Source organism: Cyclopterus lumpus, chromosome 9 (assembly GCF_009769545.1).
Source record: "Cyclopterus lumpus isolate fCycLum1 chromosome 9, fCycLum1.pri, whole genome shotgun sequence".
Taxonomy (NCBI): Eukaryota; Metazoa; Chordata; class Actinopteri; order Perciformes; family Cyclopteridae; genus Cyclopterus; species Cyclopterus lumpus.
Window position 1 is genome coordinate 23,630,511 of NC_046974.1, and position 51,212 is coordinate 23,681,722.

Sequence of the window (51,212 nt, forward strand, 5' to 3'; positions counted from 1 at the left end):
CTGTGTCTACGGTGTATAATGTAAAGTGTCTTTGAGTATCTAGAAAAGCACTATATAAATTAAATGGATTCATAAATGGATTCAAACCTATTCAGAAAATCAACAGATTATGAAAAACAAAATTCAAGTGATAAGAAATTGATGAAAAATAAATGATGTTATTTTGGGGTATGTATACGTTTTATTATACATTACACGCTGCTCAGAGTTGGTGTTGGAAGGTGTCTTCAAGTTTCTCACCAAAAACAAAATTTTACATGATTAAATTTGAACACATCTTGATAATGTTATAATTGACCTTTGCTCAATACTAATTTTTAACTGTTTGGAGCTTGAACGCACCACAGTGTAACCCAATGGAACATCCGTATCAGCAGGGCTGTGCTCGGGGGAGTCTCACGGTGATTAATCTGAGCATGCATAGGAATAAATTACAATATAATAAGTCTACGTGTCCGATTATGCGAGTTGTTCAAAATGTTACCTTGCCGTTAGCTCCATTATTCAGCCAATCAGGACAACTTCTGAGAAGGAGCGGCGAGTAGTTAGCATTAAGCAGGCAGGCAAGCCTGAATGTCGAGCCGCAGAGTGGATTTTAAATTGAGCATTTTAATATAATTAAATGTTTTACAAATTCAAAGTGACTCCATCCACCACAACAAAAAAGCCGACAACATATTTAATAAACCCAACATTATTTAGTTGGGAACATCTAGATTATAGTGTAGACATTTTGAAATAATTTAAATATTTTAAAAAAGGCATTCTTATCTTGCTGTATATATTAGTCAGCCTATAACTTTTTTTCTTGCCCCTATGAGACAATGTACAGGAAAGTGGACAAATACCTCTCTGACATCAAAGTTGCGTTTCAGGTTATCTCCAACGATGCCGTAGAGTTCATCCGCGGGGAAGAGAGGGGCTTCAGTGGGTTCTGTGGTGACCTGAAAAAATAAATAAATAAAAACGGACTACGCGTCAACAGAAAGCAAAGACGGGCTTAACATGCTGGAATATAAAAAGGCGATCTTCAACGCTGTACTGACCTCAATATTTTTCCTGTAGTTGAGGTTTCTCACCGCCTTTCTTGCCAAATGAATCGCGTGGTCATCGTCCAAAGCATAGTGGTCCGTCACACCAGATTTTCTGTCAAATAAGCCAAACAACCAATCACGTGACATTATTACAGGGCGTGAATCACCGATGAAGAGCATGTGATGCAGTTCAGCAATGCAAGTGGAATTTTATTATTCTAACCCCCCCCAAAAAACACTGCTTTTTAAAATCCGTAACCTGAAATTAGTTTCTGCTGTTTTGTTAAATTATAAATACGAGGTAAGAGATCTATGGACAGTGAAAAACTAAGGATGAAATCCTGAGTAAGCATTGGTATGCTTATTCTTCAACCTTCGACACCAAGGTCAAGTCATGAGTTGAAGAACTGTCGGCCAAGTGAGAACCCCTCAGCGGCTTCACATCAAGACTCCGGTTATCAGGACAAATAAATATAATGCGTGTACTTTATTCAGACAAACAGGCTACATTTTTGATAATTAAGTACTGTACTTACATACAATTTTGAAGTACTTGTACATTTTACTATACTTCTACTCAACTTAATCTCAGAGGGAAAACATATTTTTTAACTTCACTACAATTATTTAACAACATTAATTACTAGTTTAGGCTACTTTGCAGATTCAGATTCTTAGTACAAAATATAAATCAACTAATAAACTATGATGTATCATAAATCAGCATATAGCCTAATCATTAAGTATATAAAGTAGTTCAAAAGAGCTCCGCCTTTACCAGCTGCAACAATAAAGTGATGACCACATTAATGCTTCAATAACTATACATTTTTAGTACCATATTTTGATGCTAATAATTTTACTGGTCTAAGGAGCCTGATTCGACTGCCAATCGTACAATAATGTAACAATAAAATAAAGGCAAACATGGATATTTAAAAAAATAAAAGGAATTTGCCTACATTTATTATTCAGAGCGTTCAGAATAGCCCTGTTTGAGCACTAGATATTTTGAATTTATGAACTATTCTTTAAAGTCGGCTGGGGGAGGAATTTAGAAAGAGTTTGCATGCTATAACAGCTGTTTAGATAGATAGATAGATAGATAGATCAGAGGGACATTTGGATGTAGCAGCAGCAAGCAAGGTTACAGAGTAAACATAAATTAATATTAAGTATGCAGAACATATATGTTTGCATGCTATAACAGCTGTGAAAAATGGAATTAGGACCGAAAAATCAAAGAAAACGTCAAAGAATTCTGAAGGATTGAAGATGAAAATATCTGAAGATGAAGTCAAAAGAATTCTGTACGATGGCTTTTCATCTACATGTGAGGCAAAACAACAAATCCTCACTACAATATTGTCTTTTAACATTACATCATTTGGAGAGCAGAACAACCGTATCTCTGTGTAAACCCACATTATAATTGGCAACACAATTTTGTTAGTCTAGGTTAGGGTTGAGTCACATTCCACAGACAACAGTCACGCACGCACGCAGTAATGAAAAAAACGGTTATTTCATACTTGCAGTGAAGATCAGCACCACCAAGGTCCTCTGCAGAAACCTCTTCCCCGGTGGCGGCTTTGACCTGTGAATACGAAAAGCACAGAGAGTCTGAAACAAAACGCAAAGCACACACCAAATACCAGCATTTCTTAAGAAGTCTGCTACCTGGTTGCTATACTGTATAGCTCGAATGAAACAAAGTACACGCTAGGAGTAAGATATTTCTTGTGCCTAACTTATGTTTGTAAAAACCTACATATGGTATCTGAACCAACAACAGGATGATGAGCCGAAAGTCTTGCGTATAATTTCAACAACAGAAACAGGACCTACCAGCGGGGGTCCTCCCAGGAAAATGGTTCCTTGCTTCCGCACAATTATGCTCTCGTCCGCCATGGCGGGTACGTACGCTCCTCCGGCAGTGCAGGAGCCCATCACGACAGCAATCTGAAAGAGTCAAGCAAGGAACAGTTGAAATATTAACAACTAATGGTTTAATGGGCACTTGCAACTGGACTCAGACTTCTGTGATACAGCAATCTAGTGATGAATGTGTTGGTAACACTAAATATAGCTAGAGGGGGAAGAAGAAAAAAATGTATGAAAACGATACATGACACAGAAAGAGAAGCCTTGAAAAATACATATCATTTGAAATCATTAGAAGAGACTATATTAGCACGAATTAATGGTTTATTCAGTTTATTGAAGTATACGAAAATATTCAGCTGTTTATAAGCCCTGGGTCTGCTGGAGAGATGCGAGTGCGAGACCCGACTCCTCTACAGCACCCATCGCATTCATCTGCTCTAACATAGACTCTTTTTTTGTCTTATTTTTAAAAAAAAGAAAAAAAAACACACAAGGATTCCTCCTCTTCAGAAGTCCATATCGAGATGAATCGGTTGCCTGCAGACAATGACAAGACGAATAACCTACAGCAGTGCAGTGTATTTAAATATTATATTATAAACCCCCCCCCCCCCCGCTGTTTTCAGACAACCCCGCTTGCTTCTCAGAACCGAATCATGAATCAACACAGTGTGAAACTCAAATACAGCAAATACCGTCTCAGTAGGCTTTCAGCTGGTTTTTTGATCAGCATGTGAAACACAACGGTAAGCAAGCAAACATACCTGTGCTATTCCCTCCGAGGACAGCCGGGCCTGGTTGTAGAAAATACGACCAAAGTGATCTCTGTCCGGAAAGACGTCGGCCTGTCTGGGTAGATTGGCCCCTCCTGAATCCACTGAGGGAGTTGAGAACATAAAGCATCGGAGAACTCAGTGATCGTGATTAACATTTGACGTATGGTTCCAACCGCAGACACCGAGTCCTTCTGACATGACAAACCGCTTCCTGGAGAAGTCTCAACCAGGAACTTCTAGGCTGTAGCAAGACAAGATAAAAGGGGCCAAAGAAGACAAGGCTGATCCCGATAATAAATCACAGAGCAAATGCTTGTTTTTATAAAATGTTACTGATGAACAATATTTCTCTTTTTCTCCAGCATGACTTTGAAATGTGTTTATTTAATTATTTTGATTGACTAAACTCCTTTAAATAAACAACTAGAATTACAGCCTTGCGGTTGGATTATCGCACCGACGCATCATGTTGCAGTCTACGTCTATCTAAAACGCCATTGCTTCAATCATCTCAGTGTGAAATTAATTGCCATGGGAATTCTTGATTCATGACTTTTAAAACCACCAAATTCTAAATCCTCGAGTCCAAGTGGACATTGTGCCAAAACAACTATGAACGGAGACATCATGACTTGAGGTCACAGTGATCCTGACTGTTGACCTCCAAATTAATTATTGAGTCCAGGTAGACGTTTGTGCCAAATTTGAAGAATTTACCGGGCGATCCAGAGATGTCCCGCTCACAAGAATGGACCGATCGGACTAACAACCCCAGGAAGCGTAAAAACTTACCTAAATAAATGCACGGCAGGTGGTTCTGCTGGGCTATTTCTTGCGCCCGGAGGTGTTTCTTCACTGTAACCGGGAAGTATGTGCCCCCTTTGACAGTAGCATCGTTTGCAACAATAACACACTCCACCCTATGAGAGACAAAAGAACCTGAATTAAATTGGCTGTGCACCTGGAGCACTCGAGGTAAAATCTCTCCCAAAAAAGCTAATTAATTACAAGTCACAATAAAGAATTCAACACCGCATTATTCAATTCAATTCAGTTTATTTTGTATAGCCCAATATCACAAATTAGCCTCAGAGGGCTTTACAATCTGTACACATATGACATTCCTGTCCCAGGACCTCACATCGGATCAGGAAAAACTCCCCATGGCATTAGAATTACCATGGATATTAAAATGTGAATATTCTGCATCTAGTAATGGGTGTTTATTTAGTATGCATGTAAAGATGCATAGACAGTGGCTTGGAATCCAATTTTGTTTTGCAGTCTTTGTTTTTGGCCAGAAATTTCTGCTCGTTCATTATACTTACCCTGAAACCCGCCCGATCCCGGTAAGGATACCGCCTGCAGGGACTTCCTCTTTTCCATACAGTTCGTATGCAGCAAATTGAGAGAACTCCAAGAAAGGGCTCCTGAAAAAAAAAAATAGAACCCAAAATATATATATATATATATATATCCATCCATCCATCCATTTTCAATACCGCTTATCCTCATTAGGGTCGCGGGGCGCTGGAGCCTATCCCAGCTGACATAGGGCGAAGGCAGGGGACACCCTGGACAGGCCGCCAGTCCATCGAGGGCATATATATATATATATATATATATATATATATATATATATAAATTAAGTCATGCTGGCATTTAAGAAATAACCGTTTTACACTTGAGATGTTCATTGTTTTGAGCAACACTGTCCTTCTTTCCCTTTTCTCTGTCTGTTTGTGTGAGTGTGTGAGTGTGTGTGTGTGTGTGTGTGTGTGTGTGTGTGTGTGTGTGTGTGTGTGTGTGTGTGTGTCATTGGAACTAGCTGCGCCTTGGTCTGTGTAATGATGTCAAACTAGAGGAGTACTACAAATCTTTCACGTCTTTTGTTCTGCTGGCAGCGAGTCGGCCATGAATTCTTTTATCAAAGATGGAAGTGGCTGGTACTGTACCCTGGATCCAGCAGTCTGTCAATACGCTCTCTGGGAAGGAGTTTCCCACGAGAAGTGTGAAGTCTCCTGGCTTTTTCCCCCCCACCTGGATAAATAAAAAAATAAAACTGAAATGTTTATTTGGCAACACCTCGGACAGGACGGTGTTGAATCAGCATGCGTCACCCAATGCTAATGTGTAAACCCAAACCACAAACCTAGAAATTACATATGGAATAGCTTCTTCTTCTTTTTGTTTACCCTTTATCAATCAAAGCAAGTTAATTATAAAAACAAGCAATGCTTCCAATTTGAACATTGACAAGTGAGAGCCTTAAAACCTTCATGGACCCTCATCAATTTTAACAAAGACAGATTGGGGAAAGTGAAAGATGTTCCATCAACGCTTCCATCACCCAGAAGGCCTGAACTGAAGAGACAGAAAATGTCCGCAGTTGGAATGAAAACAGTGATGAATTCATATGTGTTGCTCACACCCACCCAGTTTGACCTTCTCCGTCCGGCTTTTCAGCTCTTCGACAATAACCTGCATTCGCTCATAATTCTCCTGAAACACAAGAAGAGCACACAGACATCGCGTTTTGTTCGTCACGTGGCAGACATAGCATCACAAAGAAAAAGGAACCGATGACACAAGTCGATGCTGCCTGCTGTAACTTCAGCTCTTACTGACCCCTCCGTCACTCAGCCAACTGTATTTGTCAAGAGGGAATTGGGGGAAGAGAGGTCACGAACATAGCAACTGCTCTGATTTATTGTGGGACAAACATCACCCAATACACACGTTTACCTTTGTTTAGTTTTCAAGACTATTTTTCCAAGCTGGAAATATTAAGTCTATGTGACCGTGTCGCCATCCAGTGACATGTTTTGGTGTTGCATTGGGGGGGTGATGAATGTGGACATCTTGCGATGCATCAATTAGTAATGTATAGCTTCAACTTAAAACGAAAGCATTTAAACCTTTAAACATTAATTGTAAAACAAAATTTAAAAATTGAGTTTACATTTACTCCTACCCTGGGCTGAAAAGTAACGCTGATGCCTCTGTCATTTTTAAGGGTTAGAGTTAAATAAATAAAAGTGTTTTGGTAAATTTCGCCATCATGTATGCACTAAATGTTTCCCCCTTCATAATGCATATGCACTAGGTTAAATGTATGAATGAATGGGCTGGTTAACGTGTGGCTGACCACTAAGCTACAGCCCAAGGTGTTGACCTTATAGCCAGTACACTAGCTAGAATTAGGCTCTGCATGGTTTGGAAACAAACAAACAGACAAATAAAACTATAGTTGTAATGCCTGTCAACATTAGCTGACCGTAGTGTGTTATTTTGTACTTCTACCAGTCCATTGTGTAGCTAGTTGAACAGTTAACTTTGACATTAGCAGTCGTGACGTTCAGCTAGCTGACGTTAGCAGCGGGCTAACCTACCTGGTATTCAGGGGACTGTTTGTCCGGCTGAGACCCGAGTGGAGCGACTTTGTCGGCGTAGTAAGACCTCGTGCAGGCCACAGGTAGACTCCTGCAACGGAGCAGCCAGGGCCTGGCCGTCTGTAGGAGCATGTCGATGCTCACGACCGTCTAACCGTGCACTTTGTGGATGCTAGCTTGCTAGCGTGCTAGCTCGCTGATCTTCTTCTTCTTCTTCTGTGGACGTCAGTAGACGTGAAGCTCTCCAGCGCCACCTGCTAACTCTACAAACCGTGTAGCTCAAAACCTACGACTCTTTCTTTTTTTCTCAGTTGTGTAAATGTTGTAATAATATTATACAAATCTTTGAATAATTTGAACTCAAGCTCAATTAAAAAAATTTAAATGGTTGAAAGTATTTTTTCTGTAATTCGAAATTAAATATAATTTTATTAGAATATTACTTTAAAAGCATTTCAGTTGGAAATTGCAGTGTGTTCATATAATGGAAACAAAGACACAAAGAGGAAAATAGAGATCATTATACAGATCCATACTGCCATCATGTGGATTTGACAAGCATCACGCACAAATCAAATCAATGCATAGTGTGTGTGTGTGTGTGTGTGTGTGTGTGTGTGTGTGTGTGTGTGTGTGTGTGTGTGTGTGTAACTTTCCAAAAAAACAATTCCTAACTAGAAACTATATAAATAAACATAAATAAACATAAACAAACATAAATAAATAAACATTTAGAAAAAAATGTATTATTCAAGTATTACTATTTTACTTTAAAAAAAAATTATAACCATAGGTGCAGTTTTGAGCAGCAGTTTTAACCTTAAGAATAAAGCCATACACATATCAGAAGTCTCTAAAAAAAAAAGGGGGAAAAAGGTGTCAAACAAAACCTTCTATTTTACTGTAACAACATGGAAGCAGACACAGAGAAGAGGCCTTGTCTCGTTTTTAGAAATGGGAACTAAAGTTGCTTTTAAGTGAGAATCATAGTTAGCCTAAAAGCTTTTTAAAAAACACCCTTCTGACCCCCGTGCTTTATTTGAACTAGACTACTTTTGGCAGAGTAGGCTGAAGAGCATTCTAAAACCAAGAGCTTTTAGGTAATTTTGTTCTGAGAGGCCTTTCTCCTCCAACGCTTCCACCCATTCTGTCAGCATGCATAGAAATGTCCATGACCTCCACTCAAATGGCTGCTCCTGTTTTCTTAGGAAACGCACAATCCTCCACTCTCCGCACGAACTTGAACCCTCTCACTCATCCAGCTCTCACTACTTTGCCGTGACCCCTTGAGCCCTTCTCGCTGCCGCGGCGTGCTGAAGTGACAGAATAGATAGAGGCATAACATATTTTAATGATTGGGAGTGGAGTGAAGGAAAGTGGTTAAAAGGCACACAAGGTCTGGATGAAAAAGTAGGAAAGTAAGCGCATGTGGCCAAGAAATTTGTGGGGAAATCATCGGGGTCAAGCCACCACGCCACTTTACAGGATTTAAAAGGGTGTATTTTTTGTTTTTATTATCGTGTTTTAGTATTATTTAGTTGTCAATCTCGCATCATGCAAAAGTCTCAAATATTAATTTTTTTTGCAGCTCAACCTGATACATATTGAACTGCACAGGTTTTGGTCAGTTTTAGTATTTTATGTTGCCACAGTTCCTGGAGTGCTGCTTGGACAACATTTTACTTTTGTTGTTGTTGTTAAATGACAAAAGGGGAAGTGTAGAAATGATGTCTCTATTCCTCAAAGTATATAACAAATGTTTAGGTTTTATTGTCTGTACTAAAACTCAGGTATTTTATGGAAGCATTTGAAACGTTTGAGCATCCAGTCTTAGCCTGGAGATGAATTCAAGTTAAAGGGGCACTCTGTCAGTTGTACACATGATGGCCAGTTTACTCATCATAAGGAGGCTCTAGAGGGAACTTTCTAACTTTATTTAGTGAAACCTGTTAAAACTGCGTTAGTTGCTAGTTTGGGTTGAACTGTGCACAGAAAAGCTGCATCCTCCATCCTTTCCCCTTAGAAACAGGTTGTAATGTAAGCCCTATACGCTCAAGTGTCCCTCAGTCACTCACGCACACATCCACGATTACGCCCTCTGTCTTTATACAAGCTGAGCTAAAGTCTCCCACCCTTCCCTTTCTTTCAGAAAAAGACATAATGATGCTCGTTCAACAGCTCAAATAAGTCATTATTGTGTGACACAGCCTTGAATGTAGGATGTCAAAGCACGGCAGAGTGCACCCCCCCCCCCCCCCCCCCCCCCCCCCCCCCCCCCCCCCTTCCTCTACAACCCCTACAACCCACTAACGGGCACAACCTCGTTAAGATGGCGGGGACATGAATTAATCATGAGTCCTGTAATAGGGCAGTAGAATTGTTAGAAGCACCGGTTGTTGTGAGAAATATCCCTTTGAAGCGCTCAAAAAGTACAAAGCTCCTCTTTCATCTCATTACAGGACCACCGTCGAATTTACTCCCCCACACAAGCTGATGGACGTGCTTCTGCCGATGTACCAGCGTCCAGTCCCTCTCTCTCCAATGCAGACATGATGAGGCTGGCAAGGTGAGAAATGAGGGGAGATATTAGTAAGTCAGACACGACAAGGAGTGGTGCGAGTTCAGAGGCAACACAAGGCCGTAAAAAAGAGCATAGGCTTATGACTGTGATATAATTCCATAAAATACACCTTGAAGTATGATCCTTCGATTGCTATTTGTTTCTCTGATCCTCGGTTAAGGTAATGCTTAGAAGTCTCTGAGTTGCCTGCAGTGTAGTCAGGGAGCATAAAACCAACCCGTTACCGGCGGCCAGATGTTATAGCGATTCATCTACGTTCATTATTTAAGTGAAACAAAATCTCGGCATTTCTAGTCCCTTTTGTCTCTCTTGTGCAGAAGGTGTCTTCTAAAGCGAATAAAAGAGTAACAATACTCAGCAGCACATCCACCGCTGTCTCCTCGCATTGTGTGTATCCCATCAAAAGAATGATCAATGATTACAAGTTCTGAGGTCTTTTTTATTTTTTTATGATCAAAGCACAGTAGTTGCTGAAAAGGGATGGTGTTATTCACCAACCTACCCATTCCTGTTATCGGGTGTTAAAGTTTTGTATTAAAAAAAAGAAGTCTCCTAGCAACTACGACTGGTACTGGAGAAAAAGCACTTTTAGAAAGCGGTTCAAGCTGTCCTTAGAGGGCCAGAAAGCTCTGCTGATGTAGTGATTCCACCCAGATTGGTTTGGATTGGGCATTAACTGCTCCAGGATCAGCATTTGACACGGTTTATGTTGAATGCTGCAGTCATTTGTAGTTTATTTTACTGATAAAAATGAACTGCTTGGATGGCAATTAGCAAACTCTGGTTTTAAGAGGAGGAGGCCGCTGTTCGAGACTGGTGCTGAGATATTTTTAAGTTACGTTAGTAATATTAATGACGTGTTTTCTGTGGGTATGTTCAGTTGTTTACATTTCCTTAGTTTATGTTTTATCCACCTACATACAGTAGTTATTTTAAGACCAACAATAATGTGTTTCCTAAACCCTATGAAGTGGTTTTGTTTCCTATACCTAGGTTTATGTACTTTTCTAAGCCCAACCAACACGTTGTTCCTAAAGCTAAGTGGTTTTGTTGCCGAACCTTGCTTTGTGATTTTGTTTCCTAAACCTTAGTTCACATACTTATTTTAAGCCCAACCCCGATGTTATTCCTAAACTTAAGAGGATGTGTTGCCTAAACCTAACTAAGGGATTTTCAATTAAATTGTATTATTTTGTAGAGGCCAAAATCACAAATTTACCTCAGAGGGCTTTACAATCTGTACACATATGACATCCTTTCTCCCGCCCTCACATACAGGGAAAACTTTAACAGGGAGAAAAAAGAAAGAAACCTTAGGTTTCGTTGTCTAAACCTTAAGTTTACATACTTAAGATGTTTTTCTTAACTCAAAGAGGTTGCGTTGCCTCAACCCAAACTAAGTGGTTTTGTTGCCTAAACCTACGCAAGTGCTTAAGTGTGTTCACTGCGACCGTACGCGGGGCAACCCAGTGCGTTAGAAAGCGACGCCATGACAGTATGTGACGAGTTGGGAATAAGAATGTGTTGGTCCACCACTGGGGACGGAAATATCTCAACAACATGCTGTCCAGACATTCATGATTCCCAGAGGACGAAGCCTGCCAATCTGGGCTACATGCCTGTGGACTCTTTGTTGAGGGCTTTTGCTCTGAGCTGTGTGCTGAACGCTCGGAACTGCAGCAAATGTTCACTCTGCTACGATCCTCTTCAGGAGACTCCAGAGTGTGCCGTCAGAGCTCCGAGAGTGAATTCATTAAGAGCGATTCTCACAGTGCTCTGAAGTTAGGTAGAGTATTGTAATGGTTCCGTAAAGTGGCACTTTGCAAACATTACGCCAGCAGACTGTGAGGTCGCAAACATGGTCATGAAGGTTTTTGGACATCGGTGGTCTCAAACACACATACTGTACTTTTAACATCCAAGTGAGCCGTCGCTGTGTTAAGGTACATTTTAGCCAAATTGAGCCAAATCTACCAGCAAAGCGATGCAACACATTCTAAAGCCACCTGGCTATCGTGTGGCCTGTTTGTTTAATCCAACTTCTATGTCTGTCAGGAAATTGGGCAATTTGCAAGCCGCAAGTGCTCTCGGTATAAAACGTTGAAGTAGGGTTGGCTCATTCCCACGTTGCATCCCCACCTTTCCTCCTTCTCTCCCACTTTTGGTTGTTTGAAGCTCCGGTTGGAGAGCTGTAACAGGAGTATCATTCACTGTAATGGTGGAGCATCCTCCTCCACAGTCCTCTGATTACATCACTTAATCCACTTCAACAGTCCAGCGCTGTGCTCCACGTGAACGCAGCACGTTCACAATGGGAGGGTTGCGTTGACCCGTTAGCTTGTACTAAAATGCCACACTTGTTTCTCAGCTCACTTCATATATGTGGAGTATGCCTACCTCACAGCTGCAAGTCAAAGTCCAGAGCTTTTTTTTCAGGATAAAAAGTTTGTCACACTATGATTTAAAGAGGACATAGACGATTAATTGTGATAATTATTGTGATATAAGTGTTGATCATATCATCCTCTAATACAGGCTTGTGATAGGTTACATTGAATGTAGATAAAAAGATAATGAGGAAGAGTTCCGGGTTCCATACGGGTTCTTCCTGAAAGGCTGAGGTTCTCCACAGAAACATTTGCTTCTGAAGAACCCTTCTTAGAATAAAGGGTTTTCAAGGGTTTTATTATTAACACTTTTCTTCAAATGAAACCTTTTTAGGGAAAGAGTTATTCAAGGATTGTCGAAAAGCCGACCTAAACACCCTAAAAAACTGTGCTTGTGAACCATGATTGCTGTGGGTTGCGTTGCACCAAATAAGCCCTGGAATATGAAATGCTTTTGGTGATAGAAAAGGGAGTTCACCTCCTGGGTTAGATTCTAGATGAAAGCCTTGGAATATAAAGGGGATATTGGTAGAACCCTTTGGGTGGGTTCTAGATGAAACCCTTGGAATATAAGAAGATTCTTGGTGGAACCCCTTGGGTGGGTTCTAGATGAAACACTTGGAATATAAAAGGATTGTCAGTAGAAGCCCCAGGTTCTTGCTAGTATTCTGAGAAGGATGGGCTCTGGATAGAACCTCCATAGAGGGTTCTGGGTGGAACCATTACACCATAGAAGGATTTTCCATAGATCCTCTAATAAGGGGTTCTGGGTGGAACCTTTCACAGGTGGTTCTAGGTAGCAGCCTTTTAAGTTTTGGTTCTGGATAGAATTTGTTTTTATAAAGGTTCTACTTTGAACCCTTTCAGAGGGTTCTACCTAGAATCTTTATAAAAAAAAATTCTATCCAGAACCAAAAATTGCTATCCTATGGGGACACACCGAATAACCTAATATGGTTCTAGTTAGCACTTTTATTTCTAAGAGTGTAGTTGCTCCCTTTGTGGCAGTTAATAGGGTTCCAAATAAAGAAAAACAAACAATACAAGTTGGAAAAATACTTTGAAACTACCGTCATTGAACTGAACTCAATAACACCAGAAGGTATGAAGTGCATACGATACATTGAGGCTTCTGCTTTCTGTTCAAGTAGAGCAAGGATTCCGAGGCAGGTTTAGGAGTTTAAAGAAGGTGAGGGAAGAAGGATGTGTCAGTAGCTAAAGAGGAAACAAATCAAAAGGAAAAACTAAAATTAAAGTTCTCGCTCTGGTAGTTTCGTCACAAGACAGATCTGCATGTTTCTTTCAAGGGCAGGAGGTTCGCAACCTCTCACACAAAAGGAATGTCTGCTGTGGCTGTAGCCTTTGTGTAATTGTGCGGTAGTTGTATTAGATTGTCAAGGAAAGCATTAGAATATTAATGCCCTGGGCATGCACATGAAAGAGGCAGGTGGTTATGAGTCCATTAACAGGTTGCCGTGCACAAATGTGTGAATTGAGGAATTAAATACATGGAAACCGGCGGACAAGTTCAGTGTTGTGTTATAAATATTGAATACTTCTTTTTGTAGAAAGGAAGGAATCTGCTGTCACTGACTGTAGGTGGACCTGTGTCATAAGTCCATCACACCTGCAATCCACTTTTCATTTCTGGCAGACGATCAAATGCCATGGATATTCTTTAAAGATAGAGATAATTTTTCTTTGATGCGCACTGTAACACCACAGAAGAACAAGGTCATTTTCTTCAGCTGGGCGAGTTGACAGAACTCGAAATGTACCTTTAAACGAAATGTTTTGTCAGTTGTCACAGAAACGCAGACACTCAGTGGTAAGATGTACAATTTTGAAGTGCTTGTCCTTTACATTTCATGCTACTCTCTTCTCTTGACTACAGTTAATTTCAGAGGCAAACATTGCACTTGACTACTGCAAATATTTTACAAATTCTGATTAATGATGATACAAAATGTAATCAACAAATACATTATGATAGGTTAAGTTGAGACTTTATTGAACCCCAGGGGGAAGTTACAAGTTAGAAAATAGACCCGTCTTTACCAGTTGCAGTTCAACCATTGATGCCTCAATAATTATAATGAAATATTTTAGAATAGATATATGATTCTGAAATAGCTCAATCTGCATAAGGAGCACTTATTTTGTAATTTATTTAAGTAACATTTTGAATGAATTTGACTGAAAACAGAGTATTTATTCCACGTGCCATTGTGACTTAAGTAGGATATCAGAGTACTTCTTCCACCATTGGATACACTTTTTCTTCAACATCTGGACAAAGAATCGTCGTCGCGGAACTTCTCAGAAAGTCTTGAGACAAAATATTCCACATAATAATTTAATAAAACCAACCACAGACTAGAAAAAAGAGAGAGCAATTTTGCACCACCTTCATGAGTTCATCAAGCTGAATGCTATGCACATCATTAGTGCACGTGACCTCATGTCTGTATTAAGTCATGTTAGCCAGCTAACTCGTAGCAATCAGAAGAAACATCGAGGTTCGACTCTTGACATATAGCGTAGGTAGAACCAAAGTGTACTTTGTATTTATTTATTTTTCACTACTAATGGGCGTAGGTTGCACAGCAAGTTATTCAGTACAGACTCATTCAAGAGCAGAAGAACGCAGCCGAGCGACGAACCGTCATTTTAATTCGAAAGCACAGAATAAGGCGAACACTGTGAAAAAAAACAAGTGTACAATGTCAAATAAATTACAAATATAATCAGTCAGTACAGTGTAATATCTTACATAGGGCCCCTAGGGTATCAAATACATTGGACTTTGTCACTTAGCAGTTGGCTTTGCTGCAAAAAGGCCCCTTTGCATTCACAGCAGAGGGGTTATAATCAGTAGTTTCTTCTACTGGAATACAGATCCGTCTGCCACACACACACACACAGAAAAAATGATATCTATATTGTAAAGACGTCATCTTTTAATAGGCTTCTCCTGGGCGTTTAACTGAAGAAGAGTGTGCTTTCTCCAAATAAATATGTCCTAAATTTCTAACCTAAAAATGAGCCTCCGGATAGTTTCGTTATGAATCAGTGTTTAAAGTTTCAAGCGGGGGTTTAGCTCAGGACGTAGAGGTCTCCAACAAGTAGCTTGAGCGCTACCGCTAGATCGCTAACCGTTTCCGAGTGGCTCGCTGAAGGTTCAGAGAATATGTAAATATGTTTGATAGGTCGTTTTGTTAACCTTTTGTTCAATTTGATCCGATCGAATGAACGGACATCCCGCTAGCCAATCAGCTGTCAATAAAACAAGTTACGCCGCAGTGACGCCGAAACACAACGTTAGCAGACGAGCAAGAGCACACCAAATTTGACCGTGGGTGCAAAATAAAAAGCCAGGCGCAAAAAAAGGCCATAAAATATAATATTTTTTAAGGAATGTTTTCTAGTCTTTTTGTGTGTTTACCAAAACCGACTAATAAGGCCTACGTTTAGTTGCACACATCCTAAGGACCCACTAAGAAGCCCTTCTCCTATGGCGGGATTGGAATGGAGAGGATGACTGCGGTGGCTGAAACGTTAATAAAGGACCACAAAAGTAAGACAGAAATGATGTGGGCTACAGGCGATGAACAGCTCTTGGGCCACTTTTTAGCTCCCGCCCCTCCCGTGTTAGCAGGGATCTGCTTCTCTGCCGATGACGACTGATATGCTGCGTTTTACGATGTACAACGAGAACAAGAACGAAGCTTGGAAAGCGGAAAGAATAAGTACAGTAGAGGATATCGTCGCTTCAAAAGCTTCGGTTTACTGGTTCAAACAGACGGACTGAAGCAGCAGCAGCCATAAAAAGTGTATTTCACGTGCGACACACAGAAGAGTTTGGTCCTGATTACTTCAGAGTGGACAACAGACTATTGATACAAACCGGACCATCTGGGTTACCGTTGGTGTTCATTTACTCATGACTGATTATTTTTAATTTTTTTTTTAAATAAAACTTTAAATCCATCACCTTTCCTCTCGGTGCTGGTGAACACTCAGCGGGGACGAGTCAGAAGCGCAGCAGCATAAAAGGCACTGTGTTGTTCATACAAGCCAACAGAACAAAAATCCAAGAGAAATCACCAGCGTGTCGATGACCACTTTTTTTGGTCCAAAACAAATCCAGGCAGGATATGGAGGAGGGCTGGTGGACCTTCAGACACCAATAAAAGTTTCACTGAAATCTGTCACACAGAGAATCCAGTCAGTGTCCGGAGTCTCAACTTAGGAGGCAGAACCAATAGCAAAGGTCACGTGGTAGTGAGCGAGGGCTCTGAGGCTAATCTTGTTTGTTGGTTTGTTCAACGCTCACACACACACACACACACACACACACACACACACACACACACACACACACACACACACACACACACACAAACACACGCCTCACAATTATGACGGATAATAAATAAAAACTTTGATGGACAAAAATATGTTTTTCAAACGTGGAATGCTGATTTGACTGAGTTTGACAAACATAACAGTAAAAAGACCAATTTGGTATGAGGTATTACAACCCAGTCTCCCATCCCAACTCGTCAAATACCATCGTTAGGCAAGTGCCCCTCGTCGTCCCACAGCGTCACCTTTAGCGTCTGAATGCAACGCACAGGGCTTTCAGCAAACTCGATGTAAACCCACCGCGTCATCCATCATGAGACGGTCAGAGCAACTGACCAGTGTAACAGAGAGAGAGAGAGAGAGCACAGGGCGGGTGAAATAAACACAGGACTTTTGTCCAGGGGACCGCTGTTTGCGTCCCGTGCAAACTTTTCTTAGTTAAGTGTCTTTATGATGTGCCAAATTCTAAGAGGAAAAATCTCTGGTGTCTTGTTCTGGTCTCTTTTTGTAACAAAACGCCATCAGGTTTGCACCAAGCTCGAAGGCAAGAATGTGCACGACGACACTCATGTTGTAGCCGCTTGTCCGTGCAAGAAAATAATAAAACAAAATAAAAAGCAGGCCTAAAAGTGTGAAGGAACGTTATCGAGCTAACACGGTAACAACAGCAGCCTCTCCGGACTCAGTGCACACAGACATTCACTCAACCTCACGACAACAAAGAAAGCCACTCAGTATGAAAAAAGGAGGAACAAAAAATCTCTGTGCTTGGTTCCGCTTGTTCGTTTTGATCCACGACCAGCTAGAAAGGGCCAAGAAAGACTCAAGTTTGGTTGGTTGCACCCAAATCCTTTTTTGTACATGTTAAAAACTGTACACAGACGGTGGAGGCGCTGTAGAGGCTGGGAAAGCGCAGCCTCAGCCTCTTAGTAGTTGACCTCGTAGACGGTCGCCTTCTTATCTCCGGAGCCCGTCACAATGTACTTGTCGTCTATGGAGATGTCGCAGCTCAGCACGGAGGACGACTCCTTCGACTGTTGAGGGGAACAAAAGAGGTGTGGACATGTGAACAGTGCACATGAGGACCGAGGGGGGGTGAAAAAAGCCAAGAGAGGGCCATGTGTGTGCGTGAGTGTGAGGGTGTGTGTGTGTGTGTGTGTGTGTGTGTGTATGTGTGTGACACTTTTCTCTGTCCCTTTCTGCAACATTGTGTGTGTAAGGAGTACATTTAGACGGCGCCGTGCTTAGCCTTTGTTCACGTACTTGCAGTAAGTTCTTTTACACGCTTACCTGGAATATGCTGGCTCCATACGGGGTTCTCCATGCGTTGAGCAGATTGTCTTTTCCCGTGCTCACAAACCACTTACCTGCAGAGGATGACAAAAACCGCATTAGGCAACGTCAAGGGAACTTTGCTCCAAATTTGATATGCGTCTCAATGAAGTGAGCGCTTCAGATTAGTGGTGGTTAAGCCAACACTTACTGTAAATGGCACTTAAGTTGACAGTTCCTTTTTTTATATCTGAAAATGTATTTCTTTCGAATAAAAAGTTATGGAAATGGTCACTGACACAATAAAGCTGAATGTGTATAATTATCTGGTCCGAAGTATTTGACGCTATCTCAACAACGACGGGGATGGGTTGTGGAAATAAAGACACGAAAATCCTCAATGCAAATATTATGCATCAAAACTATTCATACTAGCAGTGGTGGGAATTTGTGAAAGCTGCGGCAATTTTTAAATGAAAAAATTCTAATAGATTCACGCAGGCAGAGGACCTACCATCTGGCAGTCTGAGTTGAGTTGATGTATAGCCTGAGATACTGTTTAGCTATTTTAGATTAAATAAATAATTAAGTAACTAAATAAATGTAGTGAATGTGGGTGTTATGCACCTTTTCAACGAATCAAATTCCTGGTATGTGCAACGTACTTGGCCAATAAATAATTCTGATTCTCTGGTAAACAGTGTATACCTCTAGGACTTTTATTTCGAAAGGTAAGAAGAAGGAACCAGTTGGTCAGTCGAAATGAAAATGTGGGGACATTGTCATATCAGTGAATTTAACCAGTAAGTATTGACAATGTGAACATCAAAATCATTTTTGATGACATTAATTCCACATAATAACATACTAGTGCTTGTTGGCTAATTCCAGCTTGACCTGAAGTCCTAATCTTAAAAGTCATTATTGGCTTGTATTTTCTTGGTCCACTATGATTTCAGACAAATCTGTGCAATGCTTCCTCTGGCAATCACCTTCATTTGTATTGGACATTTTGTAATCCCGTCTCCCACATAAAGCAGACAAATTGAATCACATTCTCCTATCCGTTACTCACATATAGCACCATAAACCGTATACAACATTGTAATTTCTCCTCCTGCATAATATCACTCCATGTATGCTTAATTTACAGTTATCATCTATTCACACAGAATTTAGCGAACGTTAATCGATTCCCCTTCCCTTAAGCCCTTTTCTATAAACCCTAACAGGAACGCGTTTGTGAGTCTTACCACAGTGAGCAAATCTGAGGGAGAGCACACAGCTCTCATGCAGGTGGAGCTGATACTTGTCAGGTTTGGTGACGTGCAGGACCTCCACGTTATTGTTCTCCATCCCGACTGCCAGCCACTCGCCCGTTGGACAGTAGCCCAGTGAGAAGATCTGCAGCGGAAACCCAAACCGTTATGGTAGTTATACCTCTTATCGTGTATATAAATAGAAAACATTATCTCTGTCGCAACAGCTTGTGGATCTGTGTGTGTGTGTGTGTGTGTCTGTGTCTGTGTCTGTGTCTGTGTCTGTGTCTGTGTCTGTGTCTGTGTCTGTGTCTGTGTGTGTGTGTGTGTGTGTGTGTGTGTCATCATGGTTCTGGAGACACCTACTGTAGCAGGAAGTACCACAGAGGTGGTACTTTGTCAGGTGTTTATATTTCTGTCTGTCGGGTCTGTGGACAGATCTTTTCAACACTATAGAAATAGAACGGACATTCCCATTCAAAGCAACGTAGCAGGAAGGTCAAAGTGGCGGACATTTTTATGTCTATTGTTGCCAGTGCCATTGTTGTCACGGGCTAACTCCCACATGAACTAAACTGACTTTGCTGACTCACTGAGGCTGAGGTTTTTGCAGTGTGTGAAGACTAAAACGAGCAGCGGAGTGGTGACATTACGACATCTTTGTTCGGCTAATTTTGTCGAACCAATAGCATTAAATCATTGGTGGAACTAGCTAACTAGCAGACAACTGGCTAGTTAGTTAGCTTGCTATATCCGCCATGCTTTAATGCCACACTGGTTACAGAAAATGAGCCTTTGAGCCATCTCGTGGCCAGCAGCAGCGTTGGGTCCAGCGGTCCCTCCGCCTCCCTCCCCGCCACTCTGGAGAAGGACAAGCTACCTAGCTAACTAGCCGGCCGTCCATCCGTCTCCAGAGCTGCGTCCGCTCTCTTCCCGGTGAGCTGCAGCAGCACTTGACTGCCCTACTGTTGTGTGTTGTCACTTTAAACCGCAAACAACAATCACCATTTCCCTTTGTAGCCTACCAGTCAAATGACCTATCACTCTGATCAGAGCGATAGCGTCACAATCGTGCAAGATGCAGTCAGTAACTTTTATAGGTCAAAATTAAGGCGAAGTGGGGAAGGGGCCACCATCACCCTCCACCTTTACGCCCCAGGGTCTGATTGTCGCTGTGGCCAGTTTCACCTCATCACAAGACAGTCTCTAGTATTAGTCTGCTCTATTTCTTGAGACTGTGTTTGTCTGCGGGGGTGGCCACTGATATTAACATATCTATGGGTGCTGGCAAACATCCGTTGCCGCGCTTTTCTACTCCATCATCAGCCTAATCTGTCAAAACAGATGGCTTTTTTCAGTTTCTCAAATCGTATTAGGTACGCAACATATCCTGCCAGCAGCAATTACGCATCGGGAAATGAGGTGGGTGAATGATTTAGTAAATTCTCATTTTTGAAACAAATCATGCAACATCTTTTTTTCTGATGATGAAGACACCTGATGGCGTTATAAACCTGGTAAACACAATTCCATTTTATTTAATTTTTTACTACTTTGCCAATTTGGGGTGGCTTTGAAGGAGTTAGAACATATATTTGTGGCTAGAATGAGCACTCTATTGGCCATGTCTCTCCCTGTCTGCCCTGCCCTCCCTGAGCTCTCTCCAACGCACACCCACCTCCTCCCCGTGCACACGGAGATTGTTAAATGGGTCTTTTTTGGGGGGGGATTGCAGTAATGGTCTATTATTGTCACTCTTCTCCTGACCCCAAAAAAAAATTTATCCAACCTCCAGTGTTATTAGCGTTAAAGGTATTTGAGCACCGTGCTGAAAACCAGAGCTCAGTCTGGCCTTTAAGGTGGGGTTAAACGTTCTGAACCGAGCCTGCAAATTACTGCAATGAAGCAAAACCAGAATGTGTAATCACACAAACTGTGACTTGTCCTGAGATGCAAGCTTTGCAACAACCTGTGCATTTACTTTAATCACCAAATAATTACAAAATTCAATGAAAGTGGCGCAAAAACAAACCTACATGCGGCATACACCTGCGTACTAGTTCCATTCTTCTGCAACACAAACTACGCTCCACGTGCACATTTAGCGTGCATACAGCAGTTTGTGTTGGAGCTCTTATAACGGGGCGGTAGGTGTAGCATCATTGGAAATGGTTGCGTTTGTGTGTGTTAAAAAAAAGAAGGTCTTATGTACCTGGGAGGTGAAATCGTGCTGCTGCAGCTGCCGTCCCTCCCTGAGGTCCCAGGACCGCACTGTGTTGTCCAGGCCTCCAGTCCACAGCTTGGTCCCATCGTTGGAGATGTCTATGCAGCTGGCTCCGTCGGTGTGGCCCTGGAACTGCCTGTGGATCAAAATCGAAAGGACGCGTCATCTTTGGGAGAGAAGCTAAAAGACAGGAAAGGCTTCAGGTTGCAAGATTGGTGGCCAAAGTTTTCCAGACATCATTTGCGTTAGCACACGAATGGAGTGAATTACAATGACCTTCTCCGGAAAATCAACAAATTATCCATTGTCATTAGTAAAACCACCAATACTGCACAGCAAAAGTCCTGCGTTCAAATGTTTACTTCAAGGGACGAGGGAAAGAGAGGCGTTATCTGCACAATGTTCCTAAATTGATTTAATTTAGTCTGTTCAAGGTGGAGCCTTGGAATCGGACACAATGCCGACAGCTGTATATTAATGCAATGTATTTTAATTTTTTTTGTCAAATAGGAATCTGCAGCGTAGGCAGCAACTTTTCTCTCAGGGAAAGATAGTACTACAACGTTTTGAAGTACTGTAGAAGAACACAGTCAGAAAGTATGATACATAAGGGCTTTGTGGGCCTTTCGTTCGTCATTTTGGGGTAACGTGAGTTAGAATAGAACCTCATAATAGATCTAGGGATGTTTGGGGCCTTTTTAGTTGGGCCCCAATGCCTCTGGTGCTTTTTAGAGGTTGACCATCCTTTGTGGCCTTCTGGACTCTGAAGTTGGTTGGGTGCCATTGGGTGTTGTAGCCATTTACAGTTTAATAACTGGTTTTATTTCCATTCACATCCATCCATACCTGACCAGCGTCTGGTTGTGTAGATCCCACACGGCTATGTTTCCGTCGGAGCAGCAGGAGAAGCAGACCTTGGAGTCTGGGCTGATGGCCAGAGCGTAGCATGCGGGTGCGGACGAAGTCAGCTCGGCCTTGATCCGCGGGGTCGGCGTGGCCAAGTCCCAGATCGATAGAGTGCTCGCCTCGCCCCCGACGATGAGAGTCCGCCCGTCGGGAAGCAGCCGACAGGAGCGGATGTAGTTGTCTCTGTTCTGATGGGACAAGACGCACAGAGGTAGTTTTGTCATTAAAACAGCATTAATGCGTCAGCTGGTTACATGTTCTGCATTTGTGCGTGCATGTGAGGGGTCGGTGCACTCACGAGGCAGTCCAGCTGGGATACGGGGGTCTTGTTCCCCGGGTGACTGATATCCCACACCTTGACGCAGCCCTTGCCTCCGGTGTAGACGTGGCGCGTTGGGTTGCTGATGGTGACTGCGCACACCACGTCCCCGTGGTTCAGGGTGTTGATCTGGCGCGCGTGACGCGGGATGCCAGGGCCGATGAGTGCGTCCGGGGGGAAAGGCACGGGCTGCATCTGTCCGTCGGCACTCACGTGGAAGGAGTAGGCCCTGGAGGGAAGAAAGGGGGAAAATGTGGGGAAAAAGGTATGGGCAAAATGTAAAAAAAGGAGGGAAAAAAAGGAAAAAAATATTGGGATTTATTAACATACGGTTTTCCACCGGGAATGCCTGACAGGTTGGGGGGAAGGCCAGGGACACGTATGTGGTGGTGAGGATCAAATCCCACCTAGAGAATACGAGAAAGAGTTTAGAATACAATCCAACCATAGACAAGCAAATGATACCAAAACCGGAGCTGTTGTAGCCGGTTTCATGTCTCTGGATAAAAAAACGACTCAGCAGAGAAGCCAATCTGACGGCTACAATATAGCCAATGCTGTTGCTGAGGTGTAACCCAGACATCCCGTCATGTTTACATCTTGATGTTCTTGTCCTGCAAAATCACTCAATCAGTGACGACTGAGCACCCAACCAAAGATAACAGTTCTGTAAGCCGCCCACAGTCATTCGCGCCACAGTCCTCCGTATGATTAGGGCCGTTTCAAAAAAAAAAAAAAAGATTATTTCTTCTGATCACACATCTGGTGTCAACAGAAAAATCCCATTTAAAATAATCATAATTGGAATGAGCAGCAAAAGCAGGGAAATTATTAGAATGCTTAAATGACACAATGCATGATTTCATTTTGATTCAAAGGAACAGTGTTGCACGTAAGGAGACTGAATTGTACTTGTGTTTGTGTGTGCTCGGGTACCACTTGTGTGCGTCCGTAAGCAGCCACTGCGGCGGCGGCCACCACGCTCATCTGAGGAGAAATGTTGTGCAGGCCGGTGTAGGCGGCCCCGGCTCCGCTCAGCTCTCCGTTCATTCCCGGGTGGGGAACCAATCCAAACGGACTGGGGTACGGGCAGGGCACCGCCAGCGGCGTACGGAGACCAGGAGCTACAAAGAAGAATAAAAAACACAGGTCTCACAAGTTGCGAACATTGCCGTCAGAGAGAACATGAGAGGCGTGCTGTGCTCCGCTTGCAGCGCTCACCCAGTGCCTCGACTCCCGGGGGTTTGCCCGGCGCGGACCTCGGGCCCGGGGTGGAGGTGCTGCTCGGCGTCGGGGCGTCGGAGCGGGAGGTCGGGGTGCTGGACTTGGACACGGGTGTGGTGGACTTCTCATTCTGCAGCCCGAGGAAGGTTTAAACACAGGGCTAAGCATCGCTTTGCAGGAGGGCTTTAGAGCCGTTTCCAAATTCAAAGCAGAACCATCAAATAAGACAGGAACTGTCCCAACAGATGTATTATGTGTCGAGCGCTTTCCGCACCTGCTATAATCCAGGGTTTATCATCTTCTTACCAACAGGATTTTTGCGTACTTACTAAAAATAGATTAGAACTACCCTGAGAAATGACAAACAGGAAGATCAGTGGGCTGTGATTTCCCCCGATGACTCACCAAATTAATCTCTTTGGATTTGGAAGAAGGCGTGCTGCTGGAGGAGGCGACGGAGGACGGACTCAGCGGAGCGTCCTTCTTCGCCAGGCGACTCTTGTCCAACCCGTTCTCCCGTGGCGAGTGGGCAGGACTTCCTCTGGGAGACGCTGGATCCTGTTGCGGGTGAGCGCGTGCAAAGATGAGAGCAGAAAGGTGTATTTAATTTATCATTCTTTCTTTTTTCCCTTTTCAAAATAAAAGACATGCCGCCGCTGGACAAACGTTGTACCTCGTTGGAGACGTCCACCACCAAGTTGTCGTCGCTCTTCTCTCCTTCACTTTCCTGATGGGACACATAAGAGGACACGCACGTGACATTTTTGTACTGTATTAGACAGACAAACTAATAGTGAAAACACGTGCATTTCTTGTGTGTCGCGTTGTTTTATTTTGGATAAAATGGAGGAAAGCTTGAAAATGCCTTCTGTATGCCACTTTCTCATTAACCTAAATTCTCCAACAGTAAAAAAAAAAAATACAGATGATTGGTGCTTTTTATTTCAAATCCATTCTATTTATTTGATGGGACATTAAAATTGAAATTGCACATACGTTCATAAAAAAAAAAAATCAAGGATTTAATTAATGCCCTAAAAGAAGACCACAAAGACTATTTTAATCGATCCTCTGGCATTACTCTTTGTTGTATTTTTGCAGGTTTTTAATGATCAGATAAAAGGGTCCAAATGGTTCCATTGCGTATCCTCCAGATGCCTCGTTTGGCTGGAGAACAAGTCGTAAAAGTCGAGTTTATGTCCAAGCTACGCCCTTTGACGTGTCCGTTTTCTCTGGACAACAAAGAGAGAGAGAAAACAAATGAGAAAGTGTGGGTTTAAATGTGGCTCATGCCCTCGTTTTGTTGCCGATTTTGAATTAGAATGCTTTCACTTTTCTCTCAAAGTTTGAATATTTGAGCCTAGACTCAATTTTGGCCAAAAGTAAAGCATGTGTAGTTATGACCACAAAACGATCCAATAAAGAACTTCTGCCTTTCCATTATGTCACATTATGTCACTTGCAGTTTACATCCATGGCTGTCCAAAATGGCACCACTTCATCATTTGATCCTCTTGAAATTGTCACAATTAGCATATGAACATTTTGATTAATGGTGTTAAGTGAAGTCAGTGAACTTTGACCACGATCAACCCGAAAACGAAATGCGTCTGGCAACGAGGTGCCTCAAACCTGCGTTCTCTCTACTGGCCAGCAGGGGGCGACTCCTCTGATTGCAAAAATAAGTCAGATTGTATGTCTTTGATACAGCATGATGTTCATTTAGTAAATGAAGGTCCATTTAGAGTCAAATACACCATAAAGGAGGGTATGCAATAGGGTGGGTCTACCTTGTGATTGACAGGTTGAGACCACGGAGTTGAGTTGTCTGTCACTTCGTCTGACTTTAACCTTTTCACGGTGTGTTTTTTACTTCTTGAAAGTTAATTGGAAAATGCCAACCTTTGCATTATACTTCTGGTTGCATAAAGCCAGGATGCCAACGGACAAAAAGACAAGATAGCGATGGCCAAAATGCCAAAGTGGAGACCTCAAAACGGCGGTCCGATTCAGAAGAGAGAACATTTGTGCTGACTCACATAGCGCGTGGAGGCCAACTCCTTCCCATCCGTCTTCTGCTTCTTGCTGTCGGAGGAGTAATCGCTCGAACTCCTGTGCTTCTCGCGGTTCCGAAAACTGGCCGAGGGAGACACGGATGAGCTCTGGAAGAGACAAGAACCAGATGATTGGAGATTGGAAAAAAATATATACTTCAAAACTGTAACTGTCAAATCATTAGCCCACTTTGTCAAAACAAAACAATTGTAAATGTAACCTTAAATCCTTCTGTGTAAATTGAATACACCTCTGGGCTTCAATTGGTAAACCCACTGTGATGTCACCTGCTGTGAATTGTGGGTACATTTCCTCGGGCAAAGTCTACGGACTAAGTGTTAATAAAGGGCTCAAAATGTCTGGCGAAAGAGCCCTCAAGCACCCTCACGATCTGACAGCTGGGACAGCCCTGAACCCCTTGTGGACTTTCACGGGGTTTGGCGCCGCCACCGCCGCAGCTTGAACTTTATTTTTGAAACATTTCCATGGAAAAGTCTAATGCGGCCATTCCTTTAATCACCATCGCTGAAGGATTAATCCTCTTTGAGAGGCAAAGATCAAAATAAGGTCAACTAAACATGCTAAAAAACCCTCTCGCTCTGGCCCCGTCCCTGCTGATCCCCCCCCCCCCCTCTCTCTCATTGGGAAGCTCTCCTTGCCCGACGCACAGTGGACGGAGAGAAGAAGGAGGAAAAAAAGAAAAAACAGGACCTTTAACTCGACCTTTCCACTAACTCACGCTTGCAACCTTTTCCGCTGCCCTTTGCCGTGCCGCAAGTGTCGATGACGAAGATTCCGTGGGGGGTGGGAGGGAGGAGGAGGAGGAGGAGGAAGGTTGGGCGTGTGGTCTTGCACCTGTTTACATTTCGGTGTGTGCAAACAATGTTGAGATGTCAGTGTGTGTGTGCACACAGGTGTCTCAACTTGAGTGAGACAGATCCAGTTGAGCCCCCCCCCCCTCCAGTCTGATTAGATTAATAAGTCTGCAAATTAACTCTTTTTGAAAAACATCAAGGCAAATTACCGTCACTGCGGAGACAAACGGAGGCCTCCTTGCCGGCGGTACAAGCACTGCGACTGTGGAGAATGAACTGTGGCAGGGGGGGGTTGAGGGCAAGAGCAATTAATTTACCGGCACATCATAATTATATTTGCCTCGCTTTTTTCAAATTGATTCCGCGAGTCACAATACGTCTAACCTTCACTGTTTCGCTCAATTACAGTTGAAAACTTTGCTGTCTCTGTCTCGTAATGAGTGGCCCCGAATGGCCCAGCTCTCTCGTAATGCTGTTGCCGGTTGCCATGAAGGCCGAGGCCAACAGTCCTCAAAGATGGATGCTGGGGCTGCAGTGCATATAGAAAAAATAACTAATTTAAGAGGGATAAAGTCATTGAAAAGTTGAAAAGCTGTAAGACTCAAGCAGAGTCTCTCAGTCTGTCTGAAGTAAACGGTTGTACAGCCTAAGATACTAAAAGTTATTTGACTGAGTTTCCTTTAAGTGGATTTGAGTTCCCTCTGGTAAACAGTGTATACGTCTCGGGCTCTTAATGTGAAAGGTAAGAACAGAAGGAGTGGACCTGGTCTCCGCCGCCGCCGCCGTCGTCGTTGTATATATATATATGTTTCTACATATATATACATATATATGTACACATATATATATATATATATGTATATATACATACTGTATATGTATATACATATATATGTATGGATGCATATATATGTACATGCATATACAGTATGTATATATACATATATATATATATATATATATATATATATATATACACACACACACACACACACACACACACACATACATACATATATGTATATACATACACATACATATATATATATATACTGTATGTGTGTGTGTGGACTGTACGCTGTATGCAGACTTTCCTTCCTCTTCTTCTTTGTTTTAAAAGAGCATTCCAACATTAACAAATGAGACGGACGGTAGCTGAGCGGTGGGAAAAAAGAAAGACAAAAAAAAATAAGAGCGATGGCCACGCTGACATCAAGCTGTTTACCTTCAACAAGAGATTCATTCTAGAGGTCGGTGGAACCATGGAAGCCTCATTTGGAAATCATTCTCCACCGTTTCTTTCTGAAGTACGGAACATAATCAAGGACACCTTGAGACACCTTGAGTGTTTTAGCATCATCGCATTAAGAAAAATAGAAAATCCTTTAATTGCAACTACTCCAAAACCGCATACCTCCATTCATCCCACCGTGGACTGAAAAGGGGAATTCAACAAACATGCACACAAAAGAAGGGTGGCATCGGCAACGGAAGAAACAATTAGCTTCATTACATAAGTGCCTCTGAAAGGCCTGAGGAGGTGCAGTCCTTGAACACACCACGACCAACACAATAGACTGTGTTGTTTGCCAACGATTGTATACGAATGCTCACGTGCGAGCACACACACTCACACACACACACACACACACACACACACACACACACACAGACGTCTTCTATCAGGCATGTGGGCTAACATGCCTTAACGCCAAGGACGCTAAGGCACAGATGTTCATGCAATTCACACACACACACACACTGTACCCCGTGGACGGTTGCCAAGGCAACTGTAGACCACTGACAAGGGGCTTATTGGTTTCATGAAATGACTGTTGGCTGCGTGTGTTCTCACAGGGCGCTAATGAAAGGCATTCATCATTCTGGTCCCTCTATCTTTTCCGCGGATTTCTGACGACCTCACACACACACACACACACACAGACATAAGCACACAGTGCTAATCGTACCCATCATGGCGCCCACAGCCGTGTGTGTGTTTGCGTGTGCGGAGGAGGAGGATATACTACATGGGGGGGCAGGAGATAACATATTAAACATTCCACCCGTCTCCACCTCCCTCCAAAACACCAGAGAACACCCACAATCTGCTAAACTCATGCATGTGTGTGTGTGTGTGAGAGAGAGAGAGAGAGAGAGAGAGAGAGTGAGAGAGTGAGAGAGTGAGAGAGCTCGGGCTGCCGGTATAAAGAAATGCTAATCTGCTCAATGAGTATTCAACAAACCAAATGTTTGCCCCGGGAAGAATCTCAGCTTAAGGGACTAATTACGACAAGTGCTGGATGTGATGTTGCTCTGTTGAACTGCCCGCTTCCTTCACCAGTCTGACGTGTGCTTTGTGTGTGTGTGTGTGTGTGTGTGTGTGTGCGTGTTTGTTTCTCTCTTTCTTTCTCCATTCCCAAAATTCAGAATATTTTATAAAAAATAAAGAACATTTATTATTTTACGGTGAATGTGGAATACATAAGTGGCCGCTATCTCACACGATACCAATTGTCTGATTTTAATTATGGCATCCAAATTAATGGATGAAATCCATTAATGCCAGTGGATTCCCATCGTTGTTGAATAATATTTATTTAAATGGTGAGTCACACAATTTTACCGGCATTACCGCCTCTGCCAACCAGTCCAGTTGCAGGTTTACATCCCCGTCCGTCCAAAATGTCACCGCTCCATAATTTTATCCAATTAGACATCGGTTACATTGACCTTTGACCTCCATGTTATAAAATCAGTTAATCCTGAGTGCAAGTTGAGGTTTATTCCAAAATTGAAGAAATACAAAAAAGGGATGGACATGAGGTCACGGTGACACGCGGAGGCATGAAAATACTGATCAACATTTTTAATCATTTTGATGCCATAATTTTACTAAAAATTAAGTCAAGTCATGAACGACCGGAGAATCGATCAACTCGTTATCCGTTCTTTCGTCGGTACTTTTCGGTGGAACGTATCGATATTTTTGATTTTTCTTTTACTTTTTAGATTTGTTTCCGTTGAGATATTAGTGACTTTGCTGTTGTTAACATTACTGTTGCTGCTCTAAAAACGATACTTAGATTTGTTTAAAATATTAATTATAATCCTGTTTTGTTTTATAATATCTTAATGCAAACAAAAACAAACAATAAGAGTCTGTGAAGAACCGAACCAATAAGGATAAGAGTTGTTCTACTAAAGTATTCCTTCAGTTGACACGGTTGTGAACTAGAGGGCAGCTATCGAATATCAGTCTCACTTCATGTTCTTTGATATCAAATATTAGCCCTCGGCTACTGGTGGAGAATGTTGATACTGGGAGAAGAAATTGTGTGACCTGATGAAGGAACTTAACATTATTTATTAATTATAAAAATAAAACACATGAGTTTGTAACAGAGAGAGAGAAAGGGAGGCCTTACCTTGACCGAGTCTCTGTCTGAGGAGGCGGAGGGCGGGAGACAGAAGAATAAAGACTAATTAGGGCATTTCATGTTTTAATGAAGTGCAACCCATGCATGAGCAACGACAGACACAAGAAAAAAGAAAAAACGGGGAAAGGAAAGCTCACACGTACACACACACATATATATATATATATATTACGTACACAGAGGAAGAAAGAGGGAGAAGGCTGATGATGGAGGATGATAGTGATGATGATGAGGCATCATTAATGCCAGTTAAAGCTAAAAGTACATCAACTCAGACTTTTCATGTTATTCTTTTCTGAAGCATGTTAAGTGAAATGTACAACAGTATACTGGCTGGCTATACAGAATGTAGTGTTTTTCCAAAGGCTGCTAAAGACGGCGTTCGGCCCCATTTGCTAGTTTCTATAGGCCTGTATGGACTAGGTGTGCATGCTATGTACACATGATCAGCTGTTAGTATTTGATCGCCAAAGATAATGGATGTTGCGGCAATTTGTGAATGTGTTTTTTTTTTTTTAATTGCGCGATTTGAGACCTGAAACAGCATGAATGAGAACAAACGCATTTAAAAAGACACATTTAGAAATCCCCATATTCCCTGGAACTCAGCTCAGAGGAATTGACCATTCACTTAGTCCCGAACCCCAGAGCCCAGACCGGCAAATCATAGTATAGGATCAGCTCTGCCCCACTGACTTTCGAGCAAACGTTTCAGAAGTTCTTCATCTTCCGGCTGGTTTCGTGGATATTTATAGTGACACTCGTTACCCGGAAAAGGTTCTACTTTGACATCCTGGATATATATCCTTTAAACGCATATTGTGGACCCTTCTGTTTGCCTCTCTCTTCTTAGCGAAGGGTCACCTGTATTGTTATTGATTGAGGTGTATTCACTGCAGCTATACAGGGCAAGGTTAACGGGTCTACTGTGGTGTAGGAAACCCTCACAGTCATGCTGCTTCAGAGTCATTAAGAGCTGGGGCACACACACACACACACACACACACACACACACAGTGCTGTAATTAAATGCTCAAGCTCAAAGTCAGCATCGCAGGAGAATCTGAGGCGTTCTGCGTGTGCAGAGGAAGACGAGGCATCATTGCTGGTTGTGTCTCGCTCCCTTTTAGGCCAATTACAACGGCACAATGACAGATCAGTTTTTAATTGCTGCAACTGCTGTTCATTACGAACAATTAAGCATCAGCAAGTGGTACAAATCCATATTTTTGAATATTCAAGACATGTAAATTAGTTTGGGATCATTAATGGAACAAAAGATAAAAGCTTTAGTATTTGTGCCTATTGAAATGCATTCAGTATCTGTACAATGTTATGTTTTACATATTGATATGATATATCTGGGCTGTTGTAAATATCTCAAATAAACCAAATTACATTTTAGTCTGCTATATGGACTTGATGTAGATGTATAACCCATCAGAAAACTGGAAAGATGTACTGCAATCTAATTAAGTTGTTATTTAATACTGTATGCACTGAAGACTCATACGTTCTCCTCTCCTGTGTTTATTCCCAGAAACGACTGTTAAGCAAAATCACAATTCATATTTGTATTACATTTTAAAAAATGGAGGGGGAAGTAACCAAATGAAAACGTTGACACATAAAGAAGCAGTGTTGAACGCAGAAACACATTGACACCGACAGTACACACACACACACACACACACACACACACACACACACACACACACACTCACACAACGGGGCGGGCCTTACCTCTCGGGTGTTCGCCGCTGTTGTCGTGGTGCTTCCTCTCGTCTTTCAGCGAGACCGGCAGCTGGTGGCTGAGGGCGGAGGACAGAGCCAGCAGGCTGGCGGTGGTGCCGGCCCCGGCGTGCAGGGGTGGCTGGAGGCCCGCCGGGTGCGGTGTGAGCGGGACGGGGATGGCGTGGCCGTGGGAGAGGTGCTGAGCATGGAGCTGCTGCTGCTGAACCGCACACAAGAAGCAGTCGTTAGTGTTTACATGGGAGAAGAAGACGGGGCGGAGAGAAACATTACTTGGATATTACTTGTGATACCAGTATTATAAAGTGTCCTCAAAATACACTTTTAAAGTATCGTGTGTGTGTATGTAATGTATCTTGTAGGGTTGTCACGATACCAAAATTATAACTTTGATACGATACCTCCCATAAATATCACGATACCCCATACTTACGATACGATACCAAAATTCGATACGATACTACAAATACGATACTGGTATATTTATCTATAATAGTAATAAATAAAACATCTGTATGGTTCCCTTTTTTACCAGCGTGTTCCTGCAGAGCTTTTTCAACACTTTAATATTAGTATTAGCCTAGAGCAAGATATTAATGAAAACTACATGGTGCCATCATAACATTGATTATACACGGCTATGTAGGCCTTTTGTCTGACCAGATGACTACATAGTTCCTTCCATAAGTATGAGCAATTGTAGAGTTCATATTTTATCTTAATTCATGGAATAATTATTTTTCTTTAACTAAAAATAAAAATAATTAGCTCAAGATCCACCGTCAGGCTCCACCATTTTGCATCAATTGTGTTTCATTTAGTACACTTGTGTGCATTGTGACCTCATGATCACATAGACTGGTCGTCAAACTAGGCTAAGGCTACTTGTGTTAGGCTGTATATGGGTGAGCTGGGGGTGTGCATCATGTTTATAATCACATTTGCTTACCTGTCGTTCTTTGAACTCTTTGAAAAGTTTGGGGTGTCTGTCTGAAAGGTGCTTTGCCATGTTTGACGTGTTGCTCCCTGGTCTGAGTGGCTTTGAAACACGTTTAGCAGATGGGTCTCTGTACTTTCCTTCACTATCTGTATGTCAGTGGGCTTTCCTTCACTATCTGTATGTCAGTGGGCTTTCCTTCACTGTCTGTAAGTCAGTGGGCTTTCCTTCACTGTCTGTATGTCAGTGGGCTGTCCTTCACTGTCTGTAAGTCAGTGGGCTTTCCTTCACTGTCTGTATGTCAGTGGGCTTTGCTTCACTGTCTGTATGTCAGTGGGCTTTCCTTCATTGTCTGTAAGTCAGTGGGCTTTCCTTCACTGTCTGTATGTCAGTGGGCTTTCCTTCACTGTCTGTATGTCCGTGGCCTTTGCTTCACTGTCTGTATGTCTGTACGTTAGCATGTGCTCTTTGGAGTCATGGCGTTCAGTAACCCTCATTTAGCCAAAACAACATTTTTTTTTTAAACACGTAAAAAGCTTAAAAATTCACAAGATTTACTGTCGGATTTTATGTTGCAAAACAAAATGGTTATAATCTCTTGAACTGGTGTTAACCACAGACCATATATCAGGCATTTCAACAACAAAAAAACAGTGAAAAATGTGCGAGGGAACCGGAAGTGCATAAACACTGACTACTTTCCTGGTTCTCGCTCTACACGCAGTCTCTTTAAAAAAAAAATCCCGGAAGATCAATTGGAAAGTTAGGTTTGAGGCAGTAAAAGCACTTTAGGACACACGAACAGCGGACCCCTGGAGAGAAGTCCAGAGTTTCATTGATCCTCCTGTCCTGTGAACGTAGACTTGGCAATTTGGTCTATTTGACTCTAAATGGACCTTAATTTACTAAATGAACATCATGCTGTATTGAAGAAGACTTGAAACTAGAGACTGATACCATAAACTCACGTTTACAATGTTTACTGAGAGAATAAATCAAGAGAGAAGTAGAGTCATTTTCTATAGACTTCTATACAACCGAAAGGAGTCGAGAGAGAATGCACGCTTTAAGACACTTCCACATTGGCTTCACTCTGCAGAACCGGAGGTTGCCACCTGCCTGTGACAAAGCTGCGGTATCTCAACGCATTGGTGGTGGCTAAACAGGTTGTCAAAGTCTCGCTGAAGCTGAAAAAGTAGAAATATGTCGCAAAAGAAAACCTCACTCATCATTCTTGTTGCAACTAAATGGTACAATTAAGTTTAGCTCTTGAAAACTATTCTATTACTGCATGTGCGTACATGCGCGTGCAATACACCCACTCCTATGATGGCGTTGAGTTCAGCCATGGTGACCTGCTTGGCGCGCTCCACCGCCTGCACCACCTGCTGCTGATGCTGCGAGAGAGAGAGACAGACAGACAGACAGACAGACAGACAGGGAAGATCAATTGTCTTCAAAAAAAAGAGTCCCCGAGTGCACACGTCCATTAACACTGTAACACAGCCTGACGTACAATTAGCAATCGTCACGCAGCAACGCGCCGATTATAAAACCTGACAAGCCGTTGCACATCTCTTTAAAGTAGCCATAAATGTGCAGTAGCAGGAGTGAGCTGTGCCATATCTCACTGTACACCGGCTCCAACCAGATCCAGGTTGAATTTGTCCCCTCCCAGTTATCGCTGCTCTTTATTTGGGAAAAAAACAGTGCGTTCAGTAAAACTCACAAAGGAACAAAGGAAAGTGTGTGCGTGTTTCGCCGGTTAAATCCGCCTTCGGAGAGCAGAATTTGAAAACCAAACAAAGATCTGAGATGAACAGTAGCAAAAAAGAGGCCAAAAAGAGGTACTGATAAAAAAAAGAGGCCAAACATGCCTTTAATAACGTGTGCTGGAGATGATGCGTTGGACATTTGAATGCAGTTCCTTCAATCGAAAAGCCACAACCACAAATTCCATGCAGTTCTGTCGTCAGTCGTCTGAGTGGTGTAGCTGATAAAAAAATGTTTTTTACTAGATTTGTGGAGCGCAAGAGATCACCAGAGAGAGACAGACAGGCTAAGAGGGCAAAGTCATCCAAAGGGCACGGAGCGAGAGAGAGAGACGGATCCGGACGGGGAGGGAGAGCAGCCAAGACTCATTCGGGAGAAGCACTAAACATCAAAGCGGGGCAGAGAAGAAAGGGCTTATCCGCCGTGGAAATGAACCCAACCGCCGGGTTGGGCTTTCACCTCTCCCGCCTGAACGTGACTCGCACACATGAAACGATCCACCGGCCCGGTGCGCATTGGCTTCCAAAGCGATACCATCAATCATCCGCAAGATTTACAGACGTGGCACGGACAGCCGATATTCAACACACTAACGTGTTTTACTCGGACATTTCAGCCAAATCAGAGGCTTTTCTTTCTTCTTCTTTTTTTTAAATCACACGGACCGGAACACGGACCGGAACACAGTACTCAACGCGGGAACGCAAAACGCTGCTTTGTCAGTTTCCCGGAAGCGTTCGCGATTGCCGAGGGAGATGAGCATCACTTGACATCCATTTATGACTCACTGCATCATTTCATCCGATTAGCCGTTTGCGTGAAATTGTTGACGACCATATTCTGATCTCCGATTGTGCAAAGTTTAAAAGAAATTAGCTGCAGGCGTTCGCGAGAGATCTCATTCACTGGAAAATAAATACAACTTGGGACGGAAGGACAGAACGACCCGCAAACATGTTCTCCAGAGACAAAAAGACGGTGGGCGGATCACTGAAGGCTGTCACTAAATATATACTGTAATAAATAGTAGAAGTTCCCCGCGGTCATTACAAAAGCTTTGTAAAAAATCTTGTAAAAAAGTAATGTTTTTGTATTAGAATTAGAATATGAAGAAAAAGATGGATGCACCGATATCGATATCGGTCTGATACTGACTCAAATAGCTCAATCGGGACGATCTGGTATATCGGAGACCATTATTATGATGAATAACAATTCAGTACATTCATATCTATTCATTCATATGCCTTGGAAACTTCCACACAGTGAGGCATACAGCTTATTAAACACTGGTATCTTTAAATAAAAACATGAACATATTTTGCTGGAAGGGAATGCAATATTCATTGAGCAAAATCTTGATTTTAGTGAAGAAATCTTGGAATGTCTGAACTCTGTAGTAAATGTGTGAGACCCAACCATATCTACATACACACTATTACAGAGGTAAGATGGTTCATGTTGACCGGCAGCTTGACCAACGCTGGTGTCGAAGAAATGGGAAGTGAAATAAAATATATAAATAAATTAAAAATTAAAAGCCAAACAATGAGCTCTCCCAAACACGAGCTATCCACGCTGCCGGTGTGTTTTTACTGCGCAAAAAATGACATGACTTTAGTTGCGCTTTGGCAGACGAGGCTGCGCGTTCGGAAAAAAAAAAAATTGTTGAATAAAAAAGGCGCTTCCTCTCCTTGCCGCCGCGGGCCTCGGGGCTGTGTAGCCTAATGCCATTATTCCTAATCCACCCTAAACCCTCCTAATCCATGGCTAATCTGGAGGAGAGCTTTTTGGAGTCCACACTCGCTCCTTCCTGCTGTTCCCACCCCTCAACACACACACACACACACACACACACACACACACACACACTTTCAACTCCTCCAGAGAAAGGATTTACCAGCTAAACACACACGCCTAAAGGTTCCATAATAAACATACTGTGTGAAACACACCTCACACACCCACATCTGTACGTGCACACGTTGAATGTATGTGCACGCAGGTGGACACATACACACATACACTCAGCCGCTGGCTCCTGCATATGTTTGTGGGAGACATTTAATAAATTCAGAGCATATCTGCCTATCCGGAGCGGGGAGGATTAGCCAAGGATAATCTGTGTGTGTGTGTGTGTGTGTGTTTGTGTGTGTGTGTGTGTCCATATCTGTCTTCCATTCCTCCGTCTCTCTCTCTCTCTCTCACCCACCACCGTCTTAACTCACAGCGAATGGGCTTTTTTTCATCTTACCTCCTGAGAGAGGAAGGGGATGACTTGGGCGCAGATTGCGTTCAGCCGCTTGACGATCTCCGCCTACAAAACAGAGAGGTGGGGGCAGACAACACAACCATATTTCAAAATTCACAGAAGGGGACGAGGAGGCATCCTCCTCAGACAACCTAAAAAATTAAATAAAATGTGCAATGTTAAATTAAAGTAATGGCCTACGTGTGGAACACGAGTCATTTGATGCATTCGCAGTTGTTGAGAGCCGTTAGGAACACCGTATCTGGTGGGGGCCCCCCACCCAAAAGGAAACTCTTCACAGGAAGTAAGGCTTTGCAAACGTTTTATGGGGACATAAATGCACTTGACATGGTTTTGTTTTTAGACCTCAAGGATACTCACAATGAGTTTTAATGAGTAACACTGAATGTAAAGATATATTTTGTATGTTTGTTTGAGTTTGTTTTGTTTGTGTGGAAACTCCACAGGGCCCCTTTTAAAAGTCAAGATTAAATTAAAAGAATGGCTTTTCAAACACTCCCCGGTCATATTGTGTACCCATTTAACAAAATAAACAAAGAAATTATTAAATTAATAAATAAATAAATGTCATTGTATTTTCAGTTTAAAATCCATCAATCCATCTTTTCTTCCAGTAAAACAAAGTATGAATTGTGCGACCGTAAGCTAGTACCGACCAGTTTCCATAAATGGTATCATGACGTTCATCCATCAGTTGTCGATTCATCATCAACTCAATAAATCAGAAAATCGCGCGTCAATTTATTTTACCGCAGAACATGAATATTCCCAGCGAAAACGCGATGTCAGCTAGATGGCACAGTGGCATCAACCAATCACGTTCAAGACGTACACTACCCTGTACATCAACGGGAATGCTCGATAGTCGGATGCAAAGAGGCAAACTTTATTCTTCCTTTCAACCTTGACCAAGACTGGATCCTCTCCCTCCGTTCTTACCTTTCACAATAAAAGCCCTCGACAAAAATGATTTCTCTCTCTCCCCGTTGACTACTGTAACAATTTTCTTTTTCTGAAATAAGGTCCCATGGTGGTCCACCAGAAGGAGCGGGACATCGCCTCTCTATATTCCATTTCAATGGCGGAATACTTGCATTACAGTAGCTCAAAGGCCCTCAGACTAACATTTCTCTGGGATTTTGTTTTGGGTATTTTTATGGAAAAAAAAGAAGAACTCATAACTTGAGCAGCAATGGCCATGAAAAGAGCAAAACCGCCAGAAACTCAAACTTCATCTGCAGAGCAAGGCAAGATAAAAGACATCAAAGTGCCACCCACACTGTGCGTTTTTAAAGATGATCTCTGGAAAGTGCAGTCGGTGCCCATGCAGCTCGGTAATGATTGCTTCACCAAAACAGAAGAAAACAAACGTCACAGAGAGAGAGAGCTCTCTGAAACGTTATTATCGAGTAAAGCAGATTGTCCACTGCAGGTCTGATGAAAGAGACATTATTCCAACTTGGTTGGTTACGTGTCAACCAAGGAGTGAGTTAATCACACTTTTTGACCTGTATAACCTTTGCAGGTCGAAGGTACATGCACTGCTAAATTAATTAGAGACCGAAACTAATCAACTATTCATTCAGCATTTGATTTTACAATCGATTAATTTGAATGAATTATTAATCAAACACAAATGCCAAATATGATCTGGTTTCCCAGTCAGAGAGGAGGATTTGCTGAAAGACACTTGCAAGAAAGACACTTGTGCTCTGAGAAATTGTGAAAGACCTTTTAAAGAAGATATATTAATATAACTCCATTAATAATCAATTACAAGCGTGATTTAAAAGTGATTTTCTTGACGGATGGCACACATAAACAACAACCGTGAGCGCGCAAGCAGTTACACACCTCCACAGCCTTCTATGTATTCATCAGATGGTTTTACAGAACCCGAGGGTTGGCTTTTAAAGATTATACAGCACTCTCTCTCCACATCAGGTATGAATTTTTTTTTTTTTTTTTTTTTTACAGGAAATTGCCTGATCCACTGTCCCACAGGGAGTGATAGTAGTGCAACTGAAATCCAAACAAACATAGAAGAAGAAGAAGAAAAAATACAGACTTGCACAAAACCACACACTAAATGGCACACAGGGATACACTCTTTGTTTTGTAAGACTAAATATGTACAACTATATAACAGAAAGTCCTTCCTTGAGATCACGTGGCCTGCATGCACAATGATCGGAGAACACTCCTGCGGTTCAGATCTTACAAATAATTTGACGTACAAAAGCAGTATTTTTTCTATGGTAGTAAAAAAAACTTGGTTTGACTTGAAAATTGAAAAACTATCGGCAAGGCAAAAACAACAGGACACAAAAGGCGCTGCAACTACCGCTAGCAACAAGATGGCAGTCCGAACAAACAAATCCAAGACAGGTGAGCTGGTCAGGAACAAGATACTAGAAAGGTGTTCTCAGTACAGATCTCCACCAGGTGTGTCTGCAACGACCACTGTTGTATTGTGGGTTATATTGTGTGATTGAATGAATTAAACAATCTAGACACTAATGGGCTGAACGGCATCGTAAAACCAAGTATGCGGCGAAGTATGCAGTCAATTGGCTTGAAGTCATAAAGATGTGTTAAATTAAACAAGCGACAACGTACTCAGCAGTATGCATACTGGCAGTTCTACTGTTGGCAGTTAGCAAAACACACTGTTCGAAACACTTAACAGTGAGCAAACTGAGGGGTGTACTGCTAGTTATGTTAGCTGTAAATACATGGATCTACCCATCTGCAAGAACACGAAGCAGCAGATATGGGTTGTTTCTACCTGAACTAAAGACTGCATTGACAGGCTTTGATTTAGGCCTTGACAGGATCACACTTAAAGTACCTCCTTTGGCCGGCACTCCATTAAGCTCAATACATTTTCTGTCAATCGACTGTACACTGGGGATCTACAAGACAACCCGCATCCAGGTAGAACATTTCAAAGTGCTGGAAGTTAAGAGGTCCTGTCTTTACAATAAATGCAAAACATTACTTTTACAAAAGCACCAGCTGCAGTGCATTATTTTTTTTATTTTTTTTTTATACTTTGGACGCGTTACGGATCAGCAGAATATTGACTTTTACATGTCGGATTTTTTTGTATCTTTGCGGAGACAAAGGATTTCTGCTCTGCCAGAAGAAAAGCAGCACTAATTCGGGTGAAGGTTTTTGCCAGTTCGAATAGAAGAGTAGCGACAAAAAGCAGCCATGTTCTCCTCATAGCCGCGCGGCAGACGGAACAGAAAAAACAAACGAAAGAACAGAAGCCTCACTTCAAGCTGAGCTTCATTCACTCTGCAGACATTCCCACAGATGTGAGGGCTAATGCACTCGAGAGGTTCCACCGAGTACATTGATTCATTCTGATGAAGGGTTTTTATTATTGAAACAATACAAACAAATTAAAAATGTAGATCTTAATAATATATTTTGTAAGCCACAGGATGCCTGAGCACCAGCTATCAGTGGAGCTCGGGAGCCATTCAGCGTCAAGCCAATGGGGAACTCCAGGGACGGCTTACCTGCCATTAACGCAGTGCTGCAGCTGCTCCCACACCAAACCTAAAACACTGACATTTTCTTTTTATATTTAACGTTTATCCAGGGAAGACTTGCTGTGCACACATGCCCTTTTTCCGCGTGGCTCTGCTTCAGACACACTGGGGAGCTGCCCAGTACATATTAGCCTCTGGGAAACTCCACTATAGTTGGTGGTTGGGGTGCCTTGCTCAAGGGTACCTTAGTTAGGTGTGTTGAGAGCAAAAAAAAGAAGGCCATGCTCAGTATTTGCAGCTTAAGAAGTGACTGAATGAAAGAAGTGCTTCCTCTGGTCTAGCATAAGGAAGTGGGTGTTCAAGGACACACACAGTGAATAGATGGCAGACAGCTAGAGGTGAGGATCAGGCTGTATGAGATGTTGCCACATCTACTTGGACATGATATCGCTGCTAGGCAACCTCACAATTAAACCATCACCCATCAAGCTCCCAAACACAATACACAATATAAGTACTACTATTGATTTGGAAGTAATTGGGGGGGATTTTATACCTCTATTAGAGAGCTGACAGGAAATGTGGATGATGGGGGGGGAGGGGTCATTCTTTCTGTTGATGCGTGGCAAACAAGCATTGGCTTTTCAATTGAATTTGCATTTAAACTGTTCCACCCCAACCATGATATGACTTTGATAAGAAAAGTCAACTTTACACTCACTGAGCTGTGATAAACAACCAAGTTTGCTCATTCATTCTTACATCATACAGAAATGAACTGTCTGGAACACAACGGCATGGTTTTCTTAAAGAGTAACTTCATCCACAGGTCTGAGCCGAAGTCCACCTCCGCCTGCTCACCCCCCGGCTGTAGTCTCCTAGCGGCTGGGAGCAGAAACCCGGCGCTGCCGCCACCAACCACCAGCCTGCTGTTCTACTTATTTTCTGTAACCAGTGTAACGTTAGCATGAAAGCGTGGTGGAATTACAAGCCAACGTTAGCTCGCTAACTAGCCAGCAGCTAAATGAGAAAAACAAAACTTCATTGCTTCATTTATAATTCCAGAGAAAAGAAAGAACAGGCTTGTGCTTGGTTTACAATGCTACACTGTGGTTACTGAAAGTAAAAACATTAGACACTGTGGGGAGAGACGAGGTGTGTTTTATTTAATTAATCCCGTGGATTCCATCTTAGAACTGGCCTTGCAGAATTAGGGCTGATTTTCAACTATGGGACGTTAATATTAACAAGAGCATTGATATGTTTCATCACAGTGCAGTCATATCATGTTAATAACCTGTTTAATTTTTGATGTAAAATATATGTTATTTAGAGCTCAAATCTGTTGGACAGAAAATTCATTGTTTAAAGTATTTATGGTATTTGCTGTTTTTCTTAGTCCTCTATGATAATAAATTAATTATCTTGGGTTTTTGACAATTTTTTTATGGACCAACCATAAATTGAGGACATATTAACCAATTAATCTAATGTACTTTATGGGCTAAAACATGCAAAACCACCATATTTTAGTTTTAAAAGAAAAAGAAATAAGGACTCTAAAGCTGTAGAAAGTAAAGATGCAGATCTCCGCTAACAACTACAACCTACAACCTGAACCACCGATCGATTTGTTTTGAAGAGGTGAACCAGAGATGTTGGGACAGAAAAGGGAACAAAAGCGCTGGAGCAGAAAAAGGAAATGGAGATGCTTTGTTTTTTTTCTTGCTTTTTTCCTGCGAGGCAACACAACCAATTTCAGGTGACATTTTACATCAATGCCAAACCATCGTGACTGTCGGCCAGAGTGCAGAGGATGTCAGCCTGTTTGGCCAAACGCGTCTGTTCATACAGAGACCGAAGCGGAAAGGCAGGGCTCCTCTTTTATTTATTATTTTTCAAACAAAAAAAACAAAAAAATGGTCCTGTGGTTTGTGTAAACCTAGAGATGTTTTGGTTTTTGTTGTTGTTCAGCAGCGAGCAGGCCTTGACTTCGACCCGTACCTGTCACACGCCTCGACAGCCGATAAATAACAAGAAGTCCCTCTAAGGTGAGCACTCTGGTCGATCCAGGGAGCTTATTGCCAGATTAGAGGACTCTGCGGTCACATAAATGCCCGCGACCTCGGACGCAAGATCGTTTGCGCTGAATTTATCTTTGACCCCTCTCTGTGCGAGTCGCCCCCGGAGAAACGTTCCTGGGAGGGGGGGGCTGTGCAACATCAAACTTATTATATGGTTAAGCTCCTTGTGATCGGATCCACAACATGCACTAACTTTCATGGACAGTAAAAAAGGGCTATATTTGCCACTGAATATGATTTCATTATTTACTTGAGAGCACCTACTTGCCATCTTGTAGCTAGCGCAGCACAAAACCAAAAAACACCCCAGCAATAACCACTTATCTCCAAAGATGTTGCCCAGAAGAACACCCTCCCCCCGCAATAAAACAGCGTAAAATACTCCTAACAAGGAAATTAGAGCAGGCAGGAGCCCCGGAGTCAGATTGGGTCAGATAGTAGATCAAATGTCTATCTCCCCTGTGGTGCTTTGTAAGCGCCACATCAGCACCACTTTTCACCACCAGCTAATACACCTAATGGACCCCACCCTTGGCTGTATTCCCTTGTGACTGTGTGTGTGTGTGTGTGTTTGGGGGGGTGGCATTTCCTGTTGGTCTCCTTTCACCAGTCGGAACAAAGGCCATACTCCAGACCCATGAGCACTCATGTGTTTGTACCAAGCTAGCTTAGCTTAGCATAAAGACTTAGGTTAGCATCATATTGACCAGACAGCTACAGGATGTGGTTTTGGTCTTCTTATCTTAGGAGTGCATTTAGCAAAACGTCAAACTACATTCCAAATGTCATCTTGGGAACCACTGAAATCAACGGTCACAATTTTACCTTTCTCACACAGAAGTTAAACCTGAATCTGAAGATTATCAAAATGCTTTATGGGAAAGATTTATATTTGAAAACCATCAGAAAATATGAAGAAATAATCGCTTGCCTGTATTTTGTTTCTACAATTCACAAAGGTTCAGACGTGCTTTAGTCTTCTGAATGCTTTTTCTGAGACATTACATGATCGAAATCCTCGAAATAAAAAAAAAGTAAAAAGAAATCCGCTGCTGTTTAACGAGTTGTCAGTCCTCGTTGAAAACACTGCCAGTCTTCTGCATCAAAACGTCTCATTACTTCCTCCTCTCCTTCCACTCCCTCCTCGTGCCCTCGCTTGCTTTATTTCTCTTTCGGCTCCGCTAATTTGCAATTGATTAGCTGTCCTCTCGCAGCTCTCGGACCCCTCCCAGCCCACAGTCAACCCCTCCCCCGTCCTCTCCTCCATCTAGGAGTCAATTTCGTCCTTAACGAGGGGCAGCGGGGCCCTCCTGTGTAAATAAGGTGGGGAAGAGCCAAAAAAAATAAATCAATGTGGCCTATTACCCTCAGAAAATGCTAAGCAAGCAATATTAGCAATGGGCTTGGCGGCGGGGGTCGACTGTTTTAATGGGACTGAAGCTACACCCCCCCCCACACACACACACACACACACACACACACACGCACACACACCACTCTTCAATCTCGGCGCCCACTCAACGACGAGCCACGTATCTGCATAGCACGTATAAGAGACACACATTATTGCCTGTGTACGAGTGCACACAAACACAACCTGAACTCAGTTGCTTCCATACCTCTCTCTCACACACACACACACACACACAGACACAGACACAGACAAAGAGCGAGAGAGAGAGACTGTTGGCAGAAATTAGGGATTCACTCTCCAAAACTGCTTCCTGACAGAAATCATTGAACGCCACACGGAGCCAAGGGCCACATTTCACCTCTTTTATATTTGTTTTCCCCTTTCCCCCAATAAACACACACACACTTATAGTAGACACCCCTCATATATCATCACACAAGTCTGCATCACAAAGGCTGCAAGTGTGTGCAACATTCACACAGGCCGCGACACAGACAGGAAAAAAGGCTTCCAATATATGAATACACTCGATGAGCACAAATACACGAACGGCACACACACACACACACACACACAACACACACACACACGCTAAACAATCACAGTGTGCATGCACACAAACAATACAGTAAGCAAACATGTACTCTATAATGTACATACAGGCTGTTATACAGATTCCCCGCAACACAGTAAACACACAGTATAGATACACAGGAACACAACAGCAAAGGCCGGGCATTTATCACTTGCTCCACACTCAACTGCTCCGAGGCTCTGTACACTCACAGAACACACACACACACACACACCCCGTTTGAGCGTGTAGCTGGTTTAGCCATTTAGCCTGGCAGCTCATGTGCAGTTAACAGACATTTATGCTAATGACCCTCTGCGTTTGAAAAAAAAGAAAAGCGAGGGGTAATGTAAAGGCTCGTTAAAGGCCAAATCCTCCTTCACTACGCTCATTTTTCAGCCCATATTTCTCGTTCAATTAAGCTGATGAAAACATTATTCACACGTGGAATTACTATTCCCGCTTTATGTGCTTTTTTTACCCTGTAAATCCCATTTCCATTATGAAATGCAACACATTTTTCCTTCTTCCTTACATTCAAGTCTCAGCCGAGCAGACAGTTTTTCCAAAAATAATTACTTGACAATCTTTTTTTTTTCAAAACACAAAAAAAACAGAAGGTTGTTCAAACCCTCTGAAAAAAAGAAGGAGATTCTGTGTGTTGCACTTTTCACCCTGTGTGTAAGCAGCCAGAAATGCCAAGTATGAATGCACCATTGTGTATGAAAAGTATGAAACATCAATTTATTACCAAATCTGTTAATACGGTTATTCTTTATTTTGGTTCACGTTGTATATATTGATACAAAGGGTTTTTTACAATAAGTACATTAAGACAATAACTTTTTGTATCACAGGTTTTTTTGAAAATGTAATGTTAAGAGGCATTTCCGGAACAAAAAAAGGTTCAGAATTCCTGTTTCATTTTGTTGACATATTAGAGTCCAAGGTTTTTTATCGAGGGGATACAAGATATATATTTTTATCACTCCATGAATCAGAAGAAAATCCATTTCCGCCATGTTTTTAGGAATAAAATGTTGTGTAAAACAGGCTATGAATGATGTATTAACATACCCCTCAGTGAAAACCTTCAGAATATAAAGAGGAATGAATCTGGAAAGTTTGCTGGCTGTAAGAGCTGCGGAAGTGGAGATTTGTCATTTAGAGAAAACGACCTTTCAAGATATGCTTTGAAAATGCTTTATAAAAACACGACGACAGGTGATACCTGCGTGAAATTTCCCCAGTTGATTACTCACATTAAGATAATTAGTTTTAGTTTTCAAAAATGTTATGTTTAAATATGTACAAGAAGCATTATGTAAGTGTGGATTAATATATAAGTATAAATATTTTAGAAATCAGCGTCAACTACAGATTTCGAAATCAAAATTCACAATCAAAAAGCATCATGCTGTTGTCTGTTTGTATGCATTCCCCTGTGTCCCCACTACCGTGTGGTTTGAGTTCGGTTTTTACATCTTGATATTCCAAGTTGAAATGAAAAAAAAAGACATTTGAATAAATGAATGTTTCCTACCTGCTTGTGCATCTCTATGTTGAGTCCGTATGACATTTCATAGTACTAAAAAAAATTTAAGATAAAGATCAAAACAAGGTCAATCGTGTTTGGCACACAGCAAAAACAAAATACTGACACACACACACACACACAATGAGACTCACCATGACATAGTGTCTCTGCATCTCGGTTTTGTCACTGGCCAGTTTCTCACACTCCAATTTCAGACTGTGGGGCGGAGAGGGAAAAATGTTACGATTGTGTAAACCAAATTAAGATACTCTGACAGGAATGATACCTCATCTGAAAGCAAATGCACCAAATATGACTATGTAAAAAAAACTTTTATTTAAAAGGAACGCAGAGATAGAGAATAGCGAGCCGGAAAGTGACCACATCCTGTGGCTTTGAATTACATTTTCAAAACTTTTGGAGTGCAAGACAAACAAAAGAGCAGCTCGGGCCCCTGCAGATGCAGACACTTGCTCAGCAGTAATTAATGGATCAATAAACGGCCGCACAAACCTCATCATATATGCTTTACAGTGTGAGTGGATGCCCAAACTGCATCGTCGACAAAAAGGACGGCCGTGTAATGAGGATGCATTTTACAACTGTGGTTAGGCAGAGGCTTAACTCTTTCCACTGTTGCCTGTTAATGGTGGGGAGGGGGGGCTTTTACGTGTGATTCTCATACACGTCATGTTTCATGTGAAGTCCGGATGCTAGCGTGCCGAATGCGGGACCAAGAGAAACATTTCTGCATGTGACTGAAATGTTAATTATTATGATTGAGTGACAAATTTAGGCACAAAGAGATTAAAACATTGATTCTTCAACACACAAGACGTGAGCCTCTGCGTGAGCCGGATGATGAAGATGAAGATGCTGATGCGTTTCTGGCAGTGACCAGTTGGTTTCCAGTGACCCAGAAGGTTGGGTATTTACACAGCTAACAGTCTAAGTTGGAGACTCACATTTGTTTTATTTTTCCCACAATATGATCGTCAATAAGCTTCTCCAGATATTTTAAATGGCATTATGTGTGACGGGAGATTGGATGACTTTCACGAATGTTTTAAACTCAAAGAAATATTTCCTCCTTTTAAAGAAAAAAGACTGTATCCACTGTGTACAACATCACCCTTTTTCTTTAAAAAAAATATATAAATCAGTGTGTGTCTCCCTGCTGTTTGGATGTCACAAGACTCAGCAGTTTGATCGCAGTCTATCACTATCCTTGGTTCAGCTCACTCGGGCCCGGGATTGCCTGGCGAACTGGACCACCGGTTCATCTCACCGGGTGATTGGGCAATAATTACAGGGAAGGAGAGAGGTGGGCGATTATTATGCATTGGTATCGCGCTTACGGTTCTGCCCCCCCCCCCCAAGCAATGTATTTCACACTTCATCATGTCGGGTGAAAAAGCATTTCACACCACTTGGGTCTGCAGAGTGAGACGTGCATACCAAGGATGGTGGGGTTTACCTGTGGTTAGTCACGCCTACAGACGTAAGTAGCAGCATCTTGGCTTTGGGGGGGAGGGTATGAGGGGGGTCGTTTCACAGGATCTCCAGGTGGTTGTCTATATCAAACTCGGCACGTTTTGTTTCCCCCTCAAAACTATCGCTGTCTTTTATGTTATGCTGTTGCATCATTACACATGTTTGGTCTTACAGTGTGACTTAGACATGGCTGGTGCCAGGGTGGTCGACATCACGGGAAGTTCCTTTTTTCTCACGTAATCTGGAGGTTTCGGTTGACAGAGCTGGGACCGAGTCATTGTTTTGCATGTCACAAGTAAGTCTCAAGTCTCTGCACTCATGTCCCTGATTCAAGTCCCAAGTCAAGACCAGAAAATCCAGAGTCAAGTCCCAAGTCAAGACCAGAAAATCCAGAGTCTGGTCCCGTGGCAAGTCTGACAAGTCCCAAGTCAAGAGAGGAAAATCCAGTCCCAAGTCAAGTCCAAAGTCAGGACAGGCAAAACCTGAGTCACGTCCCACGTCAAGAGAGGAAAATCCAGTCCCAAGTCATGTCCAAAGTCAGGACAGGCAAAACCTGAGTCACGTCCGAATTCAAGACAAGCAAATCCCAAGACAAGTCCCGAGTCAAGAACAAAGTCAAGACTGACATGGCCCAAGTCATGTCCCAAGTCAAGACAGGCAAAACCCAGGTCAAGTCCCAAGTCAAGACATGAAAAGTCTCAATGCAAATCCCGAGTAAAGTCCTGAGTCAAGACTGACTAGTCCCAAGTCAAGACTTGAAAAATCTCAATGCAAGAACCCAAGTTGTTCAGTTTGACTCCTAAACAAGTCATATCGTTCTATTCACCAAATATAATGGAATGAATACCGTTCGCATTAGATTATCCTGGAAATTAATTGATGTGTGACTTTTTAATCTTTGGCTTTGGGGGAAGGTATCAAGTAATTAGTTATTGGTGTTAAAGTCAGTCGAGTTCCAAGTCTTGTTTGATTTAGGCAAGTCGAGTCTAAAGTCTAAATTTGCTCTAATTAAGTTGCAGAACAACTCACGGATCAGATTTGTAATCACTCTTCAGGCCCAATGCTAGTTGCTTGAATATTTATCTCACTGTTATGCCGATGAGCAGGTGTTTCGATGTTAGCATCACGCGGCATCCAAAAAGCTCTCACCTGTGATACTGGGCTTGCAGGAAGTGGAACTCCTCCTTGATCCGGTCGCAGGACTCAGTGACAGTGAACTTTAGCTGCTGTCCCGGCTGGCGGGGGACCTCAACCCGAAGGTACAGGGCGTGTGTGGGAAAAGGGGGGAGGGAGGGGATGAAGAGAGGAAGAGCTGAGCCACTAAAGTTCAGACACACACAAGAAAGACTGTAGATGACAATAGGCCTCTGTGATATGGATGGCCTTTCTGTTTCCATCAGTCTCTTTACACGTTAACCCACGCACACTCACACACATGCACTCACACACATGCACTCAGACACACACACACACAGCAGCAGTTTGACAAAGAGCGCAATTGTCCGTGCGAGCGCGCAGTGGCACGGAAACTTGGATCTAAACTGATTACGCGTGAGGCGCGCGGCTGTTAATCCGCGTTGTTTTTTGACATACTCCGCCGATGCCGTTCTCTCTACTTACCGGATGCCGCGCCGGGGGGTACATCTTGCTCAGATCTCGAATCATTTAAAGATGGAGTGCAAAGTGGATCCACATAAACACGGGAAACAAAATGTGCGGCCACGGATCTCTCTCGCTCTCTCTTCCTCTCTCTCCGTGCGTAAAACAAAAAAGAAGAAAAAAGGGTCAGTCAGTGGCCGGTTTGCGGGCTCTAGGTGCGGGTTCTGTGATGAGAGGAAACATCCTCGGACCTCCTGTCGGCCGTCATTCTGCTCAGACAATATTGCAAAAAAGTCGGTTCAGTGTGACATTCAAAGCAGGAGTTGTCTCAGTCCTCTCCAAAAACCTCCAGCGCGTGATTCTATGCGCACAAAGCTGAACATTCTCCCTGTGAACTAACAACGCAATCCTCTATTTTCCCAGATTTTAATCTACAAAACTGCGACTTTTGACACATCGTGACCTTGCTCATCCACGGTTGCTTGGGCTTCTTCCACGGCGTCCCGTCGTCACGCGGCGCATCGGTTAATTTCCTTTCAGAACCTCCGTTAATGTTCACATCCTCGTGACGGCAACGGCAAAGGGCGACCACCTCGTCGACTGGAGCTCGCTGCGGAGACAAATTTAGAAGCAACCGGTCGTGCGAGCGCAATTACATATTCACAACAATTACGGGAGCCGACGTCGGGACGTGTAGTTTAATTCACATTAGGCGTTAACGAGCACTACAGATGTGCGTCCGCTGCGAAGAACTACAACTTCCCGAAGCCCCCCCCCCCCCCTTAAAGCCAATGGCGTGCGGTCTGAGGGAGGAGCGGCCATTACAGACGACCAATGGCGACGGGTGAGTGCGCGCACTACGCTCCATCCTCGTGCCAATCATCGACGTGTCGTCCAATCACGGGATGCAATTCATGCAGACTCCCCACGTGGGGGTCTCGCTCTGGCTGTCACAGGGATTATAGGAAACTATCTGTTGATTTATCTGTGTTTTTTTGTTTACAGCGGTAAAGTGAATTTAGGTGTCTCATGTTTTTTTTAATTATAAACTTTCAATTATAAGTTCCAAGTTAGTCCACAGATCCTCTGGATGTGAAACAGGTCAGATACAATTTTGTAAATACTTTAATTAACTTCAATTTTAATTAGTTAGATTTGGGTTTCTCAACCTGAGCACATTTTAAAGGTCTTCTAGGGCAGTGGTTCTCAACCATCCCCCTTCTCAACCATCACAGGTGTGCATAAGGACACAAGGTAATACAACATACATAACAATTCAGTAACGTCCACCTTTTTTAACACTCTCAACAGTGAAGTAAAAAAGTCCAACTACTGGGAAATAGTTTCAAAGCTGAGAATACTCACTCACTGATTCTTTGACATACCTGAGTCTGGAGGAATTAATCATTCAAAGTCAAAGTCAGCTTTATTGTCAATTTCTCAACATGTACCAAACATACAGTAATTGAAAGAAACGTTTCTCTTTTGTACAATAGGAGAACTGGGGATGTTTTTTGCTCCTGACAAGACTCTCACAGTCTGGAGTAGTGTAGTAGTGAGGAGAGAGGCAACGGGGATGCTGGCGAAACTTAACGCCGCTCCGTTTTTATTTGTTTTTTTTCTACCTTTGTTACAATTAACATTCATTTAAATGATTAAAAAAATTATTTAACAGTGTAGCCATTCTTCTGACTTAATTATTCTGCAAATCTTGGATTATTTTTTATTTTGTGATTGCCGTTGGCTCCTGCTCTCCACCACTGCGATCTGGTCAACTGGCATTGGCTGGCTAGCCAACAGTCTCTTGCTGGCCGGCGGCTACCAACGAGCCAGCCGACTCCCTGCTGGATGCTCTCCACCGCTGCCGCCTGGACAATCCTGGACAACTGGCGTTGGCTGGCTAGCCGACAGTCTCTTGCTGGCTGGCCGACGGTCTCTTGCTGGCCGGCGGCTGCGGGCGAGCCGGCCGACTCCCTGCTCCATGCTGTTGCTCTTTGGCTGGTCGCCTCTCAGCGGTCCTGGTGCTCCGGTGGTCCGGTCCGTGGTTGGCGATTGCATCCTTCCCGGCTGGCATGGTTCTGCAGTGTTCCACCTCGCAACTCCTTGGGCACAACAGCTTCTCTGCTCCTCCGTTTGTCTTGGCCATCGGGGTGCTCGGAATCCTTCGTCGGCCCCGTTGCATCCACAGAGCCTCCCACGGAGGGTTTGTTTGCTCCTGGCCTGATCGCTCCACACTTTCCATCCCCTCCCTCTGGTCGGCCGAGCGCATCACTGCAGCTCGTCATCACAACAACAGTCCCCAAGAGCGAGATGGTGGCAACGAAACTGTTACAG

The 51,212-nt window shown here is 42.7% G+C and overlaps 2 protein-coding genes across 2 annotated transcripts in view; both read right to left on the minus strand.

Moving 5' to 3' along the window:
• Window positions 1-7,322, minus strand: part of mccc2 (methylcrotonoyl-CoA carboxylase 2 (beta)) — a 15,206-nt gene extending 7,884 nt beyond the window's left edge. The window contains exons 1-10 of the mRNA XM_034542177.1: window positions 7,090-7,322; window positions 6,133-6,199; window positions 5,653-5,737; window positions 5,026-5,127; window positions 4,490-4,617; window positions 3,686-3,798; window positions 2,883-2,996; window positions 2,567-2,631; window positions 1,047-1,146; window positions 849-944 (exon numbers count right to left, since the gene is read on the minus strand). Coding sequence (XP_034398068.1) covers window positions 849-944; window positions 1,047-1,146; window positions 2,567-2,631; window positions 2,883-2,996; window positions 3,686-3,798; window positions 4,490-4,617; window positions 5,026-5,127; window positions 5,653-5,737; window positions 6,133-6,199; window positions 7,090-7,221 — 1,002 coding nt within the window. The 5' untranslated portion in view covers window positions 7,222-7,322. The remainder of the gene's footprint in view (window positions 1-848; window positions 945-1,046; window positions 1,147-2,566; window positions 2,632-2,882; window positions 2,997-3,685; window positions 3,799-4,489; window positions 4,618-5,025; window positions 5,128-5,652; window positions 5,738-6,132; window positions 6,200-7,089) is intronic.
• A 9,139-nt stretch (window positions 7,323-16,461) lies between these two features.
• LOC117736116 (transducin-like enhancer protein 4) lies at window positions 16,462-49,579 on the minus strand. The gene is made up of 20 exons (XM_034541203.1): window positions 48,900-49,579; window positions 48,429-48,514; window positions 45,938-46,001; window positions 45,792-45,836; window positions 36,656-36,718; window positions 33,951-34,025; window positions 31,683-31,890; window positions 29,928-29,944; window positions 25,669-25,791; window positions 24,303-24,356; window positions 24,035-24,187; window positions 23,627-23,759; window positions 23,342-23,529; window positions 22,736-22,812; window positions 22,385-22,634; window positions 22,027-22,274; window positions 21,169-21,316; window positions 18,951-19,101; window positions 17,716-17,792; window positions 16,462-17,459 (listed from the first exon to the last, which is right to left on the minus strand). Exons 1-20 carry the CDS (start codon window positions 48,942-48,944, stop codon window positions 17,352-17,354), a joined length of 2,313 nt encoding a protein of 770 aa, XP_034397094.1. The 5' UTR covers window positions 48,945-49,579; the 3' UTR covers window positions 16,462-17,351.
• Window positions 49,580-51,212: the final 1,633 nt, after the last annotated feature.

Coding starts and splice junctions, on each gene's coding strand:
- LOC117736116 (XM_034541203.1), bottom strand. CDS start 48,944: ATGATTCGAGATCTGAGCAAGATGTACCCCCCGGCGCGGCATCCG. Junction 31,891..33,950: donor AACTCAACGCCATCATAGGA/GTGGGTGTATTG, acceptor GCGGTTCAGCAG/CAGCAGCTCCATGCTCAGCA. Junction 19,102..21,168: donor AGCACGATTTCACCTCCCAG/GTACATAAGACC, acceptor TTTCCGCTGCAG/ATCTTCTCACTGGGCTACTG.